The sequence below is a fragment of the Cryptomeria japonica genome, chromosome 3, assembly GCF_030272615.1.
Source record: "Cryptomeria japonica chromosome 3, Sugi_1.0, whole genome shotgun sequence".
Lineage (NCBI taxonomy): Eukaryota > Viridiplantae > Streptophyta > Pinopsida > Cupressales > Cupressaceae > Cryptomeria > Cryptomeria japonica.
In genome coordinates, this window is record NC_081407.1 from 72,593,496 (window position 1) to 72,665,584 (window position 72,089).

Genomic DNA, 72,089 nt, shown 5'->3' on the forward strand with positions numbered 1-72,089 from the left:
GCCAATGAGGTCACCAAAGCATTGGACTCTGACTTGGTCTCATGGCAGAAGGAGAAATCTAAGTGGGTTGTGATTTCAAAACAGATGCATGATATTCAATGTTATGGTCTAATGAACTTTCTTGCTGAGAATCAAGTGTCGGGATTGAATGAGGATGTAATGTTTATTTGTAAGGAGAGTATTGAGTGGCGCAACCAAATTATTGAACAGGGTTATAATGAGTCGACGAGTCTGCGTGGTGAATTAACAGCCTTAAGGGTGACCATGTAGAAGGACTTACACTGCGTGGATGTCCAATTACTTAAAGAAGATAGCGAAACCCTGGAAGACACTACAGAGATGAATAACCAGTTTAGCAGCCACATCAGACAAATCAAGATGGAGAAATCCTTGTCTGTGGAAGACTTTACAAGGATCTCTAAAGTGGAATCAATGCTCACTATTTGTCTCGATCACGTAGATTCCCACAGAGATAAAGTGCAGATGGTGAAGAGAAAGAAGGAGCTCTGGAAGCAGAGAGTAATTCATATTAGTTTGCCACACGTAACTGTAATCTAGGAGTTTTCAAAAGTGCATTGAGAGTGGAGCATGGTGAAGGCGGTGTTAGTGTCCATTCAAGACACCAACCCAAGCGATCACACCGAAACTGAGCAGATGGCATGACTAGCACTGATGGCAGTTGTTTGCCAGTGAGTCTAGTTATTTTCCTTATTTTTAGTTATACAATTAGGGTTTCTTTCTATTAACTCTTACGAGTTAATTTTACTCTGGTAAAAAGGAACTATTGGGTCTAGTGACCTATAAATATGTTTTGTAATGACTTTGAACAGGTTCACTAAGTTTTTGAAAAGACTCTCTTTAAGATTGGCTAAAAACATTTTGTGTATGTAGAAAGTGGATGACCATCGATGAATGCAAAATCTTGTTAACAACTATTTTCAGTTTCAAATCTGTGTGTTTGATATTTGAAGTTTGATTCCTGTGTAAATCTATTTCAAAGAAGGGGTTGTTATACTTTCTATGTGTGTAGAAAACTATTAGCAAATTTCATCTTTATAAGCTTTTCATTTTGTTTTAGTGTTCATGTGAAGTTTGTTGGCTTTATATAAAAAGTTATATATGGATCAGTGCTTGCATTCATTTTGTATTGACTGGTGTATGCAATTGCCTTTAAGTGCTTTCTGGTAAAAAGCATTCTATTGATTGTATGTAATTTGGAGCCGAACGAATATTTACTAGAGGGAGTTGTACCTTAATTCAGAGGTTAGTCAATATAATGATTTTCCAACTGTTTGGTAAAAAGTTTGTCTGCCTTTCTATGACCCATAGTGCTTTAAGATTAAACAAATAAGGAAGATAAATCTATTTACCAACAGATTTTTGGCGACTCTACTGGGGAGCAAAGAGAATATTTGGTTTTAAAACCAAATTGTCATTATAGTGTACTCTGTTATTCATAAATGGTATTGCCTCTTGAAGGGTTTTTGCCTATGTTGCAACCAAATCTAAACTGGGTACAAGAGTCACAAAGTAACATTACCTCAGAGATGGATACTCTAGCCTGGAGGCATAGAAGAAGTTGAGCAAAGTATGATATAATAAGTGCTCTTCTTAATGAAATAGAAAGACAGTCAGATCAGCTTGTGTTAGTCATTGAAAGAGTAGTATTTCCTATGGTTTTCTTTATCCACGTCCCTAATAATCAATTCCAAATTCCCAAACGTTTGTTGCCCTGATTGTTCCACACTAGACTCCAGGCCATATACTAGATCCTAGAGGGGGGCGGGTTTCTGATCCCATCTTTGAAGAATTGCAGAATTTAAATTTCCAATCCACCATCTCACCCCAATGAAGGGCAAGGAGCAGACCTCCATCTCCTTTGCCATCATCACCTGCGTCTCCAATTTGTCAAGCATTGGTTCTACACAGTGTTTCCTTACCAATTTCATTTAATCCTACTCCTCTTAATATTATTCTCCTAATGGTGGCCAACAACCCGTGGGGGGCAGCTATAGGCCCGTTGAACCTAGGTTTGAACCTTAATCCCTTGCCAAAAACTACTAGAGATCATTTGCCCAAATTTAGCGGGGATGGGGCGGTCATTGTAGATGAGCATTTGAATGCTTTCAATGTAGCCTATGGAGTAATAGCAGTTCAACATTAAGATGTGGCTATCAGGCTATTTATCCAGACATTGATAGGAGTGGCAGTTGATTGGTTCTATCATTTGTTGAATAGTGTGATAATGACCTGGCAGGATTTGAAGACAAGATTCAAAGCTAGATTCAAGGTAGCTGAAGATGAACACTCCCTCCTAGCTCAATTATCTCAGTTGCAAAAGGAACTTCCTGAATCCACGAGGGACTTCGTAGCGAGATTTGATAAGATTCTACACAAGATTCTGGTCAACCAAAAACCTTTAGATGATAATCTCAAATGTTTTTTTATTAACTCTATGCCCTCTAAAATAAGTTTCTTGATTCGTAGGCAAAGGGTTGCAAATTTGAATACTGCTAAAACCCTCGCAATTGAATTAGAGGATGATTTGATCACTATAGGCAAATGGAAACATGAAGTACAAACATCCAATGCCCAACCCACTACTTCCTCAGATCCGGTTATTCAATGGTTAATGAATGATGTAATTGCCCTAAAGAGGTAGACTCCTAAAGCAAGTACTTCCTATTCCCAACCATATCAAGATGTTCCTAGGAGATATCCTAATCAATAGGGAGGAGGTGGAGGAAGACAATTACAATTACCCCCTATTCAGCAAAGACTTTCTATTGAAGCACCACCCCTCAAGGTAAATTCTTGTGTGTTTCATTTAACTGATGAACATGATGGTTCTTCATGTCTAGAGATGGTTTGTTTTTCGCAAATGATCAATAAAGGAGAAACAATCTTAGAAGCGAATGAAGGAGGTTCCCAAAGTATGCTTGGCGACTCTGAAATTCATTATATGGAATGTGTCTCCAACTCAGAAAGGGGAGGAAACATGTTGGTCTCTTTGGAAGATTCCTCATATGCAATTCTTACAAGAACTCAATAGAATTTGAAATCTCAAGATGTTGTAACACCCATACACAGTACTGAGAAAGGAAAAGAAATCTTGACTTGTCATGGAGGTATGTCAAAAATGGTTCTAGGAGTTTCTCCTTCAAGTTTTGATTCTTTTACTAACCCTTTTGATATCATTGAGTTTTGCAAGACATCTTGTGTTCAAATTTCTCCGGCTGAATATTTGAAATTAAACCCAAAAGAACTAGATAGATTGGTTGAATTTGTCAAAGGGGGTAATTCCCATGCCTTAGCAAGTGAAACCCAGATGCCCATGAGTATTGATTCTCTAGCACATGCTAATGTCAGTCCTACTCTAGTAACTCCTATGGGCTCATCAGGGACTGTTCCTCTAAAAGATGATATGCTTGAACCCAACCTTGAAAATAAACCAGAACCTTTCTATGTGTCCCTATATATTAATTGGCATAAGTTGAGTAATTGCATAATTGATTCAGGAGCATTTGATAATGTCATGCCTTCAGCTATAGCAAAATCTTTAGGTTTAACCCTAACAAAGACCTTTGGCAAATGTTACTCCATGGATTCCAAGAAGGTTCATTTATTAGGGCAAATTAAAGATGCACAGGTTGCCTTAGTAGCACATCTTGCCAAAAGAATCAAGTTGACAATCCTAGTGGCTGACATTCCTGCTAGCTATGGTATGTTGTTGAGTCACACTTTTTGTAAAGACATGGGAGGAGAAATTAGGATGGATTAGTCTCAAGCGGTGATCACAGTTGGAAAATAGAGAGTCCTTTTGCACCCTGAAATGAAGGCTAAGTACATAGTCTTTCCCTCAGATGATCCGAAAGCTCAAATTTTGTATCAAGATTGTGGCTTTGGCAATTACATGATATTGGCTGAACCTCAGGACAAGATTATGTTACTAGATGTAGGTAGGTCTAACGAGCTCTAGTCTATGGAATTCGATGGGAGTTGTTCGTCTTCTGGATTAGGGGCTAGGGTCATTTTGATACCTCCTTGTGGAAAGGTCATTCCTTATTCTTTCAAGTTGGAATTCCAAAACATGAATAATATGGCCGAATATGAGGCCTTTCTATTAGGACTGGCTAAAGCAAAGAGGTTGTAAATCAAAATGTTGAAGGTGAGAGGTGATGCAGAACTTATTGTTAAGCAGGTGAGGGGCTTATTTGCGGTCAAAAATGAGAGATTGAGACACTATAGGAATCATGTTTGGGATGAGATTGAAGCCTTCAATGCTTTTTCAATTGAAGCCATTCCTAGGGAGTTTAATTTGAAGGCAGCTTCTTTGGCAGTATCTGCAACCTTACTGCTTCCACACCTAGATTTCACAATCGACACTTACAGGGTTGAACTAGTTTATAGACCTAGTGTGCCAGATAACTTTGAATCCTGGCAGGTGTTTGAAAATGATAAACAGATTCAAAACTTTCTACAATGTGCCAATATTTTTACATCCTTGTTTTATGAGGGTTCAGAGACAAGTTGTAAAGAATTTTCTCCTGACACACTAGAAGAAGTACATGATGGGATGTTGCAGTTAAAAGGGAATAAAATTCCAAAGGGTTTAGTTTCTCTTGAACATCTTTTCAACACGAAAGATGGATATGTTAAGCAAAGAGATAAGGAAGCTCTTGTAGTTCAAAGCTCTGGGAAGTATGAGAAAATTAACATTGGTACCAATGAGGATCCTAAATTTGTTAATTTGGGAAAATGTTGTTTTGAAGTGGAAAGAAGGAAGTTCATTGATTTGTTGGTTGAGTTTAAAGATGTCTTTGCATGGAGTTATGACGATTTGAAGAACTTCAGGGATGGTAAGTTTCAACATCAAATTCCTTTGAAACCAGGTGTTAATCCATTCTGGCAGAAGTTAAGAAATTTTAATCCAAAGGTAGCAGAAGCAATTTTTCATGAGGTTGACAAGATGTTGAAGGCCCGAATTATTTATCCTCTACATCATTCTACCTAGATTGTGAACATAGTTCCTGTTCTGAAGAAAAATGGTGAGATACAAATCTGTGTTGATTTTAGAAACTTAAATCAAGCAAGTCTGAAAGATAATTATCCCCTACCTGCAATGGATCATATTTTACAAACTATTTCTGGGTCGGAGATGATGTCTATGTTGGATGGTTTTTCTGGGTATAATCAGATTAGTGTCGCAGAGCAAGATCAACACAAGACAGCCTTTATAACTCTATGGGGTACCTTTGCATATAATAGGATGCCTTTCGAGTTGATTAATGCAGGAGAAACTTTTCAAATGGCAATGGATATCTCCTTCAGACATTTGAGGGATAATATTATTGTGGTATATTTAGATGATTTAACTATTTTCTCCATAAGAAGGAAGCGTCATGTGCAGGATTTGAGAAAGGTTCTAGTGAGATGTAGAGAGCATGGGGTATCCTTAAACCCTAAAAAGTCTATTTTTGGTGTCATGGAAGGAAAACTTCTGGGACATATCATTTCACAGGAGGGAGTAAAAGTTGATCCACAGAGGGTAAAGGCAATACAACAGCTTAGTCTCCCCTCAAATAGAAATGGAGTGAGGTCCTTCCTTGGACAGGTGGACTTCTTAAGACATTTTATTCTTGATTTTGCTGAAACTACCAAATACATTGTGAATATGATAAGTGAAAAGGTAGCCTTTAAGTGGAATGAAGTTGGCAGAAAATCTTTTGAAGAGATTAAGAAGGCAATTGCACATGCACCTACACTGGTAAACCCAGACTTTAATAAGGACTTTATTATTTATTGTTATGCATCAGAACATACTATGTCCGGGATTTTGGTGCAAAAAGGTGAAGATAATGAGGAGTTGTCGATTTCCTTTATGAGTATTCCCCTGAAGAAACATGAGTTGAAGTACTCATAGATAGAGAAGCAGTTTAGGTATTATATACTTCACTCACATGCGATTGTTTTTGTTCCCAATTCTGCAGTAAAGGTTGTTTTAACTCAAGAAGATGTTGGCATCAACAATAGAGCATCTTGGGTCTCCAAGATACAAGAATTCAATTTAGATATCAAGCCCACTAAACTAGTTAGAGGACAAGGCCTCTCTAGATTGATGGCGGAGAATGAGTCCAAAAAGGAGGACAATTAACCTTTAACCCTGTTTGTTGATCATCAGGATTCTTGGTTCACCAATGTGGCGTATTATCTTACATATGGAGACTGCCCAGATCATCTTTCTCCTAGGGAAAAAGGAATTTGAGGTTGAAAGCTGCAAAGTACATTATCTCTAATAACATATTGTACAAGAAACGTTTAGACAACACTTTCCTCTAATGTGTGGATAAACCACACCAAGAAGCTCTATTGAAAACTTTCCATAATGAAGCATGCAGGGGCCACTTTTCCTCTACGGTAACTACATACAAAATCCTAAGAAACTATTACTATTGGTCAAGGGTGTTCTGAGATGCATACACCTGGGTGTCGAGGTGTGAGAAATGCAAGTTGTTTACAGGTAAACCCCAGTTGGTCGCCTTGCCTTTGAGGCCCGTGGTAATTGAAGAACCGTTTAAGAAATGGGGACTATATTTTATTGGTCCTTTGAACCCCATTTCCAGTGCAGGGTACACTCACATATTAACAACAATGGATTATTTCACTAAGTGGGTGGAAGATATCCCTGTAAAGAAAACTATCTCAGAAATTGTGTCTACATTCCTTAAGGAGAATATTCTTGTTAGGTTTGGAATCCATTAGAAAATAGTCACAGATAATGCATCAAATTTCTCTTCATTTGAGTTGAGCTTATTTTGCTATGATCATGGAATTTCTTTGGCACATGCTTATGATTATTATCCTTAGGGTAATGGTTAGGCAGTATCAGGTAACAAGAACTTGATCAACATCATGAGAAATTTGGTCAATGAAAATTTCAAGGATTGGCATAAGAAGCTTCATCAAGCACTATGGGTGGATCGAACTTCACCAAAACGAGCCATAGGAATGCCACCATTTGAGCTAGTATATGGTATCGGTGCATAACTCTCTCTTCCTTTGGAATTAGTAGCTTCTAAACTATAGACGGTGATAGAAGATACATTTTTCCAGAGCTCTCTTGAAAAACAAATCATGTACTTAACCAAGATTGAAGAAGAAAGGGAGAAGCTAGTTGACAAGATTACAGAACATCAGATGAGGGTTAAAAAGATTTTTGATCAGAGAATAAGGCCCAGAAAGTTCATGAAAGGGGACCTGGTGTTATTATGGGATAAAAGGAGGGAACCGAAAGGTGCTGATGGCAAATTTGAATCACTATGAAAGGGGCCTTATGTGATTCATGAAGTAAAGGGGCCCAATTCTTTTAAACTTGCTTACTAGGATGGTTTTGAACTTCCCGTGTCTTATAATGGGCAGGACTTAAAATTGTATCAATTGTAAACAGGCATCCCCTACTAATTTGTACATACTTTCTTTTGTGTTGTGCTAGTCTAGGTGTGTCTATTTTTGTTGTGAGTTGAACCTTAGTCAGTTATGCTATGAAACCAGAGATCTTGTGATTCATTGCTAGGTACTTTACAAGTCCCAATCCCCATGCAGAGCCACTGTTGGGCCCATATAAAATTTCCATTCCATATGTGTCCTTGTTTGAAGTAATGCTTGTCTAATTCATTGGTCAAGAAATTTGTTTAAAATTTTGCTCATGTAATTCGATCATTGTTAATTTCAAATGAGTTGAACTTGAACCTTGAACTTTAACCTTTTTGGTTCAAGGTTCAAAGTTCAACGGGCATTGTTTTGAATGTTTTTCCTCTTGCACAATTTTTAGTCTTGCTAGTCCTTGTCAGCATTTTGCATTCTCTGAACCTTGAACTTGAACCTTTTTGGTTCAAGGTTTAAAGTTCAAGATTTTTCATGTTTGCGTTGTGTTGTGATGGTTTCACAAGGGTCAGAGTTTTATGTATAGGTTTCTTGAAAGACATGTGACTTGCCATGTGGTGACATCGTGGACTTTTAGAACATGATAAACAAGTAATCTAAAATATAATAATAGCTAGCTCGGCATGTTTTACCTTCAGACACAAATCATTTAAATCATCACATGAAAATTACTACACATGACACAAATTTTTCACGTGGAAACCCAACTGGGAAAAACCACGGTGGGGATGAATACCCACAAGCTACTTTTGAACTCTTTAGAAGTCCGCTCTGCTAGGAGCCTAGTTTGGTTAAAGACTGTTACAATAGGTTCTGCTAGGAACCAATCCTGTTACAGATCACCTAGTTAAGGGATGGCTAAATACCCGATTAAAGGTTAAACCCTATTAGAGGTTACCTTGTTAGAGGATTTCAAGAACTCAATTACTTTGGGTCACCCTATTAAAGGATTTACAACAAGCTGATTAAAGCTACCTGGTTAAGGTATTTTCCAACTGTTGAAGTGGTTAAAGATCAACAGGTATTACAATAATCTGATAATAGCGCTCAATGCCTAATGCAAATCCACTTAAGTTCCTTCCTTCTGTAGACACACAATATAGGAATCAATCCTCTTATCTCATCTGGTTTGGAAAGAATCACATATCTCTTCACTTAGATACACACACACCCTTTGCCAACAACCTCAGAAAGAAACACAACATCAACCTTATAGGAAATAGATAGGTTAGTAGCATAAACCCTAAACCCTAAACATTTAGGTTAAGCAATTCAGGTGGTTCAATCTTGGCCATTGAACAATTTGCATTTGAATACAAAAGTCTTGAACAGATCTCAAGACATTCTCCATCGCTCATTCTTTGCCACTTTCATGGAGGCTTGTAACCCATCACGCGTTCTCCACCATTTACAAAGACTTCGCATATTCCCAAGGTAGATAGGATCGATCTCCTTCATGCAAGATCCTTCATGCGCTCAAGCTGATGTGGCAACACGATCGGATCTTCATTACAATGCTAACTCATCACACAATGTCTTTGGTTGAGTCACACAGGCTTGGAACACTTCAACCAGAAACCCTGAGGTTGAGACTACCAATCGGTAGTCATGCAAAACTTCCATAAACTGGTTCTCATACCAACATGTCAGTTCACCTTTTCACATATACCAGTTCATAATTATACCGGTTATCTCATATACAAGCTCTTATTATCATACCGATTCTCTTGCCAGTTGCTTACTTCCATATACCGGTTCACTCTTCAGCATATTGACATCAATGACAATATTCAATGTCATCATGTCTTCATACTGGTTCACATATCCCAACAATCAAGAACCACCCCCATCCTATATTCAAGAAGAACCCCCTCAAATCTCTTAATGATGAACCACTAGGAGAATTCTCGAGCATGTGCCAGGGTGTTCTTCACACCAATGACATTAGGGCATATATTTATTGTGACATCCAGGAGATTAGAGGATACAAATTATCATGTGTTTTCACCGAGAATCTGATCATGGACAACCAGCTGAAACGAGAATTTGCTCACTTGCAGAGGAAGGGTTTCACCCAATTCATGGATTTTCCCACATTTGATGAGGTGGAATGGGTCTGATACATTTTGAGTTGCATTCATGCAGAATTTATCTGGTTGGACTAGCCATACAAAATCATAGAGGAAGTAATCTGAAATATCACCTGCCTACACAAAATTAAAGGTGTACCCGACCCTAGGTGCAAGATCTCCAACACAGAACTTTGCAAACTCACTGGCACTACTTTTGATGGTTGTTCAATGAGGGTTGATGAAGTGAAGGAAATAGATGTTAAGTTTTCTACAATGATAATCAGTTATAAAGTTTACCAGTCTAACCAGCTAAACTCTGTCTCCAGCAACAACATTTTGATTACTCATCAAATGGTAAAGGAGGATGCACACTATAATCTTTGTAGTGTGATGCTGAATGAGATAATGACAACCCTTCAAAAAATCAAGCAAGAAAAGATAAACACTTTTCCTATATGGTTCTATAGCATCATAAATTATACACCCTTTCTAGGGTGGTACAATTCTATGCTTAGTTTAGTACCCGCCTTAGTGTGTTTGTATCTTGCATTGTAATTTCCCTTTAAGCATTTAATTAATTAATTTAATTAAATCTAAAGTCATAATTCATCACTCCCCACATCATAAAATTGGGCCCTTTACCCTAAGTGTGCCCCTTTTAATTTAATTCCTCCAATAAATCATTAAATCATAACCCTAATTATGTCTTATTTTGACCTTTAAGGCCCAATTTCGCATATCAAAACATCTTGAAATCAATTATAACTTTGGGATTCACTCTAATATCATCATATCTAACGGTCCTAAAAATTTGTTGAAAAGTTGGTCGGACCAGGTGCAAGTTGCACACTGTCCCCGACATTTTTCTCAAAATTTTGGGAGCATAATTTTATGATATTATAATGCTTAACCCCAAGAAATTGGCAGGAAATTCAAATCCTAGGTTGGCCTAAAGACCAAATTAAGATCTAGGGTTTCATACATAAGAGCTCTCTTTCTTCATTTCAAGGGATCTAAGATCTAATCTAAGAATAAGTTTTCTAGCGATCACAAGGAGCCTTCTATGTAGTGAAAGAGAAGCTTATGTGGAGTCTTCAACAACATTCATCAAGAATTCATCAAGTATTCATGATCAATTAGGAGCCTTGAAGACATTGAAGAATAAAAGGAGATCAAGTGGCTTATATCTCTCCCTTGGGGATTGGTATGGTTTCATGTTGTTTTCATGTCTTTGTATGAGCTTCTTTATACTCATTTTCACATTTACATTCATGCTTTAGATCATTTAGAACATTTGATTTAGAGAATTCTCATTTACATTTGCATTTACATTTACATGCATTTAGGGTTTACTCTCCAAAGCGTAGGTAGCTCTAGTTTCTTATCTTTCTCATTTTAGGGTCTTGCACACACACAAGATTCTTGCACACACTATTTTACTATACAAATTGGATATTTGTTGAGGTGGAAATCAACAAAATAGGGGTTTCACTAAGGCAAAACCCCATATAGCCACCCCAAAACCCTATTTTTAGTTACAGGTGTAGGTATAGGATCCGATCATCGCTGCAAATTTTAGGTTTGACAGAGCACACAGACACAGTCCCAAAGATCAAACTTGAGAAGAAATCACTGGGACAAGGTCGTGAGGGCACCGTGGTCCTTCCAGTTTTAGGTCGATTTTGGCAAAACAACAATTCAGAACAACAAGATTACAGTCTCTCAGTTGCAGCTTCTTGTTTGGAGAAATAAGACTAGGGCATTGTTAGATACTTGATCAATCCCAAAGACACTAAGAGGGGGGGGGGGAGTGAATCAGTTTCTAACCAATAAAGAAAATATTTAAACTTGTTTGCAACTTTATAACCTAAATTAATATACCGGTAAACAAATAATAATGCAATAAAAATAAATATTAGTACAACCATCAATACACACCATAACACATATTTTTGGTGAGGAAACCCAGTAGGGGAAAAACCTCAGTGGGATTTGTAACCCACAATATTTACTCACTGGCCAATTTGAATAAATATTGTGTCAACTTGAATTTCATAATCAGAATGTTACCTACAATAAGTTAGTTTCACAAAATACAAATGGAAATGCTATAGGAAATCCAAACTCAACCAATGAAACTACATGAAGTACATATGAAATAAAATACTAATATTACCTTGATGGCTTATGTCTCATTGTGTCCTAACTCCATTGTTCTTGGTTGCAGATGGTGTGCTCTTAGACAATGCACTGATGGCTTCCAAGATGGCATATGAAGAATGGATTGATAACTTGTAGTTAACTGATACTATGATATACAATACTACATGATTATGCTAAAATGATTATGCTATATGATAATATATGACAATTTCTATTGTTATTTGCTTCAAAAACTCACAGATGCATATGATTAACTTGCAAAATGTATTTGAAGTCTCTTGAAGTCTAACTCTCTCTCAACTGAAGCTCTTGATTTTATAGACCTTAAGAGGATTAGATGATGTGGCTTAGATCAACGGTCATGATCAGATCTATAGATTTGAATGGTTGTGAGCAATGGTGAAGGTTGAGAGAAAGGGGGAAGGAGAAGACAAGTGTCACTCATCTCACCTTGACTAGATTGCTGACTGAGGGAATCTATGGATGGCTGGAGAAAATTTAGGCATGATAGGACAAGTGGACTCAAGTCCTTCCTAAGATGTAGGGGGTGTTGGAGAGAATATAGGAAATGGTTATGAAATGTGTGTACGTACACAATATTCATTAAGTTTGGAGGTTGAAGATAAATGATGAATTAATATTTAAGAAATATTAATTTCCTTAGCCACATGTTTGATGAGTTGGCAAAGGGAAGATGAATTGGAGATGGAGGGTGAGTTGGAAAAGGGATTAAATAATTTTGAGAATTATTTAATATTTGAGACTATAGGATAGGAGAATAACTATTAAATATTGGATATGTAATTGATTGGAGGAGATAAATAAATATTAGATATTTAATTAATTAGAAGAATATGATAGATGAATGAATTAATAAAATATTAATTAATAGAAAAGACATGAAAATGAATTAAATAAATTAATCTTTTCAAATTAACTATTTAATAGAAGAATAATTATTAAATAAATATAAAATATTTATTTAATTGCTCATAGCCAATTTTTATGTGTATACATTTTGCCCCTCTTTGAAATGATGTGAAGACAACATTGTTTCAAAGATTAAATCAAGTCTTGATAATGCGCCTGATAGAGATTGAAAATCCTGATTGTGTGCCCCCTCAGGAGATTGATCGTGAATTTGTTGAAAACTCTGGTTTGAATGATTGATCTCATGATATTTGATAAAATAATTTAGTCAATTAAATTCATTTGTAAAAAAAAAACAAATTAAATTGCCCCATTAATTAATTACTCTTCAAATAGTAAATATAAAATTAACCAAGGTTAATTTTAATTTCATTGTTATCCTTGTCAGCTTGTGGAGAAAATTTTCTTGCTGAGGTGGTGAAATGGTGATTCCTATGGAGAACCATCGATTTGAGCATGTTCGGCATTATCAACGACGTATCGAGCATGGGTATCTAGTAGGTATCTTATCCCGAGCTTTGTTGTCAAATTTTTGTGCAAATTTTCATGCTTTTAGTGCATTTTTTTATTTTTTTATTTTTTTGCGATTTTTTCAGTGTTAGATTAGCACTTTTGCAATTTGTTTTAGCGCATATGCAATTAAGTTTAGCACAAATGCATAGATTAGCACATATGCTCTTTTTTTAGCACATATGTTAAGGATGTTAGTGCTTATGCATAGGATAGCACAAATGATTCATTTGTTAGCGCTTTTGCTCAATAAGGTAGCACTTTTGCATGGGTGCACTTTTGCATGGGTTTGTACAATGCAGTAGTTTAGTGCAAATTCCTTTAGATTTAGCGCATTTGTTGTAGTTTAGTGCAAATGCTCAATAGGATAGCGTTTTTGCTCAAGGTTGATGTTTTTGATAAGTGCAAAGGCTAAAAATCACTTTGATGATTAGATTTAACATGTTTAATACGCATTGAAGATAAAATAGGGACTTGATTGAGTGATTGTGTGATGTGGTTGGATAGATAGCTTGATTGATTGATAGATTTATAGATTTGTTGATTGATTGATTGATTGATTGATAGATTGATAGATTGTTGATTGATCGCTTGATTGATAGATTGATAAATTGTTGAGTAGCTCTAAGAAACTGATTTAGTTTCTGATGCAAGAACTTAGCAAAGTTTTGATTGAACTTAGTGATTGATACAAAACCATGACTGATAGGTTTTAAAATGATTTGATAGCTTAAGTTGCTTCAATTTGATTTGATAGATAGATAGATTTGATAATTGATTGATTTCTCTTGATAAATAGGAGAAACTTGATGTTCTCCAGTGTCGGGAGAAATTACCTGCAATGCATCATTTAGTTCCAGAGCTGACCCAGGCAGAGATTAGACACATAGATGCCTGTGGTTTACACCATTTGTTGTATATGCCTGAGATTATGCATGATAGAGGATTATTGATGGCGTTAGCCGAGAGATGGTGCAGCAAGCATAACACTTTCCACCTACCTACGGGTGAGATTAGTGTGACTCTTGAGGATGTCTATAGGAATCTGCACATCTCAGTGACTGGCAAGCTAGTGTACTACAATTTTCAGGATTGAGTTGGTACAAAGGCTTGCAAAGTTGTGTTTGCTGATAAGAGCATTGGTAGAGGATAGATTCGATGGGTAGATATGGTGATGTATTACGAGGCTCTTGCTGTTATTCTTGCTGGTATGATTGGAGGATTTATATGTCCTAATAGGAGATCACAAGGTTTTTCAATTGGATGGGGTGAGATTCTCCTGAGTATGATGCAGCATTGTACTCAATATGCTTGGGGTGTTTGTATGTTGGCACATTTATATCATGATCTTCATCAGGTGGTGTATGATGAGAGTGTGAGTTTGTCTACAAGATACACTTTATTACAGATCTGGTGTTGGGAGTACATTACTATTACGTGGCCTATACATCACAGAGTTCATGGAGAGAGGCACCCATATGTGTATTTTTATGCAGGTATCCTTACTCAGCATAAGCTGGGTAAGATGGAGTATTGGCGTTGGGTGCTTGATTCATTGGATAGCATTACTTGGAGACCATATCTTGATTGTGAGCCATGGATGGATGATGCACAAACATTACCATTTATTATACAAAGTAGATATCTCATTGGTCGGACACCTTACATTGTTGAGCGACAGTTGATTGGTCGCATTTTGAGATGGTTTGGTATCATCCAGCCTATGCCTACTGGTGTGATGATATATGCTCAGCATTACAGAGATAGACGAGATTGGAGACCTTCATTGTCATTTAAGATTGCTCGTGCATAGTTTGTTGCTACTCTGAGAGTGGCTTATGATATGAGATTGCACATTCTTGATCCTGGGGTCACTATAGATTATGCTCAGTACATATTAGCTCATCCATTTCCTTGTATTACTGATCCAGAAAATCCTCCTCCCAGCTTAGGAGATGAGGATGATGATTTAGATCATCAAGTTTTTAGGAGATAGAGATGGAGATGAGAGCTCAGAGCTGCTCATGAGGCTAGGAGAGATGGAGATGAGGGTGGGGATGGAGGTGGTAGTGGTAGGAGACCTGGACAGAGGGGAGGTCGACTGAGAGTCCATGGAGGACCGTTTGGACCAACTAGCATGATTGAGAGAGAATGTCCTATGGGTGGGAGAAATGTTGGATGGATTGGGAGGGTAGGCATGAGATCACTGAGAGGGTTTCCATTGACAAGAGGTAGGGTGATTGGACTAGATGGGGGTTGCGAGAGAGGTATTGATTTTGGTCAGATTCAGCTAGACCCTAGGGTTATTGTAGCACATGGTGGATATGATGAGGATCATGTTCCCTCATTACACAATTGGTTCAAAGAGTTACTCAGACCGAGATTCTAGCAGTTGGACAGCTTGTTGGTGAGAAGAGGATTGGGGTTCATGCACCACAATAGGATTTACCAGAGCAGGATGCACCAGTGCATGATGTGCCAGAGAAAGATGCACCAGAGCATGATGTACCAGAGCAGGATGCACTAGAGCATGATGTGCCAGGGTAGGATGCACCAGAGCATGATGTGCCAGGATAGGATGCCATTGACAGTCTGAGAGCACAGATTGATCAGCTTCAATCACAAGTGCAGACTCTTATGATGGAGAGGGATAGAGCTATTAGGAGACAACATGATACTCAGGGCCTTCTTGATCACATTCAACAGGTTGGATTAGGTACTCTCTCGGCTGATACTGTTAGAGCATTAGTTCGGGTTGGGAAAGAGACTTCCCACTAGCAGCAACGATATGAGGAGGTAGTTGCAGAGAGCCAGAGAGAAGGTAGTTATCATACCACCGTGTTGATGGATACTAGTAGTGGTGGGGTCATGGGACCTCCTCAGAGGAGTGGTGATCATGGGAGATAGGCATCTGGAGGAAATTCTTGCCCACAACCATAGAGATGGACAGAGTTAGGTGGTAGTGGTACGAGACAGTCATGACTTGATTTAGAGCATTTGTATTGTTTATTTGATATCATTGTATACTTGGACTTCTATTGTTTTATGATGATCTATATGCAGACATGGACTCTATATGATGATGATGATTTATATGCATGTTACTCTCTTTGATGATTATCTATATGCTTTACTTTTATGGATGCAGTGATTATATGGATGATATTTCTTTATGCATGTTATTCTATTTGATGATGATATAGATGCAATGATTATGATCACTATCTTAAATGATGCAAATTTAATGATCTATATGAAATGCAAACGAATGATTGAATTTTTTTTTTATGATGATGCAAATGGTCTATATGAAATGTTTTTTGTATTTTTATATATAATGTTTATAATGATTATGAATCTAAGTGCAAAGATGCAACTAAATGATCTTAAATGAAATGATAATGCAAACTATAATGATGATACACTATATGATGAATAAAATGCACTTAATTGAATGCAAACTAATGCAATTTTTGAAATGTAACTAAATGAAATAGATAATGATTTATAATGATTCTAAAATGAATGCACCTATAATGATTAAATGCAAATTGTTTTTGTTTGTCCAGGTATACTCAATCTTTATTTATGATTGTTGATTTGTTAATGAAATGAAATGCTTATAATGCAACTGACCATGAATGCTTATAATGCAAATGAATAATGAGCTAATCCAAAATCATCTAACTAAAAATTGTACTGCCATTCTTCATATGCTATCTTGTAACCGTGCTTGTTTTCATCATTGAGCTTTAAAATGTTGTAAGAAAATACAAGCAACTTGACATAATGATTCAAGATGACCTGAGTATTTCTTACATGGATTTTGATATAGCAAGTTAATACAAGTAACTTGATATAATGGATCAAGTTGACCTGAGTATTGCTTGCGGAATAGACAAGGATTGTCCCCTTTCATGCATGACTTAGAATGTCCTCCTTGATCTTTTGCTGATCATATCCTAAGACAAGTTCACACCATAGTAAGAGATAAACCATAGACATCAATCAAAGAAAATAATCATGCCCCATCATAGCTTCTCTAGTCATAGACATCCTTGAGTTGCATAGAGTACATGATTAGCAATAAAATCAAGATATAAACATTGAATCTTGCATGTCAATCACATGTTCTTATGGTCATTAACTGATATAATCATCTTGATGAATGATCTTTGATAATCCTTTATTACTTGTTAATTGATTCTTTGGTTTCTAAGTTGCATGATTTAGTTGTTGATGAAAATGCCCTGATTTTCATTGCTTTGTTTGCTCGTTATCTATTTCAAAATCCTAGGTGTTTTTAGTTTTTCTAAGTTTTTTGAATGTTTTGGATTTTTTCAAAGATTCAAAAGATCACCTTAGCAAAAAGGAATTAGGATTTTGCCCCAGTGGAAACAAAAATTTATTATGGATGTATGAATTGATCAAGATCCAAACCACGGAGGGATACAAATGCAGATTGATTGATTCTGATAAGGTCCAAGACAATGACTATGACAAGTATGTCAAAGATTGATAATTGTTGGTAAGCTGCATATTTCTTGCTAAATGGTTTAGAGCAATGGATGCGAAAGATGAAATGGATAAACTAAGATAGATGGAAGCGATAGATGTTTACCAGGTTTTCACCATCTAAATTTATTGCATTTTTTTGGATTTTATATGCTTTTTATTGATTTTTTCAGGACTTTATATCTCAAGCATAGAATTTCTTGAGATGGATAGAATTGATAGATTCATCAAACCAATCACCTTCAGGGGTAGATAACTTGTATGCTCCTGATCCGTATGTTGCTACTATGACAAAAGGTCCTAGTCAATTTGGTTCAAATTTTCCCTTCTTTTCCCGATCTTGCTGATTTCTTGGATTCTCCCTTAGAACTATATCCCCAATCTGGAAAATACGTGGCTTGAATTTGTGATTATAGGTTCTTGCCATTCTTTGTTGGTATACTTTCAAATGTTTTGTTGCATTTTTGAGATGTTCCTGAATCAGTTCTAGTTCCTGGAGTCAAGAGACTTGTTCTTCTTCTTCTAGTATAAGACCGTGCAAGGATACTCGTAGAGAAGGTATCTCTACTTCTATAGGTAATATAGCTTCTGATCCATAGACAAAACAATATGGAATTTCCCCTATTGGAGTGTGGATGCTAGTTCGGTATGCCCAAAGAGCAGGATTTAGCTGAATGTGCCAATCTTTTCTAGCTTCATTGACTATTTTCTTCAAGATTTTCAAGATAGTTTTGTTTGATGCCTCAGCTTGACAATTACCTTGTGGATAATATGGAGTACAGAACCTATGTTGGATATGAAACTATTCACATAGCTCTTTCACATCTCTATTTTTGAATGGTCTTCCATTATCAGTGATAATGGTCATAGGAACTCCATAGCAACAGATTATGTAATTCAAAATGAATGATGATATTTGTTTTCCTATCATTGTTGTTAAAGGCATTGCTTTAATCCACTTAGTAAAATATTCAGTAGCAATCAGAATGAACTTATGTCCATTAGAAAATGAGGGATTGATCTTTCCTACCAAATCAAGGCCCCATTATGAAAATAGCCATGATCCTATCATAGGATATAACTCTTGTGCTAGCATATGAATGAGATTCCCATGGATCTGACATTGTTTACATTTTCTAGCATAGGTGAATGAATCTCTTTCCATAGTAGGCCAAAAGTAACCCATACGAAGAAGTTTCTTAGCCAATGTTAAACCACTTGAGTGTGTACCACAAATACCTACATGAATGTCATTAAGAACTATCTTAGATTCATCTTTTTCAAGACATCTCAACAAAGTACCATCTAGACCACGCCTATATAGGATATCAAAAATTAGAGTATAGCGAGAGGATTAACGAATAAAATTTTTTCTTTGATTACGGGATAATTCAAGAGGAAGGATATGATCTTTCAAATATTGGTAGGTTTGACCGTATAAGGATTGACTGGTTCCTAATATATGGAAAATTCAATAGGTATGTTAGGATTGGATGTAGGGGTTAAGATATCTTCCATGAGAAATTCATAATGTTGTTGATTCTCCTTATTTTGCAAGAGAGATGCTATTGTAGCCATTGCATCTGCTGCTTTATTCTCATTTCTGGGAATCTGGGTGAATGTGATTTCTTTAAAGTGTTCTTTAAATTCCTCCACTAGCTATTTGTATGGCATAAGCTTATCATCCTTTGTTTGATATTCATTATTTACTTGATTAATGATAAGTTGTGAATCACCATAGACATATAGTTCTTTGACGTTCCACTCAATGGCCATTTTGAGCCCTATAGCGAATGCTTCATACTCTGTAGTATTATTGGTGCATGGAAATCAAAGTCTATATGATTTTAGAATTGTGTTTCCTTGAGGTGTGATGAAAAATATTCTTGCGCCTGATCCATATTGTGTATAAGAACCATCAAAGTACAATTCCCAAAAGTTTGTACTTATTGTCAAGATATCTGCAGCAGGAAATTCGATGTGCAAAGGCATGTCCTTTTGTAAAGGTACATCAACCAATTGATCAGCAATGACTTGTCCCTTGATAGCTTTCTGGTCAACGTATTCTATGTCAAATTCACTCAATATCATAACCCATTTGGCTAGTCTCCTTGTCAATGTTGACTTGCTCAACAAATATTTGAGAGGATCTATCTTTGCTATTAGTTTCACAGAATGAATCAACATATAATGTCGTAGCTTCTGAGTTGCAAATACAACTGCTAGACATATCTTTTCAATTGAGGAATAATTTAATTTGTAGCCAACAAGTGTTTTGTTGATATAATAAACTGCTCTTTCTTTTCCTTCATCATCATGGTGAGCTAGGAGAGCGCCTAATGATACACTTGTTGCTGAGACATAGAGTAACAATGGTTTCCCTTTGACTGGTGATATTAGTACTGGAGGACTCATAAGATATTCTTTTATTTGTAAAAAAGCTTCTTCACATTTTAGATCCCATTTGAATGGAACATTTTTATGTAGAAGATGGGTAGATGGAAGGCATCTATAGGCCAACTGAGAAACAAATCTCCTAATTGATTGCAATCTTCCTTGTAAAGATCACAATTGACTTATGTTCTTAGGTGACTCCATCTCCATGATAGCTTTGACTTTTTCAGGATCTACTCCAATGCCAAGAGCTGATATAATGTACCCAAGGAGCTTTCCATAGGTTACCCCAAATGCACATTTCTTTGGATTTAATCTCAATTGATATCTTTCTAGCCTACCAAAAATCTTGCTTAAATTGTTCAAATGTTCTTGTCTTGTATGAGATTTTGCAAGTATGTCATCGATATAGTCTTCCATAAATGTATGCATCATATTATGGAAAACTATTGTCATAGCCCTTTGATAAGTTGCTCCTATATTCTTAAGCCCAAATGGCATGACATTCTAGCAATATGTTCCCCATGCATAGGTGAAAGTTGTCTTCTCTTGATCTTTAGGTGCAATTCTTATTTGATTATATCCTGAGAAGCCATCCATTAATGAAAACATCTCATGCCCTGTTGATAAGTCCACTATGATATCAATGTTTTGTAGCAGGAAATCATCTTTTGGACATGCTTTATTCAGATCTCTAAAATCTATATAGACCCTTATGCTTTTATCTGGCTTTGATATTGGTACAATACTTGAAACCCATTCTGGATAAGCAACTGGTCTTATGAAACCCACTTCTAATAGTTTCTTCAGCTCGGTTTTTACAAGAAGAGCAATGTGCGGATGCATCTTTCTTAGCTTCTGCTTAATGGGTTTTGCTTTTAAATCCACATTAAGATGATGCATGATAAGATCAGGATTAAGTCCTGGTATATCGGCATAAGACCAGGCAAAATTTATTTGTCTTTTCTCAAAGAATTCCATGTATTCTTTCCTCTCTTTTTCCAAATAATGAGGCAGCAAAACGAAGTATTTTAGGATCCTTTGATGTACCAATGTTTACTACTTTTGTTGGTTCTATCAGGGTAGCAGATCTCTCTTGAAAATATGCAGGAAGAATGTCAAACTTTCCATCTTCTAGTGCCTCAAGGAGGTTTTCACCATCAGATGCATCCTTTGTTTTCTCTTTTGATTGATCTAGTGTTGCCATGAAATGGTTTTCAACAATAGGTCTCTTTCCTTGTTTTATTTCATTTTTGCGACTAGAAAGTTTGGCATTTTCCTAACTATGAGAAACATCACTTGATTCTGCAATGGAAGATATCTTAGGTGGGATGGGTTCAACAGCATTAAGGTACATGGCCGAGTCATGATCATTGGAAAAGACATTCAGTTTGGGGTTGTCTAAATTATCCCAATCAATTAATTCAGGATGAAGAAGGGGTAAATCGTAATCACTGTCATCATTAGGTGTTTCAACATTCATGACATAATGATCATAGTTTGGAATAGAATAGGTACTGTCATAGATTAAATGTTTTTGAGAATTGTCTTTCCCAGGTGTCTCTGAATTAGTCTTAACAAAATTAATATTAGCATTAAGTAGTTCACACTCAAGTGGTTCTTCAACTGACGTTTGTCCCTTAAATGAATGGATTATGTCCACACACACATCTTTAACACTGTAAATTTATTCTTGATTGACCTCATTTGCATTTAGAAGTTGACATATTTGTGCACATGATAAAGAGGATTCTTTTGTTAGATTTTGTCTTCTTTCAAATTCAACTTCTTCTGGACTAATAGTCAATCCAACTTGACTATCTGTTAATTATTCTATGGTTCTTCCTTATCTGATCTTTGTTTGTGCTTCTTATGGCATTACTTCTCTATCTTTTTCATTCCCTTTTCTTTTTGCATATGCCTCTTTTCTCTGAATTCTGAGTTTCTCGTCTTCTTTCTAACTTCATCTTTTGTTCTACAATAGACAAGTCTTCTTTCGTGATAGCTGCTTGATCTTCATTATTTTCCTTAATTGATGTAGTAGATAAGACATCTAGACCCCATTCATATTCAGTGGAATCTGTCTCTGAATCTTGATCTAAGATTACTCCACTATACCATATTGGAATGTCATATGGTGCAAAAAGTTCTCTGATTTTTGCCATCTCTATTTTTACTGCTTCTGGAATATCTTGTTCAGATTTTGCCTTTTTTTGACACGATTTTTCTTCACCTTTGATGGAAATCTCCTCTTCTTTCTTTTCATGTTATTCTTGCTCTTTTTGTTTATTGGCTACTATTTCGACCGCTTGATGTAGCTTTTCTTGCCAATTTTCTTCTTTAGAAACTGATTTCTTTCTCCATTTTTCCTGTTGATGATTATGTTGCTTTTGATTAGACTTTAGATATCCCAACCCGGATTTATCTTCTGTGGATTGTGAGTGTGGACAAATAGGTTCTGAAATACCTTGATGTTGCTTACCAATTGGTCCTTTCCCTTCATATCCCATCTTTTGCATGATTTCATTTCCTTTGCCATATTGTTTTATTGGAATATTGACTTTTTCTGTTGTTGCTATAGTTTTGTCTTCATCCTTGTACAACCAACCAAGAATGTCTTTGTCTTAATTTTCTTCTTCAAGAGTTCCAGCACTAACAAATATTCTTTTAAACATATGTTTTGATCTTTCTAATGACTTTGATTGAATATTTGTAGGCTTACCATATGACTTAGGGGAAAGTGGAAAATTATGCAAATAATATTTTCCCATTCCTTCATCATTTAACTTGAGCTTTTCTTCAAAAGTTTCTTATAACTTTGCTTGAATTTCTTTGGTAGGATATACTGATTCTCTATTATGTGGAACTCTTGTATCTTGTGTGGGCTTCAAATTATTGTAATATTGACTGGAATTTGCAATTATAGTGATCTCTTTTCCTTCATGGGGAAATTTCACACATTGATGATACGTTGAAGGAACTGCTTGCATCTTGTGAATCCATGGTCTTCCTAGAAGAACGTTGTAAGAGAGGTTTAAATCTAAAACTTGACACAATGTATCTCTTTCCATAGGTCCTATCCTTATTCGTAGCACAATAGTTCCTTTAGAAGAATGCTCTGCTTCATCATAAGCCTTGATGGTTATTTTCTTTTTTGGGTCTACTGCATTCTCTGAATATCCCAAAGCTCTAATCAAACTTAATGCAAAAATGTTTAAGCCAACTCCTCCATCTATGAGCACACATTTGACACAAATTTTATTTATGGAGACTTCAACATGTAAGGGAGCATTGTGAGGATTTTGTAAGGATGCGTCATCATTTTCAGAAAATGATAAGCAATAAGGAGCTATAAGGTGTCCTACCATGTTTTGGAACTGATCTACATCCAAATCTTTTGAAACTGTTGTTTCCACTAAAGCTTTCTCCAAAATTTCCTTACGCATAGGTGAAACCTTGAGAAGTTCAAGAATTGATATTTGAGTAGGTATTCTTTGTAATTGCTCTACTAAATTATATTGTTGTGATATGGATGTTGAATCTTTTTCTATACCTGGAAAGGTAACCTTTACTTTGCTTATCATGATAACATTGATTGGTTCTAAAGATGGATTTTCATTAACAATGTTCACATTTACTACATCATCATATGTATAAGTGTAATTCACTTTGGCTTTTCCTTTTTCATCTTTTAATTGGGATGATTCACCTTTGTCATAATTCGGAAGTGGAGTTTTGAAAGCCAAGTGTGATTCATTTGTCTTATGGCTATCCACTATGATGGTTCCATTATTGATTAGATCTTGGATAAGGTGTTTCAATCTCTGACAATCATTTGTTAGGTGTCCTTTATTCTAATGATAATTGCAAAAATGATTGTCATTCCACCAAGTGGGCTTAACTAGTGGTTAATAACTTCTTGCTTCTGGTAAAACAATTAATTTGTTGGCAAGCAAAGTTTTTAGAGCTGATTCCAAAGATTCTCCAATGTTTGTGAATTTCCTCTAAGGATTGGAGAAAAAGGACTTGGCTTTATTATTTTCTGGATTGTTATTGCTTGGGATTTGACTTGATAGATTAAAAATTGGTTGTTGTTGTTTTGTAGTACTATTATTGTCATTCCCTTCATTGTTGACATTCCTATTCTTTGACCAGAACTTGGGTTTGTCATTGTTGTTGTTGTTGTATGAATTATTATAAAGTTTTAGTTCTCCTTTCTTTACCATTGCATTCTCTATTTTTATACCATTCTCGATCATTTTCACAAAAGAGGGAGGACATTGCATCCTTAGTCGATAACTCATTTCACTGATAAAATTATCAATGAATATGTCCATTTTATCTTGATCAGGTACATCTCGGGGATACCTATTAAACATCCATTTCCATCATTGTAAGAAAATCATAAAGGATTCACCATTATTTTGTTTAACATTGCAAAGATCTAACATTGTTATTTCATTCCTTATATTGTAGGAATATTGTGAAATAAACCTATTCACAAGTTCTTCAAAGGATTTGATTCCGGATGGTAATCTTGAAAACCACTCCATTGATTGTCCATTTAAACTCCTAGGAAAAAGATGCATAAGGTAAGTTTCATCATGAGCAAATTCCATACTCATAGTATAAAACTCCCTAATGTGATCTTGAGGATCAGATTTTCCATCGTATTTGTCATATTTAGGAATCTCGCAATGTTGTGGAAATGGTATCATATTCAGATTTTTATTGAACGGATATGGGCATATATCTTCTAGTGAATACTTCTTGGAGCTTGTCCCATTTTGCATGTCTTGCATTTATTGTTGTAGAGTTTGTATTTGTTGAGCAAGGTTTGACAATGGATTATCCACATAGTTTCTCCTTGTTTCTTCGTGAGTTCTCTTATCACTATGCTCTTTTCTTGTGTCATCCCTTTCTTTCCTTGTTTCTTCATGACTTTGTTTGTTCACATCGTTGTTATTTGGATCATCTATGTTTTGGGTGTTACTTGCCTCCACATCTTGTTTCAAGCTTTCTATGTTAAAGTCTTGTGGTAGTTTAGCTCCAGATTTTGCCAACATCAAGAGATATTTTTCTTTTTGTTTTGCCAACAATTTTTCCATTATCCTATCACATTTGAAATCTTGCTCAAGGTCTCTAATGGTGCTATTGACTGCTTCTTCATCAACAACGGTAAATCCAAAAGTGTGGAATATAGGAGTATCTTCTTCCTCCATTTGTTGTTGTTTCTAAGTTGTTCGTGTTGGGCTCTAGTCCAAACTGGCATGTGATTATTTCAAAGTTGTTGAAAGTTCCAAAGGAAAAAGTTAATAGGTTATTATTGGTTTAGGAAAATATGCCTTGTTGATTTTACCATTATTGTTTGTTTGTTGGGATAAAGCATCTCTTTGTTGAAAATCACGTCTTTGCAAAATTTCACTGTCAAATTTTGTACAGTAGCCACATAGGTAGTGACGAAAATGGTGTAGGAATGTCCTATGTTTCAATAAGATCTTGCGATTGATATACAAAAATCTTATCCTTTTTTGAGTAGCTTTATAACTGGGTTATCTTTTCTTAAGGTGATACTTAAAAGTCATATAAGCATTTGGCAATTCACAAGTTTGTTTGATTCCAATGTTAGTGTGATTCTAGTTTTGATATAACCTTGGTTCAAAATAAGAAAAAATAATCCAAGATTAGGAACCTAGTATAGATTGATCAAGCTTAGTGATAGAGGATTTGATTATCCTGATGAGAAACTTGACAAGGATGTTGATTTTTGCACTTAAGATGTTTGAATCAATAGCTTGTTGAATGTTGATGTTTATAGAACTTTTGGGGCATAACCTGTTGGACTAGTAACCTAGTTGTTTGAGCTAGTTTGAAAATACATGATGGTTTAGAGACAAATCTACTTCAAGAATTATTTTGATATTGATGTTTTGACACTTTGATTTTGATCTGGTGTTTCAAGTGTTGGGAAGCTTTTTGTATTACCCTTTTGATCACACTTCTTTAGTAATTTGTTGGATTTTTGCTCTCTTGTAGATGATAATTTTCTTCAATTTTTGACCATTTGGAACATGTTATAGACATAGAAGACATAATCTTTAATAAACAAAATGCACAAGCAAGTACAATCCTTATGGCAGGCTGAGACAATAGTTGTTGAATCTCACTTGGGGTTTCCCCCAAGGATACGCTATTCAAAGTGGATATTTAGATGCTTGACCCCACTGGCTCCACCCTCAGCACTCACTTCTTTGGGGCAGCCAAGCACCAGTTTCCATGAAAACTCCTCATGGCAAACTTCATATCTCTACTAGGAACTGTATGTATGTGAGTTGCTTTAGAGGTCTGACCTTCTGCACCAACAACTAGAAGGATTTTGGCAACTAGTACAAGTGGTTTTTAGTAAAGGATTCCAGTCATGTGGCCATACATGTGGCACTTTCAGCTCTATAACTACAAAAGGCTCCCAGCCTATAGAGGTTATGCTCCATAGGGTTTATGGGGAAACATAGTGTCGGTATGAACTTATCAGCACATGTTGTTTGGGACTTTCATCACAAACATGATTTATTTATAGTGGAGTGGAAGGACTCGATATTAGCCCGTTTCCACTTTAGGTCATTCCCCTCTCACTGGCCCCCTCAAGGCATCTCAGGAAGGCAGGCCCTTGAAAGGATTTAATTGCTTGAAAGTAAAGAAAGCGTAAAAGAGTGGGTTTGGCTTTTTGATCACCCAATTAAGGGGAGAGCATATACCTACCACTTTCGAGACATGGAATATAAGTGTTCTTTTTAACCTTTTCAAAGCAATTGTTGGTTAAGTCCTATTTGGAGATGTTGCTCCAACAAGCATGGTGTTTATTTTAGCCCTCTTAAAAGTCTATGTGCAACTATTTTAGAGAAAATACTAAAAATGCAAGTTGCATGTTGTCAATTCATCCTCTTATTTAAACTAGATGAATAAGATATGATATGTTACTTCCCAAATGAAGACTTTTAATTAATTAGATGAGGAAATGCATAAAATTTGCCTTAAATACCATCCTGCACATGCATGTTAGTAATCTGTAAAATCTAATTTCTTGGACATTAGGACCTACAAGAAATTTTTGTCAATTTGTAAACAGAAGTGCTAATCTAACACATGCACTATCTTCTTGCTCAAAAGTGCTAACTCGCAGGTCAAAAGCGCTAATCTAGACTGCAAAAGCACTGCTATGTGGATACAAAAGCATGATTTCTTTGACAAATGCGCTAACCTAGGACACAAATACGTGAACCTGTAATGCAAATGCGCAGACTTTAAAACAAAAGTGCTAACCTAAAATGCTCATGTGCTAACCTATGGTGCAAATGCGCTAACCTAGAGGCCAAATGTGCTAACATAGGATGCAAATGCACTAACCTACGGAACAAAAGCGCTATCAGAATTTACACATGCATGAATCTGCATTACAAATGCATTAATTTTATTATTTGCAAGATTTTTAAAGGTATATGCGAGGTCTATAAGCCCCATGGTGGGTGCCAAAATGTGTCAACTTGAATTTCATCCTCAGAATGTTACTTGCAATAAGTTAGTTTCACAAAATACAAATGGAAATACTACAGGAAATCCAAACTCAACCAATGAAACTACATGAAGTACATATGAAATAAAATACTAATATTACCTTCATGGTTTATGTCTCATTGTGTCCTAACTCCATTGTTCCTGGTTGCAGATGGTGTGCTCTTAGACAATGCACTGATGGCTTCCAAGATGGCATATGAAGAATGGACTAATAACTTGTACTTAACTGACACTATGATATGCAATACTACATGATTATGCTAAAATGATTATGCTATATGATAATATATGATAATTGCTATTGTTATTTGCTTCAAAAACTCACAGATGCATATGATTAACTTGCAAAATGCATTTGAAGTCTCTTGAATTCTAACTCTCTCTCAACTAAAGCTCTTGATTTTATAGACCTTGAGAGGATTAGATGATGTGTCTTAGACCAATGGTCATGATCAGATCTATAGATTTGAATGATTGTGAGCAAAGGTGAAGGTTAAGAGAAAGGGGGAAGGAGAAGACAAGTGTCACTCATTTCACCTTGACTGGGTTGCTAACTAAGGGAATCTAGGGATGGTTGGAGAAAATTTAGGCATGATAGGACAAGTGGACTCAAGTCTTTCCTAAGATTTAGGGGGTGTTGGAGAGAATATAGGAAATGGTTATGAAATGTGTGTACATACACAATATTCATTAAGTTTGGAGGTTGAAGATAAATGATGAATTAATATTTAAGAAATATTAATTTCCTTAGCCACATGTTTGATGAGTTGGAAAAGGGAAGATGAAGTGGAGATGGAGGGTGAGTTGGAAAAGGGATTAAATAATTTTGAGAATTATTTAATATTTGACTATAGGATAGGAGAATAACTATTAAATATTGGATATTTAATTGATTGGAGGAGATAATTAAATATTAGATATTTAATTAATTAGAAGAATATGATAGATGAATTAATTAATAAAATATTAATTAATAGAAAAGACATGAAAATGAATTAAATAAATTAATCTTTTCAAATTAACTATTTAATAGAAGAATAATTATTAAATAAATATTAAATATTAATTTAATTGCTCATAGCCAATTTTTATGTGTATACAAATATTACTTATACAATAGGGGCTTGTACATGTAGGAAGGCCAACAACCTAGACCTCACTTCTCAATAACAAAAATGGATTTCCACTGACTACACAATTGGATGGTTAAATTCAATGATAATGTACTGCTCAAAATAGCATCTGCAATGTTGGATTCAGTACTGGTTTAAGCTCTGTCAGATACCTCTTCGATAAACCTTTCTTCACTTTTCTCTACTCTTATTCACTCATAAAATAATTACATCAAAATGCATATACAGTCATTTGCTCTCATATTCCTCTTGCGTTCATTATCTAATTACATATTCTTACTTACAAAATGACCTACAAGATCCCATACATATATGAGTCTTTACAATACATCATGTCGGCTATACAAATAGAAAATAATATAATTTCCATGTCAGCTAGGAGTGTCGGTAAGATCTTTTGTTGGTGTAGGATGGATGCCAGTGAGAATAGACTTGTAGTGCTTGTCGGTGCCAATAGATGATGTTTGTTGCCAGTGTAACCTGTGAACTATGTTACCAGTTGGTTGCCATCAATGACAACATCAACTATTCTCATTTGAGTGTATAATTCCAACAATCTCCCCCTTTGGCATTGATGGCAACACTCATGAGAAAAATCCAAAAACTAATATCCAAAAATGAAGTCCAAAACTGAATGTGCTCCCCCTGAGCAAATGATCCCTTCTGTACATTTTTCTCCCACACTACTACTCCTCCTTTGACATCAATGAAAAAGTTTGTCAAAAAGAATCAAAGAGTTCAAAATTCTACCACAAAGCCTGTAACCAATTATGTACAATCTGAAAGATATCTGCTACAATCAGATTAAGACTTTGCATAGATTTAGTGTTGTCAAAAATAATGATTTCAGTCTATCTGATCATCTTGGTTAGATAATGCATATGTTGCTCTAGTGATCTTTCTCCTTGAATTTTTTCTTTAGATGGTTCAATCCTCTATGTTAGAAGGTTGTCCAATCTAGGACCAAGTTTATTTTTCATCTCTCGAGCCTTCATTCTTATCCTTGCTTTTTCCTTTTCTAGTTTTTTAATATTTTCTTCAAAAATTATCATTTTTTGATCCAAAATTGAAGTAAGTTCTAAAGAACCTTTCATGTTATCTACTATATCATCAGTCTCCTTTTGTGTTTTCCTTATCTCCTCATCAATATCCTATGTTAGGTGGTGAGGCTTGCATGCTTCCTTATACAATTCTTTATATTCCAAAATAGTGGAATTAAGTACCGCTAATAGAGAATCAATATGCTCAATACAGTCCTTAATAGTCTTATCAAAGAATTCACTTTTCTCTTTACTCACCCTTTCCTTAATAGTCTCTTCATTAATTTTATCTACAATTAGAATATTTGAAGCAATGAATCTGGACAATGTGTCCAATTTACCTAGAGATCCAGAAATATGATCTATCTTACAATCTGGTATAATCAATTTCAAAATAGGTATGGTATCATCAATGGCCTTAAATGCTAAGGCATTACATTCAGTGATCTTCTTTATGGAATATAAAAGTACATCTGTCACATTAGTAGGTTTGTAATCCATGGTGGAGGTGCTAGGTGGAGTGTGAGGTTCTGTAGTTAGTTTCTTCTCATCTCCAAATTCCTTAACCACTTCTTCTATCTTGCTTCCATCATTGACCTTTTCTTTATTCACTGATTATTCCTTATGCTCACTCTATTTTTCAACTTTATTTTCATCCTTATTGTCTACCTTGTTGACTGTCGGTTCAGCTACACTCTGCTCATGTCCCTTTTCTACTACTGCTTCTACTTCATCTTTTGTCAGTTTCTCAATGTTCTGTTGAGAGTCAACAGTGTTGACCAGTGACTCAGAGATCTTAATATTTGTAGTTTCAGCTTTCTTTACCTCTGAAGTTTCCTTATCCAATACAATATTAAAGTCTTGAGTGTCCACATTCATAGTAAAAAGAATTTCAGACTCCAGATCTTTGTTGTCTTTTGTTATTTCCTCTGCCTTTCCTTCTAGTTGATGTTAAGTTTGTGTTGGTGCCTCTGTAGTTATTGGTGGGGTATCTTGTGCCAATGGAGGAAGGTTATCCTTGACAGTGATATTAGGTACACTTCCAATTTTCCCTTTTTCTTTATCTTTCTGATATACTTTAGTAAATGACTTGTCTAGTTTTTGTCTATCCTTCTCTTTTTTCTTCTCTCTTTCAACAAAAAATATATCCCACTTATTCGCTATCTCCTCTGCAATTTCCTTAACTCTGCCTTCCATAAGGCTAACTTGCCGATGACCACTCACAAAAACTATTCTATTTGCCTCTGATATTAAATCATCAATTTCTCGCTTGGAATTAACAAGATGAATAGCAAGTAGAGCTTCTACCTTTAATTTCTTGTCTAACTCCATTACAGACATTCTCCTAGCTTCTAATTTTAAGCATAAATCATTTGGTAGATCATCTACAACTTCAATAAGAACTTTCTTATAGATATCAAGATATAAGATAATACTTTCTTCTATAGTTTCCTTATCTAAATCCTTGAAAGAATGATAAAGTTTATTTACATTACTAAGGTTACCATCTTGGGTGATTTCATTTATCAACTCTTCTGGTGTAAGAGTATCTAGTGCCTTAGGTTCTGGTTTCTTCTTTGGACCACTGGGCTCTCTTAAAGCCTGTTGTTTCTTTCTCTGTATCCTTGACTTCTTGGGAGATGGAGCAGGTGTTGGTGAGGGTTTTCTCTTCTTCCTATCCACTCTCTTGAATTCAACTACCCTGTCACTATCAGAATTAGATGAAGTAGACATAGGGGAAATGTGAGCTATCAGTTTCTTCTCTGATTGACTTGTATTCACACTAGCAGCAATACCACCAAGATTCATCAATCCTTTTGTAACATCTTTTACCATCTTAGAAGCATCTTTCATAAATTTATCTCTTTTCTTCCTCTACTTCATCATAGCAACACCACTTTCAATGTTTTCAACATTACCAAATATTTCCTTTGTTGGTTTCGGTGGAGCATCTAAGAGTATTTTAGCATATGAATCTAAGATGTGAGAATCCACCTCATATCCCATTTTAGTAATCCAAATAGTTCTAGGTCTAACTGCTTCCATCTAGATTTCATCTCTTTGTTGGCATTCTACACTTATGATAATAGTTGATGTTGTCATTGATGGTAACCAACTGGCAACTCACTGGCAATTGGTTTCTATATGCCCGACATCACAAACTTCATGCACCGGCAGACACCGGCACTAATAGGCACTTACACTGGCATTTAGATTACATCAGCAACAAAGCATACCGACACTCCAGCTGACATAGGATGAACTTTTGTTTAATGTAATATAATTATCTTTTGTAAGCCGACATGGTATATTGTAAAAGACTCATATATGTATGAGATCTTATAGGTCATTTTGAGAGTAGAGGAGATGATATGTATGGTAGAAAATAATTGTTTAGTGGAAGCGAAGGTTTTTGGATAAGGTATCTATCTAAGCTTAAATTGGTACTGAACCTTGCATTAGAGTTGTTTTGAGCAGTACATTGTATTGGATTTAATAATCCATTTTGTAGTTAGTGTGACTCTTCATTGAGCAGTGAGCTCTAGGTTGTTGGCCACCCTGCATGTGTAGGCCCCTTATTGTAAGTAGTATTTATTCATTGGCTAGTGAGTAAGTATTGTGGGTCACAAATCCCACTGAGGTTTTTCCCACACCGGGTTTCCTCATTAAAATATCTTGTGTTATGATGTGTTTCTATGATGTCTCTATTATTTTTGTTTACTACATTAATTTTTGTTTACTGGTACATTGTTTTGGGTTGTAAAGTTATAAGTAACTTTAAATATTCTGCAAACAGGTTAGACACTGATTCACCCCCCCTCTCAATGTCTTTGGGACTGTCATTGAATCTATCAATTGGTATCAGAGCCTGGTCCTCTATTTGCAAAAGCCTATCAGCTTGAGGGAGATTCTGACACCAGTATAGATGGAGAACTTAAGAAAATAGTTGGAAGGAGCTCTTGAAGATTCTGATGCAGAAAAATTAAAGAATAACAAACTTGAAGATGATCTAAGGACTGCTAAGGAATTAATTAAAGGACTTCAAGAAAATTTGGTTACAGCACAAAATAAGAGAAAGGAACTTCATGAGAAAATGCACAATGATGTTGATGAAAAGGGAACTCTTAGAGATATTGCAAATAAGTTGAGACAAGAGAACACTAATGTGAAGGATGAAATGAAAGATATGACTATGAGGCTATGTAAAGATATTGAAGATAGGAAGAAGAATGAAGAAGACTTGGCTAGGAGACTTAATGATGCAGGAAATGAAAATCTGAGACTTGGTCATGAAAATGATATGTTAAAGATAGATCTGATTCACATGCAACATGATAAAGATGAGCTTGTGAGACAAGTTGGAATTATGGAAAATTAGTTGGTTACTACAAATAAACACAAAGACAAATTTAAGAAAAGTTCAGAAGAACTTGATGACATGCTTAAAAGATAGAAACCTGATGGAGATACAAATGGACTTGGATTTGAACATGGAGAAAGTTCTGGTACTGCAAATAATCAAGGTCAGAACAAACTGGTAAGACAACCTAATACTTATAAATTTAATGGGAAATGTTTTAATTGCAATAAATATGGTCATAGAGAAAATCAGTGTAGATTTAGAAATAATCAAAATACAAACTCACCCACTGGTCAATGTTCCAAATGCAACAAAGTTGGTCATAATTCAAAAAATTATAGAATGAATGTGAAATGCTATGTTTATGGAAGATTTGGACATTTATCTAATAAACACAGATCACAAACCGGTCAAGGATATGGAAAGGCTATTCAGAGGAATAATGTAACTTGTTATGCATGTACCAAGATTGGACATATTGCAAAATTTTGTAGAAGCAAGAATACACCAGCGAACAATAAAGGATTTAGTTTGAAGGGAAAAGAAAAGGTAAATGAAGTAAAGCAAGAATTTTCAAAACAATGGATTGAGAAGAGTGATCAGAGAACTGATGAAACTATCTCTACATCGGTAGAATAGAGTAATCCTCCACCGGCAGGATATTCTTCACCTAACTGAGGAATAATCCTTAAGGGGTATTGTAGCAAGTTGAAAATCATGCATTCTACCCTCGATTGATGGTGAGAAGATACATTTCTTCTTTACCGGTAGATGTGTTAAGTTTTCACTTAACCGGCAAGCATTTAATGCAGTTTTAAAGAACATTTTTTGCTATAAAGTACCGAAAAACTCTCATTTCGATCTCACCGAGCATTCAAACAATCAAAGAGCATGAAACTAAGCAAGGGCATTCTAAGGAAAAGCTGTAAAGTGATTTTCAGGTATTCAAAATTTATATTTTGAAATGGCAACCTCATCTTCCATTCCTAAATTTCCAAAGGAAGTTGTAAGACTTGTATTAAGCAGAGTTCATGGAGAGTTCATATGGCTAGATTCAGTTTACAAAATAACCAAGGAAGCAATTAAGGAAGTTACTGGTTTACCTTCAACTGGTAGTAGGCCTGATAAAACCAAGAAAATACATAACAAGGGAGTTATGGAGTTAACCGGAGCCACATCTGATAACAAATCACTTAGACTGAATGATGTTAAGGATATAAATGTGAGATATGTGAGTATGGTACTAGGATACAAAGCAACTCATGCAAATATACTAAATTTTGTTTCTAGCCTTTGTATTCACAGTGCATATGAGATGGTGAACAATAATGCTAAGATTGATGTGTGTGAATGGCTTAAAGATGAACTGATTGATAACTTAAAGGAGACAAGAAAGGTAATTTCCATTTTGCAAACCTACTAGTATGCCTGATGCTATACTTTACCAAAGAGATACCTAACATAGGTCACAAGGATTCTGGCTATGACATTCCAGTAGGAGAACAGATACAGGAAGCTTTCACTGGCATGGGCACTAAATATGATAAGAACATTACAGACTACTTCAAAATATTTCAAACTAAAATGAGAGCAAGAGAGAGACTACCACAGAGCATAATTGATAAGTATGACAAGGAAATCTGTTTTGTCATTAAGTGAGATGAAACTTGGATGGAATCAGTAAGCCCTAGAAATATTTGGGTTACTGAGATGGGTTATGAGGTAGACCTATCTATTCTGGAGACATATGCTAAAGCTCTACTTGATGCACCAAGGGAGCCATCTAATAAATTCTTTGGTAATGCAGAAACCATTGAGAGTAATGTATCTATGTAGAAGAGGAAAAGAAGAAGAGAAATATTTATCAGAGATGCCTCTAATAAGGTCAAAGAAATCAAAGAAAATGTCATGAATATCAGTGGTATATCAACAAGTGAGCTTGAAGGACTGCAACTTGAAGCACATGTTTCACCAGTTGTAACATCTTCTAATACTAACAGTGGCAAGGTTGTTGAGTTTAAGAGAGTAAAAAGGAAAAGGAAAACCTCACCGGTACCTTCTCCTACTCCTAAGAAAACCAGAACACTAAGGAAGAAGCAGCAAGCAGTTAGGGAACCGTAGAAGAAGCTTTCACCAAAGAAGAAATAGACACCGGTTACCCCTACACTAGATGATCTACTGAATGAGATTACACAAGGAGGTAATCTGGTAAATGTAAATAAATTGTATAACTCTTCCAATGATTTTGACAAAAACACCATTGAAGAAAGCATTATACTACATTTAGATATTTACAAGAAAGTTTTGATAGAAGTGATCGATGAATTACCCAATGATTTGTACATTAGATTGGAAGCTAAAAGGCTATCTGTGATGGAACTGGACAAGAAATTGAAAGTTGAAGCACTCTTGGCTATACATCCGGTAAATTATAAGGAAGAGATAGATGAGTTATTTTTTGAAGCTAACCAGTTAGTATTTGTTAGTGAACACCGACAAGTGAGCCTGATGGTTGGAAGGGTTAAGGAAATTGTAGATGAGACTATAGATAAATGGGACATATTCTTTGTAGAGAAGGAAAAGAAAGAGGAAAGAAGCAGACCAAAAGTAGAAAAGACATTCAAGGTATATCAGAAGGACAAGGGAAAAGGTAAAGTAGGTGGTGTACCTTCTATAAAGGTAATAGATAACATCCCTCCACCAGCTCAGGACACTTCTCCATTAGCACCTTCATTACTGATACATACAGCTACTCCACCGAATATAGCTACTAAAGGTATAACTCATGATGATACAAACCTGGAGTCTGAGATACTTTTTACAATGAATGTAGATGCTCAGGATATAAACATTGTTGTGGACAAAGAAACTACAGAGGTTAAGGCAGATAGTGTTGAGGACAACAATATTTTAGAGAAACTGACACACACATTAGACTCTCAAAACACTGAGATACCAACTCAAGCAAAGCAACCGGAGATTGAGAAACAAACAGAGGACAAGTCAACTAGTACAGGGCCACCAAGATTTGAGAAACCGACAGTGGTACTGATAGAGAAACAATCTAAGGTAGAGGTTCATGTTGAATCTATGACACCAATAGTTGTAGAGGAGCTTAATTAGACTAAGAAACCATTAAAGGTAGAGGTACAGATACAAATAGATCCACTGGAAGAAAATGTAAGTAAAGTAGATGCATCTGATGGAAGTAAAGAGAATGCAATTAAGGTGATTGGTCAAACATCTATTGAGAAGAAACCTATAGCAGAACCAAGTACATCTGCAAGAGAATTCAGACCCACTAACATTACAAAGGTAATTTTGAATTCCATTAAGAGGATTACTGATTGCAATGCCTTATCATTTAAGGCAATTGATAACACATTATCTATTTTGAAGATGATTGCACTTAATTGTAAGATGGATCACATTAATTATTCTTTAGGGAAATTGGACACATTGTCCAAATTCATTACTGATAATGTAATAACTATAGATAAGGTGAATGAGGACACCATAAAGGAGAGATTTGACAAAGAGAAAAATACATTCTTTGAAAACAACATAAAGAAATGTACTGATCACTTGGACACACTTTTACCAATACTCAATTCTATAATTTTGGAGTATAAGGAGTTATATAGAGAAGCATGTAAACCTCACTGTTTGATAGAGGACATTGATGAGGAGATCAAAAAGACACAAAAAGAAATTGATGACATTGCGGATAATATAATAGGTTCATCTAGACTTATATCATCTTTTGAGAAGGAAATGGCAATTTTTGAGGAGAAGTTGGAAAAACTTGAGAAAGAGAAGGCAAGAATAAGGTCTAATGCCTGGGAACCAAAGGATAAAGTTGGTCTGAGGTTGGATAGTCTTATTACTCAGAGAGTTTAATTATCTAAGGCAACATTTCAAGGAGAAAAATCATTGGAGCAACAAATACACTATCTCACCGGTATGATCTAGTAGACTGAGGCAACTCTAACTGGCAGCAACAAGTTTATGTAGAGTCTGAATCTAGTTTTGGTAGACATCTTTCAGATAGTAACCAACTGGTTACAGACTTTGAGGTAGCATGTTTGTACTCTTTTGATTATTTATGACATCCTTTGTCATTGATGTCAAAGGGGGGGTAGTGGAGAGAAAAATGAATGTACAGAGGAGATCACTTGCTTAGGGGGAGCACATCTTTTTGGATTTCAGTTTTGGGAGAACAGTTTTGATTTTTCTCATGAGTGTTGCCATCAATGCCAAAGGGGGAGATTGTTGGCATTCTACACTCTTATGAGAATAGTTGATGTTGTCATTGATGGAAACCAACTAGCAACTCACTGGTAATTGGTTTCTACATGCCCGACATCACCAACTTCATACACTGGCATACACCGACACTGACAAGCACTTACACCGGCATTCAAATTACATCAACAACAAAGCATACTGGCACTCCAGTCGACATGGGATGAACTTTTGTTTATTCTAATATAATTATCTTTTGTAAGCCGACATGGTATATTGTAGAAGACTCATATATGTATGAGATCTTATAGGTCATTTTGAGAGTAGAGGAGATTATATGTATGATAGTTCTGATACTTAATGTAAGTATAGATCCAATAGCCAACAAGATGAGAAGGGGGGGGTGAATCATACAAACTTAATCTTCCATAAAAACATCAGATTCAACCTCAGTAACATATACTTTATAACCAAAACTGATAAACATAAAAACTCAAAAGCATATAAACATCATAAACCTCATAACACTAGATTTAACGTGGAAACCCAAATAGAGAAAAACCACAATGGGATTTTGGACCCACTAAGAAATATACTCTTCTAGCTGTTAAAGATTACAAACACATTGCTACATGTGACCCGGTTAAGGGATTTCCCTCAGATCTGTTAGGATCTTCACCTTGTTAGAAGTGACCTTGTTAAAGGATTTCAAACACTTAATCAGAATGTCACCTTGCTAGAGGGTTTTACAAATAAGACTGTTAAGTCCACTCGGTTAAGAGATTTTCTATCACTTTCACAAAATAACAGTAATAAAAATCTATCTGCAACTTCACATCTAAAATGCTAAAGCAGATTCTTATTTGTTCAATACAATCTAGACATACAACTAATCTTGTCCATCTGCTGGACTTCTATACTGTGTTATTCAAACAGGTCTTCAAGCTTCTATGCTCGGTAATCACTATGTAGCATCCCTATGCATACATTTGCCCACATACATTGTTTATCAATAGTTCCCTATTTATAAACAATTCGCCAACTGCTTAATCTCCTTGATCACATTTTCCATGATCAATCATAGCCATTAGATCTTCAAACTTTGACCAGGTTCAATCTATCCTTCGATCTGAAAATGTTTTACCCTACCTTGGAACTTACATATATTTCTTGGAACTTGTGCTAGGGTATTGTGGTTCAATCTGAGTTGTAGATCTTCATGCCAATTTTCCTTTGCCATAGATTCATTAACAAACTTCATGCACGGCATACCAATCATTTAATCAGTTCCAGCTCATCAGCTTCCTTCATTAAATAATGCATGTAACCATTTAATGTATTATGTTATAGCTTGGTTACAACTTGGTAACAACTCGATAAATACTAAACTTCACTCGGTAGACATTCATCCTTCATTAACCGATAGTAATAACCTTAAGGTTTACCGACTAGGTTCCTTAGGGTTTACCGACTAGGTTCTTTGCTCGGTAACATAGTATAGTATTAACCTTACAATTTACAACATATGTATGATGTTAAAACAATCTAAACATCATGATCTCATCATTGTCTGACTTGGTAATAGTTGCCCATTGAATACCTTATTCATCCCCTTATTCATCATATTCTTTATGTGTCTTTTACTGACATCTTTATACTTTTCAAATCATACTTCTCAAGATATGGCAACATCATACTAAATTAGAAAATCAATTTCTTGACATCAATGACAAAATAATAATATCAAGATAGTAAACATCCTTAATAAGTTATATCCATAATCATCAACAACCTTCTCAATATTCTTATTGAAATGCCAACAATCTCCCATTGTCTATTATAATGCCAAATGCCAACAAACTCCCCCTTTGGCATTGATGGAAAAACCAATTGATTTGACCTTAAAAAGATTCATATTGTTGTGATTATATAATGCTGAAATGCTCTCTTGTTGTCATTAGAATTCTCCCCCATACATTAGACTTCTCTTTTTTTCAGTCTTCTCCCTCTTTTTCTTTCAATCTTTAGTTTTAGTCTTCTCCAGTCTTCTCCCCCTTTTGACAACAATGCCAAAAAGTAAAGAACTAAAACATAATTTCTTCCTGTATGTAGTGAATTCCTACTGTAATGTGTCAACTTAGTCTTGGTCAGAGCATTTGTCTTCAATTCTTGTTCCCTATAATGTATCCTACATTATTTCCTGTACACCTTTAGAAAACATCCTAAAGTGTGTAAATCAGCATCAACTCCTAAAAGATATTCGATAGAGTCATCGAATTGATGCTTTCATCAAACTCGATCAGTGAATAGAAGATAGGGGTAGGACCCCTAACTTACTTCTAAGATATTCAAAAGTGTCCTTTGGTAGTGGCTTAGTGAAGATATCTACTATTTATTCCTTTGTGCTAACATACTCCAACACCACTTTCTTCTCTTGAGCTTCTTCTCTAAGATAATGATATTTGATAGAGATGTGCTTTGTCTTAGAGTGCATAACAGGATTCTTTGAAATGTTAATGACACTAGTATTGTCACATAATATAGTTACTGGCTCAGTAACTTTCTCATTTATACCTTCCAACAGTTATTTGATCCATGCTATGTTGGTACAGTTCAATGTTGCAGCAACATATTCAGCTTCTACTATTGACTGTGAAACACATCCTTGTTTCTTGCTAAGCCAACTCACTAGTCTTTCTCCTAAAAAGAAAGCTCCTCCACTTGTGCTTTTCCTGTCATCAATGTTGCATGCCCAATCAGCATCAGTATAAAATTTTAAATCAAAATCATTTCCTTTCTGATATACTAAGCTATAATCCTCTATGCCTTTTAAGTATCTAAAAATTCTCTTGATTGTTGTCATGTGTGTTTCCTTAGGATCTGCAGAGAATCTTGCAACTATACCTACTGCATGTGCTATGTCTGGTATGCTTTGAAGAACATATTGTAGCTTTCCAATCATGGATCGGTAAAGTGTCTCATCAATAGATGCAAATTCATCAAAATTTTAATTTACAGTTGGTAGTCATAGGAGTAGTTACTGGTTTTGAATCCTCCATTCTGAATTTCTTCAAGATTTCCTTTATGTACTTGGATTGAGTAATGAAAATCTCAGTTTTCATTTGTAGTATCTGTAAACCTATAAAATACTTTATCTCACTGATTAATGACATCTCAAATTCTTTGCTCATTTCATTTCCAAAGTTCTTGCATAAAGAGTCATTTCCACAAAATATAATATCATCAACAAATATGGCTGAGATCAGTATTCCATTTTCATCATTCTTCATGTACATATTTTTATTCTCACTTGTCCTTATAAAACCAATCTTAATCAAATAAGAGTGCAATCTTTCATACCATGCTCTAGGTGCTTGTTTTAGACCATATAATGCTTTGTTCAATTTACATACCTTATCTTTATTATTGTCTTCAACAAATCCTTCAGGTTGTTCAATAAAAAATTCTTCTTCTAATATTCCATTCAGAAATGCAGATTTGACATCCATTTGATATACTTTGAAGTTTTTGAAAGTAGCATATGCCAACAATGTTCTTACTCCTTAAGTCTAGCCATAGGTGCAAAAGTTTCACCATAATCAATTCCTTCTTCTTGAGCATAACCTTTGCAAACTAGTCTTGCTTTATTTTGAATAATCTCTCCTTTTTCATTTAGCTTGTTTCTGAAAATCCACTTTGTCTAGATTACATTTTTGTCCTTCAGTCTTGGGATTAGTGTCCATGTGTTCTTGATTTGATCAATCTCTTATGTCATAGCATTTATCCAATCTTCACTGTTAAATGCCTCTTTTACTATTCTTGATTCAAATTCAAATATCAGACATGTGTTCTGTCTCAGTTTGTTCCTTGTCATCACTGGATCATCCTTATCTCCTATAATTTGACTTGGTGCATGATGTCTTCTAACATACTTGGCTAATATAGGCCCGGAAGGCTCTATATGATCTTCTCCATCACTCAGTAACTGGATATTTTCTTCATTTTCTTCAACAGTTTTCTTGGTAGCACTTGTCAGTTGAACATAGACAAATTCATCATAATCTTCTGGTTCCTTGGAATTTCCTTCATCATTACTTTCTGCTCTAGGTGCTTGTTTCAGACCATATAAAGCTTTGTTTAATTTACATACCTGATCTTTATTATTGTCATCAACAAATCCTTCAGGTTGTTCAATGAAAACTTCTTCTTCTAATATTCCATTCAGAAATGTAGATTTGACATCCATTTGATATACCTTGAAGTTTTTGAAAGCAGCATATGCCAACAATGTTCTAACTCCTTCAAGTCTAGCAACAGGTGCAAAAGTCTTACCATAATCAATTCCTTCTTCTTGGGCATAACCTTTGCAAACTAATCTTGCTTTGTTCCAAATGACCTCACCTTTTTCATTTAGCTTGTTTCTGAAGATCTGCTTTGTACCGGTTACATTTTTGTCCTTCGATCTTGGGACTAGTGTCCATGTGTCATTCTTCTTGATTTGATCAATCTCTTCAGTCATAGCATTTATCCAATCTTCACTGTTAAATGCCTCTTTCACAATTCTTGGTTCAAATTCAGATATCAAACATGTGTTTTGTCTCAAGTTGTTCCTTGTCATCACTGGATCATCCTTATCTCCTATAATCTGACTTGGTGCATGGTGTCTTCTGACATACTTGGCTAATACAGGCTCGGTAGGCTCTGTATGATCTTCTTCATCGCTTGATAACTTGATATTTTCTTCATTTTCTTCAATAGTTATCTTGGTAGGACTTCTCAATTGCACATAGACAAATTCATCATAGTCTTCTAGTTCTTTGGAATTCCCTTCATTAGTTATTTCTGCAAATTCATCAATTTTCACATTTGCACTTTCTACTATTTTGTTAGATGATTTGATCAGACATTTAAATGCTTTGCTTCTAGAAGAATAACCTAGAAATGTTCCTTCTTCACTTTTCTGATCAAACTTGCCATTTCTATCATCTTTGTGTACATAGCATCTACTTCCAAAGATTTTAAAATAACTTGCATTAGGTTTCTTGTCATACCAGATTTCATATGGTGTCTTCAAAGTACCTTTCTTTAGTTGTACTCAGTTCAGGGTGTAAACTACAGTGCTTATTGCTTCTCTCCAAAATGTTTGTGGCACTTTCTTTTCAATCATCAGTGTTCTAGCACAATCCACAATAGATCTATTTCTTCTCTCAGCTATTCCATTTTGCTATGGAGTTCTTGGTGCAAAGACTTGTCTTTTAATACCATGATCATTGCAAAATAAGTTGAACTCATCAGATGTAAATTCTCCTCCTCTATCTGATCTAAGACATTTCAGTTGTCTTCTTGTTTCATTTTCAACTCTTGCCTTATACCATTTAAACATTTGAAAAGCTTCTGATTTTTCTTTCAAAAACATTACTGACATCATCCTTGAAGAGTCATCCACAAATAATATGAAATATTTATCACCATAATAACTTTGAACTTTCATAGGACCACAAAGATCAGTGTGCACAAGATCTAAAATTCCCTTAGAAGTGTAAGACTTACTTGTAAAGCTTGATCTCGTCATCTTACCCATCTGGCATCCTTGGCACATAGCATTCTCAAGTTTTTCAAGACTCGGTAGACCTCTTACTCGGTGCTTCTTACTTATTTTGATTAGATTATCAAAATTTACATGACAAAACCTTTTATGCCATAACTGGGTATCATCAATCTTTGCATACAAACATTTATTCCGAGTTGAGTCAAGGTGAAATGTGTTACCTCTTGTTTGTGTCCTAGTAGCAGCTAACTTTCCATTCTTGTCATGAACTTTGACAATTCCCTTATGAAATTCTTTTCGGTAACCTGTATTGTTTAGCTGTGCTACACTCAACAAATTGTATTTCAAACCTTCAACCCAATAAACATCATTTCATCTTGCATTGTCAAGAAGTGTTATAGATCCTTTACCTTTCACTAGAAAAGGTGCATCATTACCAAATCTTACATAGCCTCTATCATAATCTTCTAACATAACAAACTTGTGTCTATCTCTTGTCATATGATGTGAGCATCCACTATCTATGATCCAAGAATCATGAGTATTTATGTGAGATATTAGGGCTTTTTTTTCATACCTTTCTTCATCTGATCCATCTTTGATAGCCACATAAACTACTTCCTCTATATCAGTTTCATCTAATTTATCATCATTGTATTCCTCATCAGCTAGTAAGCATGTCTTTCTATCTCTTCTTCTGAAGTCTCAGTGTCCTTTGTAATGATTATCTTTCTGTCTGTCATCTCGATAATCTCTCTTTTCAGTAGAATCTTTGTCAGGATAGTTAGAAGCCATATGCCCTATTTTATCACAATTGAAACATTTCAAAGGTAGTTTTCCTTTATACTTACCTTTGCCTCTCAGTAACCTTCTGGCTAATAGTGCTTCAAACTCTTCCTTCTTTCTAATTCCCTCATACAGTTTGTGTACTTCTTCCATGTTCTTACGAAATCTTTCACTTGCTCCACTATGATCTCCTTTAGAGTACTTATACTTTCTTTCATTGTAATCATTAGATTCATCAAGATGAAAAGAACTAAATGCAGATTCAACTTTATTTACCGAAGATCCACTGTTATGAAAGTTACTTAACTCAAATGCATGTAGCTTACCAATAGTAGCATCTAAAGAAACTAGCATATTAGGTACAGACCTCAATTCATTGATTGCAGAGACTTGGATTGCATAAGTCAGTAGAAGGGTTCTTAACAACTTACTTGTTATATCCTTTTCTTCAATAGTTCCACCTGCTCCTTTGATTTGATTGACAATCTCCTTTAGTCTTGTATTGTACTGAGTTATGTTCTCACCTTCATTCATCCTCATAGATTCAAGTTTTCCTCTTAGACTATCTACTTTTGCTCTTTGAACATGTTCATCTCTTCCATATACTGATATGAGCTTATCCCATATAGCCTTTGCATCATTGCAGCCTTCTAGATCATTAAACTCTGAATCGGTCAATTCAGATGTTATTTCAATCATTGCTTGGATATGTTCTTGCTTTGCCTTTATCTCTTCCATTGTCAATGGATAAGTGCTCGGTGTGATGAAATCATTCTTCAGATAATATATAGCATATTCTCCAACTCCTAATAGGTGCAGCTTCATCCTTTTCTGCCATGTAGAGAAACTTGACTTGTTCAGCTTCGATGCATCCCTCTTATACATCTTTGGATCTTTGCCTCAAGTACCTTTAAACTTTTCTTCTGGAGTCCAAAGCTCTGATACCAATTGATAGTTCTGATATTTAATGTAAGTACAAATCTAATAGCCAACAAGATGAGAAGGGGGGGGGGTGAATCATACAAACTTAATCTTCCATAAAAACATCAGATTCAACCTCGGTAACATATACTTCAGTAATATAACCAGAACTGATAACCATGCAAACTCAAAAGCATATAAACATCATAAACCTCATAACACCAGATTTAACATGGAAACTCAAATAGGGAAAAACCACTATGGGATTTTGGACCCACTAAGAAATATACTCTTCTAGAGTATGCTCGGTTAAAAGCAAATCCTGTTAAAGATTACAAACACATTGCTAGATGTGACCTGGTTAAGGGATTTCCCTTAGATCTGTTAGGATCTTCACCTTGTTAGAAGTGACCTTGTTAAAGGATTTCAAACACTCAATCAGAATGTCACCTTGCTAGAGGGTTTTAAAAATAAGACTATTAAGTCCACTCGGTTAAGAGATTTTCTGTCACTTTCACAAAATAACAGTAATAAAAATCTATCTGCAACTTCACATCTAAAATGCTAAAGCAGATTCTTATTTGTTCAATACAATCTAGACATAGAACTAATCCTGTCCATCTATTGGGCTTCTATACTCTGTTATTCAAATAGGTCTTCAAGCTTCTATGCTCGGTAATCACTATCTAGCATCCCTATGCATACATTTGCCCGCATACATTGTTTATCAATAGTTCCCTATTTATAAACAATTCGCCAACCACTTAATCTCCTTGATCACATTTCCCATGATCAATCATAGCCATCAGATCTTCAAACTTTGACTAGGTTCAATGTATCCTTCAATCTGAAAACATTTTACCCTACCTTGGAACTTGCATATATTTCTTGGAACTTGTGCTAGGGTATTGTGGTTCAATCTGAGCTGTAGATCTTCATGCCAATTTTCCTTTGCCATAGATTCATTAACAAACTTCATGCATGGTATACCAATCATTTAATCAGTTCCAGCTCATCAACTTCCTTCATTAAATAATGCATGTAACCATTTAATGTATTTTGTTATAGCTCGGTTACAACTCGGTAAATACTAAACTTCACTCGGTAGACATTCTTCCTTCATTAACTGATAGCGATAACCTTAGGGTTTACCGACTAGGTTCTTTGCTCGGTAACATAGTATAGTATTAACCTTACAATTTACAACATATTTATGATGTTAAAACAATCTAAACATCATGATCTCATCATTGTCTGACTCGGTAATAGTTGCCCATTGAATACCTTATTCATCCCCTTAGTCATCATATTCTTTCTGTGTCTTTTACCGACATCTTTATACTCTTCAAATCATACTTCTCAAGATATGGCAACATCATACTAAATTAGAAAATCAATTTTTTGACATCAATGACAAAATAATAATATCAAGACAGTAAACATCCTTAATTAGTTATATCCATAAACATCAACAACCTTCTCAATATCCTTATTGAAATGCCAACAATCTCCCATTGTCTATTATAATGCCAAATGCCAACAATGTATGGTAGAAAATAATTGTTTGGTGGCAATGAAGGTTTTTGGATAAGGTATCTATCTAAGCTTAAACCAATATTGAACCTAGCATTAGAGATGTTGTTTTGAGTAGTACATTGTATTGGATTTAATAATCCATTTTGTAGTCAATGTGACTCTTCATTGAGTAGTGAGCTCTAGGTTGTTGGCATCCCTGCATGTGCAGGCCCCTTATTGTAAGTAGTATTTATTCATTGGCCAGTGAGTAAATATTGTGGGTTACAAATCCCACCGAGGTTTTTCCCACACTGGGTTTCCTTGTTAAAATATCTTGTGTTATGGTGTGTTTCTATATTGTCTCTATTATTTCTATTTACTGCATTAATTATTGTTTACCGGTACACTATTTTGGGTTGCAAAGTTATAAATAACTTTAAATATTCTGCAAACTAGTTAGACACTAATCCCCCCCCCCTCTGAGTGTCTTTGGAACTGTCATTGAATCCAACACTCTTTTCACTACAAAGCATATTTGTTTATCATATTTGTCGACAATGCTTTGGGGAATACTTTCCCTTTGTTTCATTTTATCTTGGAAATCCTTAAAATAGTCTTCCACCAACTTATCACCATCAGATCCCATGCCAGTAATTCCCTCTTTTATTTGTTTTCCAACTAAAGTATCATAGGCAAAATTCTTATGTCCTATACTGGTGATCTCTTTTGAAAATTAAAGCATTAAACACACTATCAGACTTCCAAATTTGAAGGTTCCTTTCTTATCACCTTTGATTTTATGCAACTTCTCTAACAATTCATTCTTTAACCATTCACAAATATCAATCTTTGCATTGTTCAATATAATCTCATGTGCACTATGAATGCATGAACTTGACACAAAATTCAACCTATTAGTATGACCAAATTTATAGCCAATAACCATGCTAGCAAATTTAACATTTTTATCCTTTATATCATTGACCCTAAGTGACCGGTTGTCATAAGTAGCTCTGGTTAAGCTCATAACCTCTTTTTTAGGGATTTTCTTCTTCTTGTCAGGTCTAGAACTGGTGGAGGGTAAACCAGTAACAAATCTAATAGCTTCCTTGGTAATCTTAAATACTAAGTCCAACCACATAAATTCACCATGAATCTTGCTAAGGACATAATAGACGACTTCAACTGAGAATTCTGGCATACGGAGGATATCTATGAAACCTAAATTCTCAACTACCTTGTGTTATGGTTTCACTACCCCATTCTTGCCAGTGATTACATTCATGTACATGTTCATCAAATCTTCAGACCCTAAACTTTCTATGTAACAATGTATGTATGCCATAGGGTCTTCAACAAATGCAACTCCCTTCAGGATTCTAAAAAATGCACCAATAGAGTCATCCATTTTTTCTATCTTAGGAATGATCTTGAAAATGGGTCTAGGTCATTTTATGTTCTCCACAATGGTAGGGTTTGCCATGAATTTGGGAATAGAAGATGAAGATGCCATTGCAAAAGATAAATACCTTTTAACTGAGAAATCCTTGAATGCTTTGAAATACCTTTGTTTCTTCGCCTTTAGAATGTCTTTGCTCAATTTCGTTCTCTTCAAATGCTTGGATGCTTGGTGAATTGAAATGAGAGGTTACCGAACCTTTATAACTAAAAGTTAACTTACAATTACAATAAATGCTTCGTCGATGATGTGAAAACTCCATATATCTACCGGTAAAGAAGAAATATAACTTCTTACCATCAACCAAGGGTAAATGCATGATTTTCAATTTGTTGCCTTACCCCTAAGAATTATTCCTTAGTTACATGAAGAATCTCCTGCCGGTGTAGGATTACCCTGTTTTGCCGGTGCAAAGACAGATTCATCACTTCTCTGATCTCTCTTCCTAATCCATTGTTTAGAAAATTCTTGCTTTATTTCAGTCACCTTTTCTTTTCCTTTGTTATTGGATCCTTTATTGTTCTCTGGTACAGTCTTACTTCTACAAAATTTTGCAATATGCCTAATCTTGTTACATGCATAACAAGTTACATTGTTTCTCTAAATAGCCTTTCCATAACCTTGGCCGGATTGAGTTCTGCATTGATTAGATAAATGTCCAAGTCTACCACAAACATAGCATTTCACATTCATTCTGCAATTGTTTGAGTTATGACCATTTTTATTGCATTTGGAACATTGACCAATGGGTAAATTTGTATTATAATTATTCCTAGATCTGCACTAATTTGCTCTATGACCAAATTTGTTGCAATTAAAACATTTCCCATTAAATTTATAAGCATTAGGTTGCCTTATCGGTTTGTTGTGATCATGATTGTTTGCAATCCCAGAACTTTCTCCATGTTCAAATCCAAGTCCAACTATTTCTCCATCATATTTCTGACTTTTCAGCATATCATGAAGATTATTTGAACTTTTCTTGAATTTAACTTTGTATTCATTTGCAGTGACCAACTCACTTTCCAAAGTGCTAACTTGTCTCAAAAGTTCCTCTTTATCATGTTGCATGTGAATCAAAATAGTTTTAAGCATATCATTTTCATAACTAAGCCTTAGAGATTCATCTGAACTTTCATTGTCTTCTAGCCAAATCTTCCTCAATCCTCTTCCTAACCTCAATATCTTTGCATAGTCTCATGGTTAAATCTTGCATCTCATTCTTCATGTTACTGTTCTCTTGTCTCAATTTCTCTACAATATCTCTGAGAGTTTCTTTTTCTTCATCATCTTGATTTTGTAATTGCACATGTAGTTCTTTTCTCTTATTCTTTGCTATAACCAAGTAATCTTGAAGTGCTTTGATAAATTCCCAAGCAGTTCTAAGTTCATCTTCCAGTTTGATATTCTTCAAATTTTCAGCATCAAAATCTTTAATAGCTCCTTCCAACTATCATCTCAAACTTTCCATCGGTACTGGTTTCAAAATCTTCTTCAAGCTATTAAGCTTCTGCAAATAGAGGACTAGGCTCTGATACCAATTGTTAGATACTTGATCAATCCCAAAGACACTAAGAGGGGGGGATGAATCAGTGTCTAACTGATAAACAAAAGATTTAAACTTTTTTGCAACTTTATAACCTAAATTAATATACCGGTAAACAAATAATAATGCAGTAAAAAGAAATAATAGTACAACCATCAATTCACACCATAACACAAATATTTTTGGAGAGGAAATCCGGTAGGGGAAAAACCTCGGTGGGATTTGTGACCCACAATATTTACTCACTGGCCAATATGAATAAATATTACTTATATAATAGGGGCCTACACATGCATGAAGGCCAACAACTTAGAGCTCACTGCTCAATAACAAAAATGGAGTCCCACTGACTACACAATTGGATGGTTAAATCCAATGACAATGTACTGCTCAAAATAGCATCTGCAATGCTGGATTTAGTACCGGTTTAAGCTCTGTCAGATACCTCTGCCATAAACCTTGCTTCACTCTGCTTTGCTCTTATTTGCTCATAAAATAATTACATCAAAATGCATATACAGTTATTCGCTCTCATATTCCACTTGTGTTCATTACCTAATTACATATTCTTACTTACAAAATGACCTACAAGATCCCATACATATATGAGTCTTTACAATACATCATGTCGGCTATACAAATAATATTACAATACAAAAAAATATAATTTCCATGTCGGCTAGGAGTGTCGGTAAGATATTTTGTCAGTGTAGGATGGATGCCAATGATAATAGACTTGTAGTTCCTCTCGATGCCGGTAGATGATGTTTGTTGCCGGTGTAACCTGTGAACTATGTTACCAGTTGGTTGCCATCAATGACAACATCAATTATTCTCATTTGAGTGTATAATGCCAACAGGTACGACACCACTGTCTAGGTCAGTTTGGCTTATTTTTTAACACTAGGTACACATTCAAATTCCTCCCCCTTCTTTGCTATCAGTATCTTAGTTTCAGTTCTATAAGTTTCTGCAATTTCAGTTCATATATGCTTCATTGTTCATCTCCTAGTCTAGTTGATCAATCACAACCTATTTTTCACATCTTCTCTTCATATACAACAAGAGGAATAGAAACCCTAAGAGATAATCCTCAGCTCTCTCTTTCTCACAAGAAGTAGCCAAAGTCAACTATCTCCCTAGGCTCTTTCATATTCCCAATGTGCTGGCGCAAGGGGGATTAGGTCCTAGTCACCCGGTCTCCCTTTTTCCCCTCCACAGGTTCCTTTGTTATCTATTTAAGATTCTACTTTGGGGTATTTTTTCCGGTTATGAGAAGATTCAATGGGCCTTTGACCACCCAATAGCTACACAAATTGTTGAAATGTGGCGACTGATCAGCAAAGTCCGGGGCCAGGCTGGGCCTCGAGCAGAGGTTCGGGGGCGACAGCCCTCGAGAAAAAAAAAAATTGCCATTTTTTCATTGATGAAAACCGACATTGTAATAAAACCCTAAAAAGGCTGACTTTGTTTGTTGCCCTAAAAATGCATGTTATAAGCGGCTGGGATGCTTAAGGCATTGAAGGTTGATGTACTATTTTTGCTGGATAATAAGAAAAATTGGATGACTATGTATGGTGGATGTAACCCATTCTGGGTGAACCACGTTAAATCTCTGTGTTATTTGTGTCCTATTTTATTTCTTTATCTTTTTGTATTTAAATCTGCATATAATTGTTAGTTCATATTTTCTTCGAATCTGCTTGAAACCCTAACAATTGGTATCAGAGTGAGGCTTTCTATAAATTGGCAAGACTTTCAGATTTGAGTGGGAGCAATGGAGGATTCCAAATTCAAGGTAGAAAAGTTTAATGGCCAGAATTATCAGTTATGGAAAATGCAGATGGAGGATTACCTGTATCAAAAGGATTTGTGGCGGCCATTGGAAGGAAAGGCAAAGAAACCGACCACAATATCAGATGAAGAGTGGGACATTTTAGATAGAAAGGCACTGGGATCCATTCGATTGTGCCTTGCATCGTCTGTAGAATTCAATATAACAGAAGCAAAAATGACTGTAGATTTGATGGCAACATTGGCTAAGCTATATGAGAAACCCTTGGCTTCGAATAAGGTATTTCTTATGAAGCGTTTGTTTAATTTGAAAATGAATGAGGAAGGATCTGTAGCAGAGCACTTAAATGAATTTAATACAATTACCAGTCAATTGTCTTTGGTAAAAATTACCTTTGTAGAAGAGGTTAGGGCTCTCTTGATTTTATGTTCTTTGCCAGAAAGCTGGAATAGCTTGGTTATGGTTGTAAGTAACTCTGTCTCTGGTAAAAATACTTTTGTATTTGATGATATTGTTGGTGTTATCCTAAGCGAGGAAATGTGAAGGAAAATCATAGGTGAGACTCCAACATCATCGGGTAGTGTTTTGAATGTGGAGAATAGAGGAAGATCAAAAGAAAGAGGAAAAGGCCCTGGGAATGAGAAGTCACGAGGGAAGTCAAAGAAAGGACACTCTCAATCTAGAGGAAAGAAAGATTGCTGGTACTGCGGAAAGCCTAGTCATCTAAAGAAAGACTGTTGGTCTCAGAAAAATAAAGAAGGAGACAAAAATGAAAATGACAGTAAGGAAGCTAATATTGCAAGTAATACTCTACAAGATGCTTTAATCTTATGTTTGGATAATGTTAATGATTCCTAGGTAATAGATTATGGGGCTTCATTTCATGCTACACCCCATAGAAAATATTTTCTAGATTATGTTCAAGGTGATTTTGGACAGGTATATTTGGGTGATGATGAGCCTTGTCAAATTGTTGGAAAAGGAAAGATAAAGATCAAGTTGTAGAATGGTAATGATTGATTTCTACAGGAGGTAAGACATGTTCCTAATTTAAGAAGAAATTTAATTTCTACAGGGCAATTAGGTAGTGAAGGCTACATAGTTACCTTCTCAGACAGTATGTGGAAAGTCACTAAAGGATCATTAGTAGTAGCTAAAGGTGCGAAGGTAGGCACATTATATCTGTGTACTGGTAACACTTACTCTACCTTAGCTGCTATAGATAAAGTTACTGCAGGGACAACAACAATAAATGTTGCAAGAACAGATTCAATAATGTGGCACCATAGGCTTGGGCACATGAGTGAGAAAGGGATGAAAATCCTTCACTCCAAAAATCTATTGCCAGGACTAAAGAAGATTGATTTAGAGTTCTGTGAAAACTGTGTTTATGGTAAACAGAAAAGAGTCAAATTTCTCAAGGTTGGGAAAGAGAAGAAGAGTGAGAAGTTAGAGCTTGTACATTCAGATGTATGGGGACCGGCTCAGGTATCATCTCTTGGTGGCTCTTGTTATTATGTTATTTTTATTGATGACTCAACCAGAAAAACATGGGTATATTTCCTAAAACAAAAATCAGATGTTTTTGAAACTTTTAAGAAATGGAAAGCCTTGGTTGAGAATGAGACAGGAAAAAAGTTGAAGTGTCTCAGATCGGATAATGGAGGTGAGTATTGCAGCAAAGCATTTACTATTCCTTAAATGGGATTCAAAAGTAGAAGACAATTCCAGGAACTCCACAGGAAAATGGTGTGTCAGAGAGAATGAATAGGACCATCATGGAACGTGCAAGGAGCATGAGATTGCATGTTGGATTGCCCTTACATTTTTGGGCAGATGTTGTACATACTACTGTCTATTTGATAGATAGAGGACCTTCAACCCCTTTGGATGGTGGTATTCCAGAGGAGGCATGGACTCGTAAAAAGGTAAATTATTCTTTTCTAAAAACTTTTGGTTGCGAAGCTTTTGTCCATGTTGATAAAGAAAATAGAACCAAGCTTGATGCTAAATCTCATAAATGTACCTTCATTGGATATGGGATAGATGAATATGGCTATCGGTTATGGGATTTTGAAAATAAGAAAATAATTAGAAGTAGAAATATTATATTCAATGAGAAGGTTGTGTATAAAGAACAGATGCAGGAAAAGAAGCATGAACGGGACAAACAAGAATATGTGGTGTTGGATGAGATTCCTGAAAATGAAATGCCACAGGTACCTAATGCTCAGCAACAACAGATTGTCCCACAAACTCCTGCAAGTGTTAGATGTTCTATGAGGACAATTAGACCCCCTGAAAGATTTTCTCCTTCTTTGTATTCTATTTTATTAACGGATTCTGGTGAACTAGAAGAATATGAAGAAGCAATGCAGGTGGATGCCAAACAATAGTGCTAGCTAGGCATGAAAGAGGAGATGGACTCCTTGATGAAAAATAAGACTTGGGACTTAGTCCCTTTACCTGCAGAAAAAGGAGCCTTGCCTAACAAATAGGTTTATCAGCTGAAAGGGGAGGAAGGAGGTCAAAAAAGATATAAGGCCAGACTTGTGGTAAAAGGTTTTGTACAGAAAAAGGGTATAGATTATGATGAGAAGGTTGTGTATAAAGAACAGATGCAGGAAAAGAAGCATGAACGGGACAAACAAGAATATGTGGTGTTGGATGAGATTCCTGAAAATGAAATGCCACAGGTACCTGATGCTCAGCAACAACAGATTGTCCCACAAACTCCTGCAAGTGTTAGACGTTCTACAAGGACAAGTAGACCCCCTGAAAGATTTTCTCCTTCTTTGTATTCTATTTTATTAACGGATTCTGGTGAACCAGAAGAATATGAAGAAGCAATGCAGGTGGATGCCAAACAATAGTGCCAGCTAGGCATGAAAGAGGAGATGGACTCCTTGATGAAAAATAAGACTTGAGACTTAGTCCCTTTACCTGCAGAAAAAGGAGCCTTGCCTAACAAATAGGTTTATTGGCTGAAGGAGGAGGAAGGAGGTCAAAAAAGATATAAGGCCAGACTTGTGGTAAAAGGTTTTGCACAGAAAAAGGGTATAGATTATGATGAAATATTTTCTCCAGTTGTAAAAATGACTTCAATTAGAACTGTACTTAGTCTTGTGGCTGCAGATGATTTACATCTTGAACAATTAGATGTCAAAACAGCTTTTCTCCATGGAGATTTGGAGGAGGAAATTTACATGTTGCAACCACAGGGATATGAGGTCAAAGGTAAGGAGAACTTGGTGTGCAGGTTGAAGAAAAGTCTGTATAGCCTAAAGCAAGCACCCCGACATTGGTATTTAAAATTTGATAATTTCATGGCTGAACGTGGCTATCATAGATGTCATTCTAATTATTGTGTATATTTTAAGAGATTTGATAATGGCAGTTATATTATCTTGTTGCTTTATGTTGATGACATGCTTGTTGTTGGGTCTAACATGCAACATATAAATGATCTTAAACAGAAATTAGCCAGGTCATTTGCTATGAAGGATTTGGGTGTAGCTAAGCAAATTCTCGGTATGAGGATTGCATGGGACAGAAAAAATAGAACCTTGAGTTTGTCTCAAAGTGAGTATATAAAGAAGGTGTTGAAAAGATTTAATATGCAGGATGCAAAAGCAGTTAGTACACCTTTGGCTAGTCATTTCAAATTGACTAAGGAGATGTGCTTAAAGGCACAGGAAGAGGTTAATAAAATGTCTAACATCCCATATTCATCAGCAGTTGGCAGTCTGATGTATGCAATGGTATGCACAAGGCCAGATATTGCACATGCAATGGGAGTTGTGAGCAGGTTTATGAGTAATCCGGGTATGGAACATTGGAATGCTGTGAAATGGATTCTTCGGTATTTGAAAGGAACTACTACGAAGACATTATGTTTCAAAGGATCTAATGTTGCTCTGAGTGGATTTGTTGACTCTGATCTGGCGGGTGATATTGATTCACAGAGTACTATAGGGTATGTTTTTACTATAGGGGGAACTGCAGTCAGTTGGATTTCTAGGCTGCAGAAGGTTGTTGCACTTTCAACCACTGAAGCTGAGTATGTTGCTGCTACAGAAGCCAGCAAGGAGATGATTTGGTTGCAATGTTTTCTAGAGGAATTGGGTCAGACACAAGAGAATAGCCCATTGTATACTGATAGCCAGAGTGCCATTCATCTTGCAAAGAACTATGCTTTTCATTCAAGGACAAAGCACATTCAGCTCAGGTACCACTTCATCCGGACTATTTTGGAGGAGGGTTAGTTTCGCCTTGAGAAGATTCACACAAGTGAGAATCTTGCTGATATGTTCACAAAGGCAGTTCCATAGGAGAAGCTGATTTTTTCATCAGTTTCTATTGGTCTTCTTGATTGATAATTGTGGAATTTATACCAATCAATTCCTAGTGTTTTATCTAGCAGATGTTGCATGTACAGTGGTGTCATGTAGTATCAGTCTCCAAGTGGGAGATTGTTCGGTGTGGAGCCTGATCAGTCTCCAAGTGGGAGATTGTTGAAATGTGGCGACTGATCAACAAAGTACTGTACACTCAGCATGTAAAACCGACATTGTAATAAAACCCTAAAAAGGCCGACTTTGTTTGTTGCCCTAAAAATGCATGTTATAAGCGGCTAGGATGCTTAAGGCATTGAAGGTTGATGTACTATTTTTGCCAGATAATAAGAAAGATTGGATGGCTATGTATGGTGGACATAACCCATTCTGGGTGAACCACATTAAATCTCTGTGTTATCTGTGTCCTGTTTTATTTCTTTATCTTTTTGTATTTAAATCTGCATATAATTGTTAGTTCATATTTGCTTCGGATCTGCTTGAAACCCTAACACAAATAGCCCAAATTTTAGATAGATAGGGAGATAAACAGAGTAAAGCTAATTTATGGGAATTTTTCAAAAAAATTTAAGAGGAAATGAAAAATAGAGCTAGAATCCCTAAATCTATAGTAAAAAAATACAAAGATACAATATGTTTCATGGTAAATAAGGATGAATGCATGATGGAAGTTGTGAAACCTAGAACAATTTGGATCATGCCTATGGGTTATGAGGTGGATGAGGCCACACTGGATGCCTATGCACAACACTTACTACAAGCACCAGTTGATAAAAAAGAGGAGAAATTTGGCACAACCCACGAGAAAGGGCTAAAGGTTGACCAAGAATAGGTTGCACTGATTATCAGAAAGAAGATTACTAAGGTTGTAGCCGAAACACTAATAAGTGAAAGACATGATAGGGCTGAAATAGAACAAAAATTCAAAGTCCTTGAAGCCCAGAGGAATGAAGAAATGAAGGAGAAAAGTAAGGAAGAAAGGGAAGCTAGGAAGGCAGTTTAGGCCACTCCCAATCTGGTCTTGGTAGAGACTGAATCTTCCAAGCAACCAGAAGCATCTTTAGTTGAGCCTGCCAGTCCTAAACCAACTGAGTCTACAAAGAGAAAACAAAAGGCAACCTGACAATACATGGCACTCTCTTCTGAGGAAACAAAATCATATGAAGACATCGAAGAAGTTTCAAAGAAGAAAGGCATTTTTGCAAGGGTAGTGAGGGAAAAGAAGGAAGATAAAAAGAAAGAACCAGCTAAGGAGCCTCCTCGAAAACCCAAAATTACCATTGTACATAAGTGTAAGGCCAATTATGATGAGAAACCCAAATCGAAAGCCAAAAGAAGAATCGGTAAGAAGAAATTGGATGCTCGGGACTTAAATGATCAGATTATTAATGATGGTAACTTAGACAACATTTTTGCATTCTTTTATGAGTTTGATGACAAGGATAAAAACCAGATTGAGGAAGCAGTTCTTTTATATCTTGATTCTTTTAGTAGAGCATTGATTTAGTTAGAGAAATATTTTCCTAAGGAGTTGTATGATAAGCTAGAAGCCAAAAAATTACATGCTCAAACTTTGGACTAGCAAATAAAAGAGACAAAATTGGTTAATCTCTATCCAACATTAACCCCTCTAGAGATGGCATATTGAATAAATAAAATCGGCTCATCTAAATTTAATAAAAAGGGCAAAATAAATAACCTAATGTTGGAAAGGTTTGAGGAGATCCGAAAGGAAAGCATAGACATTGGGTAAGAATTCTTTTAAGTTTGGGATATGAATTGAGCCCCAGTTTTGTACAGTCTCAGAACATGCAGTTACAAGGGGATAAGAAACCGGTAGATACAAAACAACAAAGTGTAAATAGTGAGCAACCGGCTAGCACTCCATCGGCTACCACTGTATCGACTAGTGAGTCAAATTTTGTAGCAAAAGATAGCCCGACACAATGTACAGAATATAGAGGTTAATATTGAAGAAAAGGGTACAAAGGAAAATGTAGATAAGGGTACAAATAATAAAGTTACAGAGGATGTATAGGATTTGGATAGGGCAACAAGTGGTGAAGCCACCGGTGCACAAGAGATAAAGGATTCTAAGGATAACTCTCTAGTAGACAAGGGCAAGGAAACTATGACAGATCTCTCTTCCAGCTTGGAAATTGACACTTCAACCATAGCCAAAGGAAATTTGTTGCAATTTTCTATCAGTTTTGACAAGCCATACCACAAAATGTCTTTGGTAGAGAAAATTTTGGCAGCAACAACACTTCAAGCTCAAGCAACCTAGGAGTTGGCTTGGGAGGAGTCAAAAGATAGGAAATTAATTGAACACGGTTTTGAAGTTTTGAACTGGTTGGTACCTAAGTTCCACGCTCAAGAGAGTGCAAGCTCATTTAGAAAATTGGAGGAGATTATTAATTTTATTCCTAAGCATTATGATTCTTTACTCAAAATTTCAATAAATGAGGCTAAGGATAAATTTGTTGAGGCCCAAAAATAGACATTTTTGCAAATGATTGCATCTGAAAAGGGGAAACTCCAAACTTGCTTGCAATCCATTGATGTAGCATTGGTGGAGGGAGGTTAAGTATACAAGACTTGTCTAGATTTTGCTAAGCTCATAGCCCCTATAGACAAGCAATTGTCAAACTGTAAGAATAATTTGATTCATGTTTCTATCTCCTACAACCCAACAGCTAACCTTACCAGTTCTTTGGATGGTCCAATTTTGGTAATCATGGATCAAATTTTGAAATTAGAGAAGGAAAGAGATAGCATAATAAAGTGAGAAAATGAGCTCCAGAATCTCATTGGTCCCCAGTTGGATACTTTGTTATTACATAAGACAAAATGTATTTCTAATACGTAGAAAGAGGATCCCAACATCAGAAGCAATTGAATATTATGCCAGTCTCTTGAATGGATTTACCTCCATTATTGACTCTGTTAAGCAAGGTTGGGATACTTACTTTTCATTTTTTAAGTCTATGTATGCAGACATTTTGAAACTTGTATAGATCCGACATGTGTTTATAGATGTATATAATTCTTTGTGGGCACCCCACTTTGTCATTAATGTCAAAGGGGGAGGAATAAAGTAAAAAATGTATATAGAATTTAGGGGGAGTATTAGATGTATATAGAAGATTCATATATAGGTAAGGAGGATGTGTAGACTTAGAGGCAGATTCAGTGACAACACCATTTTTCACATGAGTGTTGCCATCAATGCCAAAGGGGGAGTTTGTTGGTAATTGACACTCATCTGGTAAAGTCAATGGCATTTTGGGTTGTCATTGATGGCAACTCATCTACAGGTAATTGCAACTCATCTCCAGGTGTTGATATTCCTTATCGAGATTCATTGATTTATCGCATTGCTTTGTTTGGGTTAACCGACTTTCACTATGTACACTCAATCAGTATTCACTTTGCTTCACAACTAGTTAAGTCATTATCTCGGTAACATGCATTTGGAACTTGGTTATGGATAGGATCCGACTAAGAGATCTTGTAGCCCCGATTATTTCTTTCATGGAATTTATGGTAATGTGTGAAGTTCGACATGATCATTGGGATTATGTATGGAATACATTGTGATTCGGCAGCCGAAAGGATTATATTCTTCATTGAACCCGACATGATAAAAAAGAAGAAGGATATTTAAGGAGATCCTTTCAGTGATGGATTCAATAAGTTTTGAAATGCAATTTTGGTTGTGAATCTTTCAAAGATCAATGATATGACTTTTGGTCAGCGATTGGAAGTGCTTGTGTGTAGTTTCCTGTGCATAGGGTAAACCGGTAGTAGAACATAGCAGAACAAAGCATCAACAAAACTGGTACACAGTGAGGATTAACAGAGCTTGAACTAGAACTTATCCAACATGGTTAGATGCTTATTATGAGTTCATTATTGTTTGTAATTATCTCGTAATATTGTGTAAGTTAGTGAGACTTCTATTTAAGCAGTGAGCTCTAGGTAGTTGGCTTGATTGCATGTGCAATCCCCTCAATGTAATATTTGTATACCTTGATCAAGTATATAGATATTGTGGGTATCAAGCCCATCGTGGTTTTTTCCCTTTGTAGGTTTTTCCACGTATAAATATTGGTGTTATGGTGTTGGTTCTTTATGTGCTATTTGGTTTATGCACTTTAACTTTATTTACTGTTAACTAGTTCAAAATGAATAAGTTCAAATCTGACATTGTCGGTAGAACACTAATTCATACCCCCCTAGTGTTCTTGGATTCCAACATTTTGGAACCCCCTAGTGGGAGTTTGGGGGTACTCGAAGAGCATTTTGAAAAAAAATCCTTGTGAAGTAGAATAATTACTATGTAAAAATGATAGAGAGGGAGAGATACAGATAAAGACATATATACAAGAAGAGAGAGAATGCGAGATGAAGAGATATAGAGGGTGAGATAGAATCATAGCTATGTATTTTGTTTCATGATATGCATAACACAAGAACATTATGAGGTTGGTTGTGACCACATTTTGGTCCCAAATCTGTTTGCATATGCCCCATACCATTAATAATTTAGGAAATTATATAAAAGTGGGAAAACTAGCAACTTTATCAATTCCATTGTGGATCATCTTTGGGCTTCACTAGTTGTATTAGCACTGGTAATTCTCTACCTAAAATCACCCATACTTGCATGATAAATGTCAATATATAATATGTTCTCCCATGTTGAATGGTTTTTTGAGGAGGGTGTGATGCTCTTGAATTCATTTTTAATTTGTTAAGTATGAGACATAAATCCCTAAAATATGAGGAACAAAATTCTTATCACCATCAGATCATCTTATTTTGCTTCATATTTGGTTAGAACTTGTTATGCACGTTTGTGAGAAAATTTTAGATGTTAGGACATTCAATATTTTAAAACATATCCTCCTAATAGAGTGAGTTTTGCATTCATATGTTCTCTTGTGAATTTATAACTTGAATTAAGTTTGTGAGGAATCGCTCTAGATTTGGATCTATGACATGTATTATCAAGAATTTATCTTATCCAGTTATATAAAAGATTTCAATTGTTATATTTGAAAGGTTTAAAATGTTCAAATAGTAGTAATAGATTTGGATGTTTTATTATTTTGTTAAAAATATCCTCTTATCCTAATATTTTTTGTAATTTTGACCAAGCTAAGGTTTTTGGAATAGTATGGGAATCACTACCAAATGTGAAATTCCATAAGCTAAATGTCGTATCCAATATTTTCTAGAAAATATGCACAGCTCTATAATTTCCTACAACTTAACTATACCAAAAATCTTGCATGAATTGGATGTCAAGTTGTATATGTAAAGTGTGTTCATGTTTTATAGTTGAAGTTATCCAAATTTTACTTGAAGATTCCAAAGAGCCATGGAGATTATTGTTGGATTTGTATATTTGGTAATCATGTTAAAGGTGTCATTTTATCCATTAGGATTCCAAAATTTTCTTCTCATTCATAAATTTTATTTTTTTAAGTTTTATTAAGTCATGAATTTCTGTTGGAATAATGATATATTTGTCATTAGTGAAAACACTTATTCGATTTTGAATGGTTACCGAGCTCATCACTCAGTCTACAGCCTATACCGAGCATTCAGTAAAGCTCACCGATTAAACAGTTCAAACCGAGTAGTAAGACTGTCACCGAGCATATGAGACAAACAGCAGTTACCGAGGAGTCAGTTTAGACTGAGTCACCAGTGGTTACCGAGTGACACTATATCTACCGAGTCACCACAGCTACCGAGTTCCAAGCTACACTTCGGAACTAGTATGGACCGAGCTTCTACTCTTACCGAGAGCATGACGATGCCGAGTACTGTAGTGGACGCCGTGTATCAGAAGATCACCGAGCCAGCTTGAGGAACCGAGTATCTACCGACTCAGTAATATTTTGTTCACCTATGTAAGGCCGACTTAAGAATGAGTTTATGTTATTAATTTGTATGAGGCCGACTTTATGAAATGTAAATGTAATTATGGATGGTATATATATGTAATGTATTATACCATCTGTAGTATGTATGTATGTAAGATGTATGGATATGCGAAATTAAAAAGAGCAGAGCAGAAACTGCATTAAGGCAGCAGACCAAAACATTTTCGCAGAGTCAGTAAAGGAGCAGAATCGACATATCTATCTCAGAAGGAGATCAATACTCAAAGGATCTTATCAGCAATAAAGTTGTAAGTCAAGATCTACTGTTTCATCCTAACAGTTGAATCAGTTTGTAAATCCTTTTACCGGGTAGACTTAACAGTCTTTTGTAAATCTCTTAACCGAGTGCATACTTCATTGTATGTTTGTAAATCCTCTAACAAGGTGGACCTAGCAGTCCAAATTTGCTTCTAACAGGGCAGATCATCAGAAGTGATCATTGTAAGCCTTAACCGGCCAACTTTTACTGCAGTACCAAAGTTTTGTGGGTACCATCCCCACCCCAGTTTTACTTTCTATTTGGAAGGTTTCTGGGTCACCAAATCTTTGTGTTATGTGTTGTGAATGATTATATTTTCATGCATGCAGTAGATTAAATGAATGAATGGTTTAATATATGCAAGTGCAGAAATGAATTAAAAGTTTTAAGCATTACTGATTCACACCTCCCCTCTCAGTAACTTGGTTAGTCCTGAATATTTTCAACAATTGGTATCAAAGCTTTGTGGTTCTCAGAGTAAAAGTTTGACAGCTTGAGAAAAGATCAAGACAATGGAGATATTCAGACTTGACAAAGCTATTGAGAATGAAAAGCTAGATCTGGAAATGGCCATAGCACAACTCAAAGAAGCAAGAGAACATCTTTCCCAATCCCTAAAAAGAAGAAAGGAACTAGCAAAAGAAATAAATGATCATGAGTATGTTGAAACAAAAATTGAAGATCTCTTTCCTACAAGCAGTTCAAATGAAGTAGATGAAGCAAACAATGCAATCAAAGAACTCCTAGAAAAAAATGGATTACTGCAAAAAGAAGTAAGGATGCTAAGAAGAGAACAGGAAATTCAGTCTGCAAGATTTTGTGAAATCTTGGAACAAAGGAATAAAATGCAAAATGAAATAGAAGGAAGAAACAATGAAATTGTACAGCATGAAGATCTCACCGAGCAACTCTCCAATGCAAATGAAGAGATCAGAATTCTCAAAGAACAGAATGAAAGTTTGAAAAATGAGCTAGATATTCAAAAGCAAGCAAATGAAAGGATGATGAAATCTCAAACAGATCAATTAAATGAGCAAAATCTTCACAAACAAAAAGGTAACGCTGGTCTTGGTTACAATGAAGAAGGTGAATCTTCCGAGCAAGGTAGCCAAAGAAATCAAAGACCTACATGCAATTACTGTGGTAAGACAGGTCACACATCAAACAAATGTTGGAGCAATGGAAAGACAAGATTCAAAGGCAAATGCTACAGCTGTAATCAGCATGGTCACAAGGCTAGTGAATGCAAGAAAAAACCAAAATTTGAAGGCAAATGTCACAAATGCAAGAAACAAGGTCACAAGGCATCAGAATGTAGAACAAAGACATTCACTCCGACAGAACAAATTGTCAAAGCAATATTTGGTTGGGATTACAATACTTGGTGCAGATGTCATTATTGTGGAGAATATGGACACATTGGGATGAATTGTACAAGGCATCATCTAAGGAAGAAAGATACAACTATAAGATGTTATACATGCACTGAAATCGGACATATAGCCAAGAACTGCATGAACACAAAGAAGGTTGAAGATGAAAAGAAAGCTAAAGCTGACAACATTCGGAAACAGATGAGACAGCAGTGGGTTCCTAAATCTACCGAGCAGGATAATTCAAGCAATGGTCCTGTCACTCAAGAATTGGGTGACCCCACCATTACAAATTAGATCCATTAAAGAAGATAAGGAACTGCATTTTCAAAGCCTTACCATAAGCAGTTCCAAAATACAAAAGCATAATCGATGAAATCAGTATTTCCGATACATACAGAAAAGTCACTTACCGAGTTGAATGTTACCGAGCATGGTAAAACTGCAGACCTTACCGAGTTAGGTCAGTCTTACCGAGCAATCGCTAAAGTCATTAAGTCATCTCACCTACCCACTTATCAAGCATTAATGATAGAATTTTAATAAAAAGGGCAAAATCGACTTCATTCTTCACCGCGTTATTTAGCATTCGAAGAGCTTAGGTTTTCAAAGTGCTTAAGGAGATTTAAGACGAATTTGCAGCGAAGGATCTAAAAAGAACTCGTTCCACTCAGCAATGACTTCCACTAGCACCACCAGCAGGAGCAAGGTGAAGAAGACTTCCAATATGTTAGTGAAAGGAGTTAAATGGACAGCGCTGAACTTCAAACTCGTTCCAGCAATCGCAGAATCACTCGACCCAAGTGGAGCACAGTCCAGAATTCCTTCCAAGGTACTTCTTATCAATGACATTCGTACTCATTTCAAATGCACTATTCAGGAGTTAGGGACTTTAGAAATGGACAATGCCCTAAGTTAGCTATGTGTTGACAAAACCCTAAAACCCGAGCATAGACATTTGGAAATCAAAGGTTTGACCCATATCCCACACCTACCAAGAAATTTTCAAGTGAAATGGATTAGGTATGTATTGAGCCGTGTACATGATGGGCAACTATGGTTAGATCAACCTATCTTAATAACAAAGAAGATGATTCATAGAATCACAGGTTTACCGATGTCAGACAAAGCAAAATCCACCAAAACCCTAGGTCGGGACGAACTGCAGGAGTTAACTCTTGCCGAGTGGGATGGCAGAGGATTGAAAATTAACAATGTATCTGATGTTGAACTTAAATTTGGTATTATTATCATTGCATATAAGCTGTATAGTTCTAGTAGGCTAAATAGTGTGGCATGTGAGGCAGTAGACCTTGCCTACAAGGTAGTAAAGAAGAACATGGATTTTGACCTAGCAGAGGTTTTACTAACACAATTCAACAAGAACATGGACAGTATAAGGACATCAAAGAATAATCCATGCAAATTCGGTTCTTTGTTGATTTGTATATTTTTCTATGTACAAAACTTTTTCCCTTCTAAAGGCACAGTAGTATGGAGGAAGGATACTCCAATTTTGTATCAGATAAATGAGTTTATAGTAGAAATAGGTCAGAATTTTGAGACAGTAATGGATAATTATTTTGAAGAATTTAAGGACAAAATGAACAACAGGTTCAGGATTCCTCCTAAGTTGGTAAAAGATTACAAGGATGATATATGTTTCATGGTAGACTATGATAAAGTTTACATCCAGGCAGCCATACCCCGAGTGGCATGGGTAAAACCATTGCCCTATGAAATTAACATAGATGAAGTAAGGGATATAATAGAAGCCCTGATAAATGAACCAGCCATTCCCAACACCCCTGCATTTGGCACTTATGATGAGGCCAAAGCCAGAATTGAGCTTGAAATCAAGCTTCCAAAGGCCATCACCAATACCAAGAGAAAGGCAGCTAAAGAAACAGAAGAAACAGAAGAGGAATCAGAAGAGGAAGCAGAAACACCAAAGAAGAAAGGCAAAGTAGTAATCACCAAGCCCAAACTTAAAACTGCAGTGTTCACAAGGAGAACCAGGAAAGGGCAAAAAGAAAGTGAAGTTATATTCAGGAAACCCCCTCCTACCTTTGAAGAAAAATTGAAACAGTTGGAACAAGGATCTGGCATGTCTAACTTCAAGGCACTGAAGTATGAAAGCAGATCAGATGCAGAAAAGATGCAGATCGAGGAGCTTTTACTAAACAAAATGGGTAAATGGAAATATACCCCAGATGATATCAGTTCTCAAATTCCAAATGAGCTTCTAGTCAGGATTAGACCAAGATGGACTTCAGCAGTGCAAACTATCAAAGACATTTATGCACAAACCTTAAAACAGTTGTTACCGAACCTGACATATAAAGAAGTAAAAGAGGCATTAAAGGAGAATGAACACCAAATGACACTTAGGTTTCATACCTTCTTAGTTCTCTCCAAGCAGATAAAAGCAATAGTAAATAATGCCACAATTGTGTGGAAAAGGATATATAAGCTGCCAATGCCATCTGACCCCACGGTAACAATTGAGGGTGATAAAGATGATGAAGAGGATGAAGAGGAGAAGGAAGAAGAAGAAGAAGCTGAGGAAGAAGGTGACATGGTGATAATAGGTGATGAAAAAGATGATCCTGAACAGGTAGCAGCAGAAGTCATTGCATCTCTTCCTCACTCACCGCAGAAAGGCGTTGCATCATCAGCTTCAGCCAGCAGGATTGTGAGCACAGTAGCTACATCTATTGCTCAATCCTTGCCAATCACCTCTCAGCTCCAGACCCCAATAGTTACCTCATCCACCGAGCTACAGAGCATGTCATTATCTACCGGGATGCAGAGTGTTGCCTCTACCGAGCAACAAGTGACTACTTCAGTCACCGAGATCACAACTTCTCCTGCAGCATGTATAGTAAGTTTTGCAACCTCTCCAGTTTTGACACATTCTTTAGCACAAATGATCACACCAATCAGCACTCCTGTATGTACATCAATTTTGGGAACAGTCAGTACATCCATGAGTCTTCCTCTAGTAAATCCCATTCCAGTTATAACAGCTACTCCAACCTTATCAACCATTGTAACTACATCAAAAGATAAGGAAGTAAGCACAGAAGTAATACAAAAGACACCTTTAAAACTTCTGCTTACTGGCAAGGCTATAGAGGATGATATAGATCTGGATAAAGAGATTGTCATTCCACAAATAGACCTCAATACTGCATCAATTGATGAAATGAGATTGATCAGCCAGTTGTTAGAATAGAAAGCAAAACAAAAACAACTAAGAAGTGAGAGAGACAGGGAATTCAACATCATAAACGGTGCAAAGACCATTCTCACAGATGCCTTAGGTATAAAAGTTGATCCCTCTCAACACATTTTGCTACAACTCGAAGAGGCTGTGAACAGATTCAATGAGGACTCATCAGGAGAAGAGAAACTGATAGAAAGAACCGAGAAGAAATTTGATAACAAGGTGCTTGAGCACATTGCTCAGCAGATAGCAATAAAACAAGTTGAATTGACCACTATTTTGGCCAAGTTAGAAAATTCTTTTAATAATATAACTTCATTTTGTGCAAAGTTATGTGATGTTACCGAGTTCACAAAAGGAATCAGAGATCAACTAAAGAAAATTGATGATGATCTGAAAGTAAGTGCACAACAGTTGTAGCTTGACCCCAGCTCAAGCTCAACTCACCATTCAAACATCAGATTCCTATTAGATAAGCAATCAGAATTGCTCAGGGAAGATGCAAGGATCCGGTCTACATTGTTAGATATTCAGAATATGATCCTTCCTAACATGGATACAATGCAGAAACACATTACACATTCCAAAACATTGATCCATGATAACAGTTTTTCAGTTGCAGAGCATGTAATTGAACTATCAGCCAAAGTTCAAGTTGCATTGTCTATTTGCACAATTTTGCAAGAAAATTGGGATAAGACCTTGGCTCATATCAAACAAGTACACTCAGAGTTTATCTCACACTTTAATATTTCTATTTGAGTTATCTATTCTTTGGCATTATTGTCAAAAAGGGGGAGAATATGGAACATATTAGAGACAAAGGGAGAATGATCAAGGGAGAATGTAAATAACAATTGGTATAGAGATAAGTGTATAGAATTATATGTATATTCTATGGGGGAGTTATGTACAGTGAGATATATAGGTATATACAGCAATCTACAATTGGTATCAATTTTGAAAAATCAAGTCAGCATGACAGATTCATTTTTGTCTCATAAGTGTTTTTGTCACTAATGCCAAAGGGGGAGATTGTTGGAATAATGATATATTTGTCATTAGTGAATACACTTAGTGAAAACACTTATTCGATTTTGAATGGTTACCGAGCTCATCACTCAGTCTACAGCCTATACCGAGCATTCAGTAAAGCTCACCGATTAAACAGTTCAAACTGAGCAGTAAGACTGTCACCGAGCATATGAGACAAACAGCAGTTACCGAGAAGTCAGTTCAGACCGAGTCACCAATGGTTACCGAGTGACACTATATCTACCGAGTCACCACAGCTACCGAGTTCCAAGCTGCACTTCAGGACTAGTATGGATCGAGCTTCTACTCTTACCGAGAGCATGATGATGCCGAGTACTGTAGTGGATGCCGTGTATCAGAAGATCACCGAGCCAGCTTGAGGAACCGAGTATCTACCGACTCAGTAATATTTTGTTCACCTATGTAAGGCCGACTTAAGAATGAGTTAATGTTATTAATTTGTATGAGGCCGACTTTATGAAATGTAAATGTAATTATGGACGGTATATATATGTAATGTATTATACCATCTGTAGTATGTATGTATGTAAGATGTATGGATATGCGAAATTAAAAAGAGCAGAGCAGAAACTGCATTAAGGCAGCAGACCAGAACATTTTCGCAGAGTCAGTAAAGGAGCAGAATCGACATATCTATCTCAGAAGGAGATCAATACTCAAAGGATCTTATCAGCAATAAAGTTGTAAGTCAAGATCTATTGTTTCATCCTAACAGTTGAATCAGTTTGTAAATCCTTTTACTGGGTAGACTTAACAGTCTTTTGTAAATCTCTTAACCGAGTGCATACTTCATTGTATGTTTGTAAATCCTCTAACAAGGTGGACCTAGCAGTCCAAATTTGCTTCTAACAGGGCAGATCATCAAAAGTGATCATTGTAAGCCTTAACCGGCCAACTTTTACTGCAGTACCAAAGTTTTGTGGGTACCATCCCCACCCCAGTTTTACTTTCTATTTGGAAGGTTTCTGGGTCACCAAATCTTTGTGTTATGTGTTGTGAATGATTATATTTTCATGCATGCAGTAGATTAAATGAATGAATGGTTTAATATATGCAAGTGCAGAAATGAATTAAAAGTTTTAAGCGTTACTGATTCACCCCTCCCCTCTCAGTAACTTGGTTAGTCCTGAATATTTTCAACAATTTCATGTGGAGACTATGACTAGAAGTGGGTACTTGATGTATCACTTTTATGCATCCACATCCATTAGAAAAATCCGTAAATTCTTCATGTTGGGGCTTGTGGGAATTAGACCTAAGCAATGTTATTTGGCACCAATTAAGAATTAAATGCCATTCTTTCAACTTACCATTCTACATTTGCTACTAGGGTATCATTTTTAGGAATTTCATATAAAATGAGGTTATTATTTATCATTTTTTATAATCTCGTGTTTCATTCAATCATTTAAATTATAATAACTATAATATTTTTGTGAAACATTAACAACCTGTACGGAAGGAAGAAATGGAGGGAACAGCGGAGGGAACAGCGTTTGCAGTGGGAAATTTGAAATTGAGAAATGGAGGGAACAACGAGGCTGGATCCTCTTGTTCTGAATCCACTGTAGCTCAAGGACAAGCATCTAATGATGAGGATGGGAGGCAGGATGGGGACCCACGAATACGGGACCCTCCTCCCGATCACAAAAATTTAAAAGATTCCCAAGAATCGAGCCCCGAGGCGGTGAAGGTTGACTTAGAAAATATCAAGGAGGGGCGAATCTCTAAACCCTGGAGTAGTCTTTTTGCAAGAAAAGCATCTAGAAAACCTACTGGTAAATCGTCTTTCCCCTTTGTGAAAGATATATCAGATAATAAAATGGGTAAACATGCTATTGAGATTCCTGATATAGTTATTGATCATAGCATCTCTTTAATGTCTTTTTCTTTGGTGGGGAAGTTTGTTGGACCTCGACCTAATATCGAGAATGTTAGGTCTTTTGTTAAGAGAAAATGGAGAATGAAAGGACAGGATGATGTCTCTGCCTTGCCTAGAGGCTTTTTTGTTTTTTCTTTCTCTTGCAGGGAAGATATGGAAGTTGCTTTAAGTGGTGGCCCCTGGATGTTTAGCAAATCTTCTCTTTCTGTTAGAAAATGGTCTCCTAACATGGAACTCAATGATTCTTTCTTTGAATCTGCTCTGGTGTGGGTTAGGTTGCCTGCATTGCCATTGGAATACTGGGTGGAGGATGTTTTCTCAGGAATCACTAACTCCTTTGGGGAGCTTGTTGCGATAGACCCAATGACAGCAGCCCACAAGAGATTAGTTTATGCACGTATCTGCATCAACATATTGCAGAATATGGACCTCCCAAGCACTATTGATATAAATTCCAAACTTGGGTTATGGGAACAGTCAATAGAATTTGAATCTCTCCCCTTTGTGTGCTTTTCTTGCAAAAAAGCTGGTCACTAGGCTAAGGCTTGTCCTAGCAACCCTAAAAAACCTATGATGACAAATATCCATAAACAGGTATGGAAAGAAAAAAATAATAACAAATATTGTAACAAGTTAGAAGGAAAAAGTGGAAGCTCAGTTAATATATCTGAACCACTGGAAGTAGATAGCACTGACCCTCCTAAGAACCCCCCTTTGAAGGAGAATAAAAAGAATGAAATTAGGGAGTTTGAGATAAAAACAATCAATACCTTTGAGGCTCTACAGACACAGGAGAAGGAGAATGAAATTAGTGAAGAGACACTTGAAGATGGTGAGATTGAGAATATCACTAATTCTCATCATGAGGCTTTTTAGGAATCTATATCAAAAAAAGATGAACACTATCTAGATGATGATTTTCAAGAACATGAAATAAAACTGGGAAGGAACAACAAGTTTGGATCGCCTCAGGTAAATTTAAATGCCTTATTCCAGAATAGAGGAGTCGATATGCCTACATCATCCCAGAAAAGAGGAGAACTATGGAGCAATATGCAAGATGAGCCTAGAGCAAAACAAGAAGAAAACACAACAGGAAATAGAAAGAAAATTAAAACCAAGAAGGTAGGAGGCCTTAATGGAGTAAAAACCAGAACCAGATCCAAGGCTGATTTTGGGGCTTCAAGATCCCCACCGGGACGTAAAACTATGAAATGGCATAGGGACCAGGAGAGCAAGCAAAACATAGCTGATGGAAGGTAGCGAACTATCAAAGAATCCTGCCCTCAGGCTTCCAAATGAAGGTAATATCTTGGAATATCAGAGGCCTAAATGGTCTCAATAAACATAATATATTAAGGAACCTCATTCGAGATCAAAATCCAGATATTATCCCAGTTCAGGAAACTAAAATGAGTAAAGAGAAAGTGGAGAAATTAAAGTTCTTTAAAAATGGAGGGGCTTGTGGTAGTAGCTCGAATGGAGCTTCTGGAGGGGTTGCTATTTTCTGGAACAAAAGCACAACCTCTAGAGATATGATTGATGTTGATGGCAATATTTTATCCCTAAAAGCTAAAAGCATCTTTGATGGTAAGGAATGTGTCATCACTAATATCTATGCCCCTAACTCCAAATCTGCTAGAAGTAAATTCTGGAATAAAATTCAGCATAAAAGAAATTCCTTCCCATTGAATAGTTGGGTTGTGATGGGAGATTTCAATACTCCTCTGCAAGACATTGAAAAATTTGGAGACATTCAAGCTCAACCAGACAGAAGATTTGACATGATGGACTTTATTAATATCAATGCTCTCATTGATATGGATCTCAATGGGGCCTCCTACACTTGGTCTAACTGAAGGGATGGTGAAGATCTCATCCAGGTAAGACTTGATAGATCCCTTCTTACTAATGATTGGATTCTTTCTCATAGATGCTCCCTTTCTATTATTAATAGAATTGGGTCAAACCATTATCCCATCTCTTTTGTTGCTGAGAATTTTAAGAATAATCAGAGTTTTCCTTTTCGGTTCGAAAAGATGTGGACTTCCCACCCTAATCTTGAAAAATCTATTGCTAATTGGTGAAATATTGATGTTAATGGAACTGCCATGTATAAAGTTGCCAAAAAACTTAAAAATATCAAAACCAACATTAAGATTTGGAACAAGAAGGTCTTTGGTGATATCTTTGATTCAAAGAAAAAGCTAAAGGAGGAACTGGACCAGATCCAAAATTCTATACAGAAAGATGGCTATAAAAAGTATTCCAAAGCCATGGAAGATGATGTTCTAGTCAAACTCCACAACATTATTTCTAGGGAAGAAATCTATTGGAGGCAGAGATCCAGGGCTATTTGGTTGGAGGCTGGGGACAGAAACACTAAATTTTTCCACATGACTTCTCTAAAACACAAGGCGGCGAATAGAATCACAAGACTCATTGTTGAAAATAGTACTCTACTTAATAAGGATGAAATCAGGGATGAAGCTGTCAGGTTCTTCAATCAGCTCCTCACAAGTAAGAAGGACATTGATCAGACCCACCAACTCAATTTGGTTAATATCATTCCTAAGATCATTAACCCTATTCATAATAAGGCCCTTTCTGCTATCCCGTCTGCTGGAGAAATTTAAAAAACTGTCTTTTTGTTTCAAGGGGATAAAGCTCCGGGTCCTGATGGTTTCCCTATGTTTTTCTTCCAATAATTTTGGCATATTGTAGGAGAAGACACGGTTAATGTGGTCAAAGAATTCTTTGGATCTAGAAGAATCCTTAAGGAACTCAACTCCACATTTATAGCCCTAATTCCTAAAGTTGCTGGGGAGGACTCTATGAGAAAATTTAGGCCAATTAGCCTATGTAACTCTTTCTACAAAATCATATCCAAAGTTTTGACCACTAACTTTGGCGGTTCTTCCCTTCATCATCTCTGAGGAGCAGAAAGGTTTTGTTCCTGGTAGGCAGATTCTGGACTCTATTATTCTTGTTCATGAGAACATTCATTCCCTCAGTGCTGCTAAAAAAGAA